Here is a 72,089-nt window from a genome sequence, read left to right on the forward strand (position 1 = left end):
AACAACTCTTCAGACTCCTAAATCTTGCAAGGTGTTAGAAAGGCCATTTCCACTATATATAACCTGAGAAGTAGGAAGTCATTAAGATCATGGCAGATGGAGATTTACTAGATATACTATTTCCTCTTCATGTTTAACCTGATACTTGTCCAGTATTTCCAAGAATTTATTATAGTCATCATAACCCCTGTCTTTATACCCAAGCTGAAACCCTCCCAGTTTTTATTGTTGATTTGTAGGTAGTCGGGTGTCATCAAGATAATGGCCATTGGAAATGGATTGAGAGAAAAGGTAGCTTTCAAATTTTCTAATCTTTCTCTGTTTTCTTTATGCTTTTCTAATCCCTGTGGTGTAAGCAACCTTTCCACCAACCCATTTCCAATGACCATTATCTCTATGTGACCCTACTCAATAAACAAAGCAGCCCCAGTAACTGGCAATGAGCTCTAGGGGTGCACAGGCTACAGTCACACTCAAACCCTGTGCTGGATGGTGCCCAGAAGCCCCTTCGCTACATGAGGAGCTATCAGTACAATAAACAGTACATGGTAAGTTTGGGGTCTGTTATATATTTTGTATTTGTCGTGGTGTCTGCGGCACCAAGAGCTTTTCAGTCCAAGCATGGTTCCAGGGTAACATCATGACATCAGCCCCGAATCACGTGATGTGCCTGAAAGAGCATGTGTAGCGTCATTCAGTGTTTAACACAGAGGGAGTAATATTCCCCTTCTGTCTCTTAACTGATGAACTGGCTGGGATAATTGGCATCTCAGTCAGCAACTTGAAGGTATTTATTCCAGCTCCTTTGTATAGTAAAAGCTGGTTATACTTTTGGATACCCTTGTGTTCTCCTTGAATCACCCATATACTGGTCCAATATGTTCTAGTGTTACTTTGTCCTTGGGCTTTGTTGTATTTCTCATGCCTTCTGTTTTTTACTTTGGCTCTGATTTACTATAGTCTGTCTTAGTTACTTTCTTAGTTTCTCTAATCCCTTCCTCGGGTTTTACTCATTTTTATACTCTGCCTTTCCCAGTCCTGGTTTTTTCTATAGCATCCATATTACAAGTAGAGATGGTTAGGAAATCTAGTCAGGTTCCAGCTGCGGGGTTGCTCTTTTCAGGATGGGTGCTACACTTTGTCACCAATATCAGTCAAGACAATTCCAGGTAAAGAGTTTAGGCTTAATTTCAATTCTTTCACTGTCCTAGATAAAATCTAATGCATCTAGTTACTTCATTATCTTTCTCGCTTTACATGTCCTCCAGCCTTGCCCATCACTGTGTTCCTATTTTTGTCATTTGTTTTCCGACAGATCTGAATGGATATAACAGTATTAAGACCAAGGAGCTTCAAGTTACACATCTGCTTGTACAGGTGGGTACAGATCTAGTTGGCCTCATCCTTTTTCAATCTTTCCACCTGTTCACAGAACCTAAACTTAAATAAAGCTCCTTAAATTTGTAACGGAATCTACTCCAGAAATTGCACCCCCTTCTCCTTTTAGTGGCATCCTAGATGTTCATGTACTCTTCCTATCCCAGCTCTGAAGGGATAAGTCAAATAAACAGATTGTAGGCCCTTCTGTCCTGGTATTGGAGAGTATATGTTACGTGTGCTGCTGAGACATGTTGTACTATTGTGATTCCAGCAGCACAGCACTCTCAGGGTTAGTGATTGAGCTGGCTGGGTGTGGTACTTTCTGCTAGCCAATCCCCTGGATCTGTGCTCACATATAAACCCAGCTCCTGGTCAGTCTGTATGGCCACTAAGGTGAGCAGTCATGAATGCTTGTCTGGTGAAGTTTGCAGTGTGACTTGGTTCATGTCCGTTTGTACGTTTAAATTCTGTCAGTTTTGTGTTAGCTTGCTGTGTGATCTGCAATCTGTGTAATGTCCTGTTGCAGCGTGCGGTGTGAACGGTGTCCGGTTCTCCTGGACTCCTGGTTAGTGTAGGGACTAGCAGTATAACCAGGAGCCGTGAAGTGGCCTGCTAGCTTTCAACATCTTGTACAAAATGTCAATCAACACCTGGTATTTATATTCAGCTTCCAATCTGTTACTAGTGGTTGCATGTTGTATGCTCTGTATTCTGGGTCTGTCATGTGGCATGTGAATGCATCCTGTTCTGGTGCGTGGCTCCTACGATCAGCTAGGGCCCAGATCCGAAGACCGCTGGGCTGCCCTTATTGGGGCAATGTCCCCGCTTAGGTAGGGCACTGTCATACCTCCTTATAGCCAGGGCCAGTTGCATGAAACCCGTGTGTGTCCCCTTTGGTCACGATCGTGTGGGTCCTGTGCTTTGCCTGCCCACACGATCGTAACAGTATGTTAGTATATTACTGTATATCCAAATTATGGAATGTCTGCATAGATTGTAACTATCCTTCACTAAGAAACCAGAACGACCTTGCTGGCTCATACATATTACTTCTAATTCCTCTAAATGATCTTAACTCCTATCTATAATTTGGAATGCATTAAGCTTTTTATTTAATTGCACCTCTTTTCATATTATGTGTCCTTTCAAGCCAACATACATACGCTCTTCCTTTGTTTAACTTTTTTGTCCTTCTTATTCTTCTTATAACATTATGACAAGTTTTCAAATCCCAAACAACCATCAATCTTTCCCCGGAAGCATGTTGACCTCAAGGAAATCAATTAAAATATCCTAAATTGTGTATAAACAGCAAATCCAAACTACTAAAACAATCTGAATTTTGCCCCTGTTGTGCTAGAATTCCCAAGAATGTCAAATGCATCCAGCTGTTTGCAGACGGGAGAAAAATCACCATAGGATCTCATTTCCACCAGAGTACCCTAGAAGTGTTTTCTGATGTAATCTCTGGTTATGCTAGGCATTTGAAGAAATATTCATAGAACATTCTTGTGAATTTTTTATGTCGTTTGCTTTATGTGCAGCTGAAGCCCTGGCTGATTATCTTAGGAGACGGTTTTAGTCCCAAACAAAGACATATTTTATTGAGCAAGAGAGATCCAGGAAAAAGACGCTCTGAGAAAAATCTTAGGGCAATTTCCTGGCCCCATATTTTACATGTTATTAAGGCAATCAAAGCTTAGCAGGGGATACAGAGAAAAAAATGGAGCCATGAGGGATGGCAACAATTGAAGAGAGAAAATGACAATATTTTATAGTGTTTATTTTGGAGAATACAATATTTGGAAACTAGGTTACCACTCCCCCGTTAGTGCTTGATACAGAGTGTGCACAAATTTAAAGGGATTTTGCAGGATTTTGATATCAATGGCCTGCCCTTAGGATAGGTCATCTATGTCATATTGGCGGGGGACCAACTCCTGGCAGCATCACCAATCATCCAGTGAGTGGCGTGACCCCATTATTGTTTACCAGGCACAGCTCTGTACATTTTATAGCAGCTGTTCATGGTACTGCAGCTCAGCCCCATTCATTTGGAAAAAGCAAAGCTTAGCAATCCAAGGCTAAACTGCTGCAAAATAAATGCCTCATAAAATGTGCCCACCTGAGCGGTGGGATTACTGGGAGTCAGACCCCCACTGAGCTGATGTTGATGGTATATCAACATTAATATCAAAGGCCATCAATACCAAATTCCTAAAAAACCTTTTAAAGGGAAGTTGCCATGTCGTCACAGCAGCATAAACTAAGTTTGGTGCTGTTGGGGAAAGGTAACAGGGAACCGGGTGATGTATTTTTTATACGCTCCTGCGATTCCAGCAGTGTCCCTTCTAAACATGGCATGCAGCACGAAAATCTAATTCTTTTCAAAGTTCGGAACGTATGACCTCCCATGCGCTTTTTTTAAAAAAAACCCCACTTCTTCTGCACTTGTGCTCCGGGCTTCTGTACACACCCGCAGTAAAGAAAAAAGAACACCCAGACAAGTACGCATGGTCCTTGATCATGGGTGGGGTCGGATTCTGCTGCGGGCTCCCGCATGCGGAACACAACCTGCCCATGGACATGAGGTCTAACAGTTGTTCAACCATCAACCTATTTCTACAGTACCTAATGTGAATGGGCACCTTAAAGTTTACCACATCCATTAGATAGCTGTTGAATATTTAGCTGCCAGCTATCTCTTTCAAACTCCCTCCCATACAAATGCACGCAATGCTTGGTCGAGCATGCATGTGTTCTTCATGGGAAGTAAATCACTGCCAGATACACCTGGCAGTGGCTTATCTCACTGTGAGGAGAAGGATTGGCCAAGCTGAAATCCAATAACCTGACATCTGCCATTTGGGAAAAGTCGGGTGACCTTCATAAATGTTAGATAGTCAGCTGATCCTGCCAAAATCCACAAGTTTGGCTGATATGCATCTAATGTGCATGACTAGATTCTGGGCCTACCATCTATCTATACAGAACATGTACTGTACATTTTGAATTGAATAATAGTCTTTGTATAATTATATACTCAGGATCAGGATATCTAATCAATTAGATCTAATAGGTTATTTCTGAATCATCCTATAAGAAATAGACCCTATTGGCAAGTTCCTGGCTCCAAGCTCACCTCCACATGGGACTCTCTTCAGCTGAACCTTCGCTCATCATTGAATCAGTACTGTAGGACCCCATGGTACATTGGTAGAACATTCTAGCCCTGCAGGACCATTACTTAGTCTACAAATGTATGCTCTACATAAAATTAAAGGGGTTTTCTGGGACTTAAAAAATTCTCAGTATCGAGTAAAGTAAAGAAAACAGACATACTCATCTATAGTAGTGGCTCCCCATCCAGTGCTGGTGCCCCGCGGCTAATTGCTCAAAGCAGTTTGGCATTCACGTTCCATTCATTGTGCAAGTGTACACTCAGACATGGTTATCTTTTCCTTCTGGAGAAGACTCTGGCTTTTGCATATATTCCCAGTCATTGTTACAAGGCTGGTAAAAGATCAGACATTAATTGCAGGAAAGCTGCTGTCAGGACTCAAAGCAAGAACCATCTTGAACTCCAAGCAGTAGCCCTTCTTATTGAGCCATCAGCCTTTGGACAGTTACCCTGCATATCTGTTGCCTTCTTCCCAGATCGTGCTAACATAGCCCATGTCCTAGATCTCCCTGGTTTTTGCTTAGACTTCCTATAAAAGCCTGGCTCTTCCACTGCATCAGTGCATGATTAATCTGCTTCACAGCAAGGTTTACTCCAGCTCCACATTGTCTGCTTCTCCGCTATTTCTGCAAGATCTCCTAAGGGCTAAGTCACACAGGCGCATCAGAACCCGTACACCGGCGCCGATGTGTCCGTATGACTGACAGTTAGAAGACGGCCGTACCTGAAGACGGCCGTCTCTCTCCAGCGCTGATGAAAGAACACATGACCGGCAATGGAGCCGGTCACATGTTCTTCCTCCCTGCGCTGCAGAAAGACGTCTGTCTTCAGGTACGGCCGTCTGCTGGCTGCCGATGCGCCCGTGTGACTGAGCCCTGATACTGACTTCTTGCTTCTTCCCTGACTATGTTACCTGCCTCCTCCCTTTGTACTTTGTACTGCACACCAAGACCTCCTGTTGCTGATCTCTGGCTTTCCGTCTGACTATTTTACCTGTGTCATTCCTTTGTATCGCACACTGAAACTTCCCAATAAGAACTCCTGGCTATCCTGACTTGCACAGCTACTACACCCGTGGCTCCTATCCAGCACTGGTAAGATGTTACAGCTGCCTTCTAATAGGTGGCACTGTAGAGGTATTGTTCCATTTTCCCATTTGCATTAATTTCCTAGAGGAGCATGCATGGTCTCCTCACACCTTCTATGGTTTCCCTTTAAGGAGAGACTTTACCCCATCTGACCCATGTCATAGACCACAACAGCCAGCCAAGCCAGAAACCTACTACTCACTGATGAGGGGCAAAATACCCATAAACAGTCTATCTGTACATAGTAATCTTTTGCTTCTGGAGAAGGCTCTGATTTGGACTTCTATTTCCAGTCCTTGTTACAAATCTGGTTAAAAGGTCTGAAACTAATTTTCAGGAATACTGCGTTCCAATAGGTGGCACTGTAAAGGCATTGTTCCATCTTCCATTTGCATGAACTGCAAATCGAATTACAGACTTCTGCAATGATTCTTTCATGGCCACTGGAATATATGAATGGCTGAGCTATTATGTGCACAATAAATGCCACATTACTGCCATCCTGCTTCTTCCGGGTTCTGAGCGGCAGGCCTTGGGGCTCCAGCAGTGGCTGGGGAGCTGCTGGTGCAGATGAATATATCTGTTTTCTTTATTTCACACAATTCTGCAAGTCCTAAAAAAAGAAAGCAGGTTTTTGTCAAACAAGACCTACATTTTTCCAAAATACATAAAATAAAGTATTTTCAGAGTGACTTAACATTATATGTAAATAGGCATATATTGCACATTCAGCCATTAAAGTAATGCCTGACGATCCATGTCCGGAAAGATTCCACAGCCCCTGGGGTCGTTCAAACTTAAGCGCAAAGTTTTTAAAAAAATAAATAAATGCATGATATTTATGGCGATGGTTGGGGACCATGATTGCTGGAGAATATAATTTCCTCTCTGCCTGAGTCTCAGGTAAAAAAGCCAATCATGTACTGTAATAAATAAGCACTCCTAATTATCATGTGACTAGCCAAATGCAGTACATGACCAGAGCAAGATTCCTCCTCCTCCAATCATTAATTGAGGAAATGGACAGATTTTGGAACCATCCACTCTGCAAAGCAATTAATACAACAAAAAATGGTGACCCCCCATCTCCTAGTACTGCCAGAGGTCTGTACCCTCCTCTATGTTCATTGAAAAGTACAAAAAAATTGCTGACAACTATATCATTATTTTTAAAACTAAATCTATGCTTCTATAAAGAAAGCCAGATGTCTGATGTGGCCATTATATGTGTTCGCCAAAATCTCTGGAGTCCATACAATGTCAGACTCAACCTTTATGGTTTGGCTGTTACTCCATTAGATCTTTATTGAAGTGTATCTTGACAGATGTAACTTTTTTACACTAAACAGTGCTTGCTGTAGCCACTATATCTTTCACAATACATTGCAGCAGGTCATGTTCTTACCAGCCAATGAACCAGCAAGGGAATATGAGTCCCTGCAGTAACGCAGAATTTTAATGCTTCTCTAAAATACAAGGGAAGACTTTAATTTTCAGGTCAGGAGTGGATTTACGCCTAATTCATACAAGCCTGGATGCATGTAGCATAGGAGAAGCCCATGCAGCTTCTATTGGATCCTTGGACAGAAGGGACTCACCCCTGGTTGCTCCCATTTCCTACGCTATTAGGTGGTTAGAACATTGTGTAGCACTGTATTCAAAACTGCACTGTATTCAAAACACTTTTTCCAGATCGGGCATATTTAGTTGTCCAAATGGTTGGACATACACCCAATATATTAACGCAGGGAATACAAAATATAAATGACAAAACTAAAAGTGGTGGAATGGAAAAGCTGACCCTAACTACTAATGCGCTGAGACCCTACCTAAAGGTGAAGCACCTGCCCTGATGAAGGCTACCCCATGTCAAGAATCTGGAGTGACCCTGACTCTCCCTAGTTGGAAAACAGGGATAATATTAGCTACAGAGAATTAGCAGGAATACCGTTTAGATGGAAACTAGCACATAATGAACCAGATGAAAATATATGCAATAGCAATATAGTCAGGGATTAGATGTCACAGCACCCCAGAATACCCTGTACACTTAACAGACTTATCTGACAATGGAGCAGGACAGAAGGAACCAACATGACTAGAAGCACCATCAGACTACAAGTATAACAGGCATTCTCCATGATGAAGAGCTGGAATAAATGTGTACAGAGAGATGACAATTGGCCAATCGTGATACATGCCTCCCAGCCAGCCAATCCACACATCTGCAGAGAAGTGTTCATGAGTATGCACCGGCGTGTGGATCATGTGGCCACGGCTGACTCTGTGATGTTACCCTGGTCCTGATCTGACACGGATGGTGAGCAGTGAAACATTTATAGCAAGCAGAAGGGTAGAGAATTGGCACAAGGGTCATAGAAATATTGTAAAGTTGGAAACAACAGGTCCTTCTATTCTGGTTGGCATAAAGCAGCCACTTAATGGTGTTTGGTTTCCTTATTCTGTAGGATTGGACTTTAGTACCTTGGATGCACCATTGTAATTGATTATAGGGGAATCCAATGATACAGGACACAGACATTTCCACTGTAATCTTTGCTGTCATCATTGTACACGCAGGATATGTCATTAATATGGTCTAACAGTTTATTTGTTAATCATCATGTAAGAGAGGGAGTGATGTTCCATTCTCCCCTCTTACCAAAGTTGCTTACAGTCATACTGACAGCTGCCGCTGCAGCTGCATTAGGCCCACCCCTATGGCTAGCAATGCAGGCAGGAGGGGAGAGAGAAAACCGGACAGGTGATCCAGGTGCCGGAATTAAGTCCTACCTCCCCATTCAGAGACATTGCCAGGGATAGAGGGGTCTGGGTGCTATCTGCTCCACATTGAAACTCCACCTCTCTAGTGACATCACATTTGCTAGGACCAAAGAAAGAACCAAAACGTTTTCTGTGCCTCAGGCACCCTATAAAAATACATTTTTTGCTGCATGTGACTGTGACTGTGTAGTAAGCTGTAGGTCTTGATGGGAGCTGCTAGAGAAGTGCAATCGGCAGAAAGAAGCTGATGCTGGAGGAGCTGCAATGTTCTGAAGAGAAGCTGCTAGAGAGAGACTGAAAAGGACAGCTGGAGCCTGGGCACTAGGACGTGAGAGGGGCTGTTGTGAGAGCACAGATCTGGACCCAGAGCCTGCCTGCCACCAGTGAGAGATGCAGACCATGCTATGTCTCAACCTGGTGGGGTATTAGGAGTGCGACAAGGACTCAAGGGGGTTGTGGTTAAATCATCCTCCCAACCCTGGACCAGCCTGTCCCAGTGGTAGTGACGATTCCCACAAAACAAACTGTAAGTGAGGCCAGCCTTAGTAAAGCTGCTTGTGTGCACACTGTTAGGGATGCAGACAGTTAGATTGTCCTGTTGCATAGGGCTTGAACTGTTTTATTGCTTGCGGTTACGAACTGAGATTGATACATATTGGGCAAGGTTGAATGTTGTTTCTCACATGGACTAGTGTCATTAGTAATAGAGCATTAACCCTTTAAAATACAGACTGTGAGATTTATATTTCTGTCTAACCAGGTTAATCTGTAAAATAGCATTATTGATAATTTTTTTTACTAGCGTTGCTATTATTCTGCACCGGGTGCACAGCATTATTGTTTCCTAATATGTCTAAGGTAATGATGCAAGGATTTACTAAGCCTTAGTTAGCGGTAGGAAAATTTATTGGTAAAAATTAAATTGTTTAATTGCTTATTTGACAATAAAATACTTTGCATTTTCATTCCTTTGTTTATAAATAAATATTGTGTTTGTTGCAACTTTTTCATCTGCATTGTATCCCAAATCCTGCGTTGCACCACCATCTGCAACAATCCTATAAGAAAAAGATCCTGGTTAGAGATGAGCAAGCACACTCATCCGAGCTTGATGCTCGTTACTCGAGACGAACACCACGCGGTACTCGAGTCAATTGCATTTCCTTCCCCACATGTTTAGCACCATTTTCTAGGCAATAGACATGTGGGAAAGGCATTACCACTTCCTGCGGTGACGTGCCAGCCCTATCTCCCCCCACAGTAGTGAGTGGCTGGACCGATCAGGTGACCACCGAGTACTTAAACTGGTCCCGCCTGCGGCTCACCTCAGACGCATGCTGGCAGAGGTTAGGGAAAGTGCTGCTGCTGATATAGGGAAAGTGTTAGAGTAGGATCCTGTCGTCAAGAACCCCAACGGTCCTTCTTAGGGGTACTCTTCATAGTGTGCATTATTGTTGTAGCTGGCTGGGAGCAGTAGTGCACCAATTTTTTTTTTAAGCATCTCGGCTGTGCAGGCCATGTCAACTATAGCGTTCTCAGTCTGCAGTGCATAACGCAGAGTTTAGGGACAGAGCTGCTTCTATAGGGAAAGTTATACAGTCCTGATCCTCCGTACAAGAACCCCAACGGTCCTTCCTAGTGCTACATCTGACCGTGTGCTTTACAGTTGTAGCTGGCTGGGAGCAGTAGTGCATCAGTTTTTGTATTACGCATCTAGGCTGTTCCCAGCCTTTCAGTAATAGCGTTCTCAGCCTGCAGTGCCGTACAACCAGCTCTCACCGTGAAACTGCACTCTAACATTTCCTAGCCTACTGCAAACTACTTTAGTTATAACGTTCTGTGTGTGCAGTGCATAACGCTGAGTTTAGGGACACAGCGACTTCTATAGGGAAGGGTATACAGTTCTGATCCTCTGTGTAAGAACCCCAACCGTCCTTCTTAGGGCTACATCTGATCGTGTGCTTTACAGTTGTGGCTGGCTGGGAGCAGTAGTGCATCAATTTTTGTATTACGCATCTAGGCCTGTTCCCAGCCTTTCAGTAATACACGCGGTAAACAGATTTTTACAGGTGTTCGCCTATACTCTTGGTACACCAATGTTACTGGCGTCCGCCTATACTCTTGCTACAGAAATGTTACAGGGGTCCACCCATACTTTGGCTACAGAAATGTTACTGGGGACTGCCTATACTTTTGCTACAGAAATGTTACTGGGGTCTGCCTATACTTTTGCTACAGAAATGTTACAGGGGTCTGCCTATACTTCTGCTACAGAAATGTTACTGGGGTCCGCCTATACTCTTGCTACAGAAATGTTACTGGGGTCAGCCTATACCCTTGCTACAGAAATGTTACTGGTGTCTGCCTATGCTGTGGGTGCACAAAGACTTCCTATAGCGGTGTTTTACCTATCTGGCACAAATACACTAACTGACTAGGGCAGAAATGTGGGCCGAGGCTGAGGTCCTTGGCGGGGTGAAACTCTGCCATGTTTGGGCACTCTGATTTCTTTCTGTGTAATACCATCTTTGTGCACCGACAGAATAGGCGAGCCCAAGGAACTCAAAGACTTCCCATTGTGGTGTTGAGCTATCTGACACCTACACAGAATAAATTGTGTGGGAAGACATGGATTACCCATTGCTATGTAACTTGCGGCACCTTGGGTCACACAAGGTGAAGGCTGGGACCGAGCCTGACCCAGGGCCCACTCACATACTTCCCACACAGAGTATTGCGGGTCCTACCTCGGTCATGGTTTCTCGGCCTTATTAAGCCACCTCCTCCTCCTGCTTGGGGTCTGGGAATCAGTGCTGGGCAACATGTATTTTCTCTTATGTTACCACAGTTATCTGAGACACTGGTTTGGGCCAAACAAAAGGAACATTACTGCATTAATGAGACATTTATAGCTGCACTAGCATCTGAGTCCGCTTTATGCCCACGATTAATGAGGGTGTGTGCCGAGGTTGAAGTCCTTGGCAGGGTTAAACTGCCTTGTTTGCCGCTCTGATTTCTTTATGTGTAAAACTTTCCTTGCATTCCAGGGGCTCGCCTATGCTGTGGGTGCACAAAGACTTCCCAATGCGTTGTTTTACCTGTCTGGCACAAATACACTGACTAGGGCAGAAATGTGGACCGAGGCTGAGGCCCTTAGCAGGGTGAAACACTGTCATGTTTGGGCACTCTGATTTCCTTGTGTATAATATCATGTTTGAGTTCCTTGGGCTCACCTATGCTGTGGGTGCACAAAGACTTCCCATTGCGTTGTTTTACCTGTCTGGCACAAATACACTGACTTACTAGGGCAGAAATGTGGTCCAAGGCTGAGGCCCTTAGCAGGGTGAAACTCGCCATGTTTGGACACTCTGATTTCTTCATGTATAATATCATGTTTGAGTTCCTTGGGCTCGCCTATGCTGTGGGTGCACAAAGACTTCCCTTTTGTGTTTTTTACCTGTCTGGCACAAATACACTGACTAACTAGGGCAGAAATGTGGGCCGAGGCCGAAGTCCTTGGCGGGGTGAAACTCTGCCATGTTTGGGCACTCTGATTTCTTCCTGTGTAATACCATCTTTGTGCACCGACAGCATAGGCGAGCCCAAGGAACTCAAAGACTTCCCATGGTGGTGTTGAGCTATCTGACACCTACACAGAATGAATTGTGTGGGGACACATGGATTTCCCATTGCTATGTAACTCGCGACACCTTGGGTCACACAAGGTGGAGGCTGGGACCGAGCCTGACCCTGGGCCCGCTCACGTGCTTCCCACACAGAGTATTGCTGCATTGTGGAGATGTGTAGAAGTGCTGGCACCTGAGTCCCCTTTATGCCCATGTTTGTGGCTCCTGACAATTTTGTGACGGAGGTGGCCCGGGATTGGAATGATGATCGTACGTCAATTTATCATCAATTCTCAACAGCATTGTGGCTATCTCCCACACTTTCAAAGAAGGTCACTGTCTAGCCCTGCCAACCCTCTGCAGTGTGTGCCTCCGCTTCTTCCTCATCCATTACGCACCTATAAATAGACATAAGGGTGGTGTGGCTATGAAGTAAGCGTGTGGCATGAGGCCAGCTGAACGCTGCGCAGGGAAACTTTTGTGTGCGCTGCGGGCGCAAGGGTCATGCAGGAGGGTTGGACAGCAATGCCAGCATGTAACCCAGGAGAAGAGGCAGCGGTGTAACCCGCAGGCAGTGATTCTCCTTGGTTGTAGGTAGCGTGGTGCATAGCTAAGATGTGCCAGCGCGTGTGCCTTGCTAATGAGGGTTTGTCCAAAGTAAATAGTTAGGGGGGTGACGCCAGACTCTTGCCCCCATTTTGGCTTAATAGTGGGACCAGGCAGCCTCAGATGCAGCCATGCATGCTGCCCCTGCCCTTCCCTATCTATTACTGTGGTGTTTCCATGACTTTCTGATGTTTTCTGGTGTTTGACAAGTCATCAGCTATGCGGAGCATCGGTCCCATACAAAAATGCTCGAGTCGTCCATTGACTTCAATGGGGCTCGTTACTCAAAACGAGCTCTCGGGCATTACGAAAAGTTCGACTTGAGCAACGAGCACCCAAGCATTTTGGTGCTCACTTATCTCTATTAAAAACCCATCGCACAAAAAATCGCAAAGTACGAACTTGTGATGCGTTTTTAACATTAGAAAGTTCAAAAAAAATGCTGCGATATTTCATGAAAAAAAATGTACAGGAAAAACGCTAGTCTGCAGGGGCCCTTACTCCCATATGCTGGTGTTTTGCACCATCTGCCAATCAGTGACCATCCCTCACTCAGCACAGTGTGGACTCTGCGGCCGGTCTTCCTCCTCCTTTAGAGACTTTTGAGCTTGAACCATTCTGGCCTTTATATCTCACTTGGACCCACCTGACTCTGAGCACTGATCTTCCTAGCCCTCACCAGTCACTACTAGCCCCGGACCGCTTCCCAGCATGGGAATGCAGTCACACATGCAACTAACACTGGTCTCTATTACACAGAAAATGACATTTTACTTTCACACACAATAAGAATGACTCGGACAAGTATAGTAAGTTAAATAATATCAAATTTATTATAAATATATTCTGGTTGTTACCTCCCATCACTCACGGAGAGGGTACAGCAACACGCAGGACAGGAAAAACCCCCAGTGGAGGAAACCTGTAGGGAAACCATGGCTGCTGTACTGCCCTTCCTCCAGGCATACTAAGAGAGGTAACACTATAAGATGTGTGCAAGACGCAAGGACAGTGTGTGTGTGTATATGTACCTATATGAGTATGTGCCATGAATGTGTGATGGTCTTCATATGTCACACCTTCTTGATCTTCTTGCTGCTCCATAGTGATCATTCATCTTCCTTTATGGTTGATCTTCAAACTTACCCCTTGCATGAAGTGAAAGATGCATGGTCCTACAAAGCATGCATGGTGGAAGGCTGCTCCATGGGCCGTAGGTGTTGACCTGCTGCACATTCCTCCTCAACATGGGAAAAGCACGGCTGTGATGGATGGGCCTCTCTCTTCTCCATGCCCAGTGAAGAGGATCTACTGCCATGACCTAGAATCAAACAATACATGGATAACATTAGTATCACCGCAGAACCTTCATCACAGACTGAAGTCCTTTTATCATTTGTACTAACCTGCTCACAAGTGTCCTGGTCCACCAAAGCTCTGAATCCAATCCGGAGGAGCAACAGGTTGCGATCGTGGAGTATTTGTTGTCTCTTCTGCATCCAGGTGTATCCAAAGGCCCATTGGTAGATTTCATGACGAAAGCCGACTTCCTCTTCCATCTGGTTGGCTAAAAATCTAGTAAAAAAAAGTTAAACAAAATGATGAACTGCTACTTATTTCATTATTCATTTTAGATCTTTTCATCAGCATGTATATACATAACTGTTATAAAAGAAACTCACAGAGCTGCGAAGAAGTTCTTATGATATTCTTGGGTCTGCAGTCCGGCTCTGATGAAATAAACGAAGACCATCGCTAGGAGATACTAGTGGGAAGAGAAGGACAGTTAGAACTTTTTAGTGCCACCTGTTTTTCGTATTGAAGAGCCTTTCTGTATCCTGTCTACCCCCATAAATGTGTTACTGATTAAGATTGTGGACCCATTGGACCAACCAACCAGCCTGGCCTAGACCTGTCCTGGTGTGGTTGGCAGCTAGCTCCTGCAGTAAGAGTGACTGCTTCCAGGAAATGAGAGTCTGACCCTTGGTTGCAAAGGGAATGGGAAGACCCCTACCTACAAGCAAGGTGATTTCCCCAATAAGGGCAGCCCTGTGCTGGAACCTCAAGTCTATCCCTGATGGGGTATTGAATGCAGGGACTGGCAGCAGACAGACATGCATGCAGATGCAGGAAAGGACAAGGGCAAACCATAAAACAGGAATGGGAACTGACAGAAAACAAACGTACACACACGTATATTACCTTGTCGGAAATCCTCATACAGCTGTCTAAGGTAAGAAATGTCCGGATGTTTGGATCCTCTAGGAAAACAGGACAAATATCAATATTATGGGAAAATGGAGTCCACTGGCTGAACGGATCTGTTTTATGAAAGAACCAACAAATGGACCTCATTGAATATAATGGGGTCTGTTCAGTTTCTGTCTGTCTCTAGAATATATCAATGCAGTGGTACCTCGGGATGCGAGTGCCTCAGCTTGCGAGTTTTTTGACTTGCGAGCAGGCTCTCTCACGAATTTTTGCTCTGATTTAAGAGCGAAAACTTGGGTTACGAGGTCTAATACTCATAAGGTAAATTCAAAAATAGCAAAAAGCTGCTTGTGTGAGACAATCATGACTTTTATTAATTTAGTGCCTGTGTGTCAGAGCCAAACTGCAGGACGCGTTTTGGCCCGAAGTGGACCTTGGTCAGCTAACCTTTGCAATAGACATCACTTCCTTAAAAACCATGTACAATTAAAAGCATAGAAAGACAGCTGACATATAACTCTCACTGCGCCAATGTATTATGACTAAGATGTTATACAATATGATGCAGTATAAATCACCTGGGGGGTAGGAACAAAGGGGACATCAAATACAGAAATACATATAAATAGCTGTAATAATGGGTACTCAGATTGTAATAAATAAATTCATGACTATATAACACCATCAGAAACGAGTGCATAATGACAACAATTAATAATCAAATCAGGATAAAAAGCTTAGATATAAGATTGAATATATGATCTCATGTAATAGAAAAATCACCATAATGAAATATCTATATGATATAGCTGAAAAATAAAATTATCACAATACAGAAAAGAATATATAAAAACTAATAGTAAAAAGAATATGTATATATAAGTTTCCCTTCCTTTCTCTCTATATTCCCCCTATATTCAATACATATACAGGACATCTGATTCATAATTTAAGTCCTTTGGAAATCTGGTATTTACTGTTAATATCCCAAATGCCTCTCGTTTGAATACCTATTCTTGATTTACAAGATAATGATATCATTGAATGGCTGTGATTGGTTAACCCAGCGCTGGATTTAATTGGCTGATGCAGCGCTGAGTTAACCAATCAGAGCATTAGCTTGCTGGAGGCGGGGCATTCAAGCCACACATCCAGAAAGCAATGCTCTGTCGGCGTGGAAGAGGATGCGACAGCCTGCAGCAGCGCCGCAGACCATCGCAGATTGCCAGCGGTAGGTGTGTATTGATTTTGTTTTTACTTGTAGTTAGTTTCTCCATTGAAATGAATTGGAATGCCATCATTGCGGAACACATTAATGGCGCTTCAAATCATTTCAATAGGAAAAGTGCTTTGACATACGTGTTTTTTAGCTTAAGAGCTCCGTCCCGGAACGTATTAAACTGGTATGTCAAGGCACTACTGTATATGATGGTGTTCTGTAGACCTTGTCCAACACTAGAAGCATTGGAAGGAGTAATGTGTTTTACCAAGCACTCTGAAGAATGCGGCCATCTCGTCCTGCTGTAGGGACGAGATGGCCGCATTCCTCCTCTTCTGCGGGCGCTCTTGGACCTCTTCGTCGCACGGACTGCGCTCTCTCTTCCTCGTCCGGCCGCTGTCTTCTCCTCTTCCTGGGAAGCTGAAAGAGGAGGAAATATTATCATGATGATGTAGGGCTGCGGCTCCTCCTGAAGATTTATATACATTTATCATACTAGAGGCCGACACTATATGATACTGAATCCCCATCCCTCTGCCCGGTAAGGGGGCCTTTCCACGTTTTTTTAATGCTGCGATAAGGCTGTGTTTTTTTAATACGAATGTCAATGGGATTTTTTAATGTTAAAAACGCATCGCAAAAAAATAGCAAGTTTGTACTTTGTGATTTTTATGCGATGCATTTTTAACATTATAAAGTCCCATTGACATTCATATTAAAAAATGCAGCGTTAACGCAGCGCTAAAAGAACGGAAGTGGAAAGGTGCCCTAACTTACACTAAATGTATTATACATTTCACTACATGGGGATCATTACGGGGCTAAAACTGAAATAACGATGAATTAGTGTCTATTCTATCATGCTGACTCTTGTATGGCGTCCCTAATCCTTACCGGGGGAAGAGGAAAGGGAATATTCTGTAAGGATAAACACTTCAGAGGGAGGGAGTGGGAAAAAATTCCCTGACACTATAATAAACTTCATAGCTTACCTGGATCCCACGTCGTCTCTCCCAAACAGGTATCGCAGGAACTTGATGATGGCGTCCATAATCCTTAACAGCGGAAATGAAAATAAATTATTCTGTTAGCACCAACTATTCACAGATAAAAGGGCAGATTTATGAAACTGTCTGAAAGAAAAACTGTCTTAGTTGCCCCTAGCAACCAACCAAAGATCAGCTTCCATCTTACCATAGCAGAATACACAATGAAAGCTGCTCTGTGATTGGTTGCTATCGGCAACTAAGTCAGTCTTTCTTTTAGACAGTTTCCTAAATCTGCCCCTACATATCCACCATAACTAAAATGTGCGTCCCTATAGGCCCTGTCATTGCATTAGTATATGCCCTGTCCCTCCCTGTATAATAACTGACCACCATAATAAACTTCACAGCTATATTCATACAGTCACCCAAATATCTTCAGATTGATTCAGAACTATATAAAAACCTACATATTTATTTATTATTACCTAAATATCTTCATATTTATCATTCAGCCCCAAATCCCTATTATTATTTACAATCCCCTAAACTGCCCATATTTATACATTTTAGTTCCCCCATCTTCTGGTTAATCATATGGATCATTTCCAGTTTCCCACTAACACAGGTGGACAAACTCTCACTACTACAAATACATAAAGCAGTAATAACATTGGTCACATTTTGGCCTCTTACCTTTCTCGGCTGTCGGTTGGCGGTAAATCCTCCTTCTTGCTGATGATAAATCCTCCTTCTTGTTGGTGGTAAATCCGCCTTCTTGCTGATGATAAATCCTCCTTCTTCTTGGTGATAAATCCTCCTTCTTGCTGATGATAATCCGCGTCTCAATCGAAAGCACAAGTTTTGCAAATCGCTGTGAGAACAAAGGGAGCCGGTCTATTCTCTATAAAGAGCAATCGCTGACTGGCACCAACTGACGTTTTCCTTTGCGGTTTGAATCCAAATCCTGCGATTCTATTGGCTGCTGCTGGTGGCATGTACCATGATGGTTCAGACCACAGGTGATGTAAGGGGAAGCTGCACTCTTACCATCTCACCTTACATGGTCACAAATGTATTTTTTGGATGGTCCATATTTGTCACTAAGTGTCCATGGATGGTGCCAGGCTAGCAGTATTAAAGGGATGGCTCTGACATGGCAGGTTCACTTTCTCATATAACATCTGTCCCTCCATGCAGTTACTTCTAAGGACCTTGGGGCTTTGTGATACTTACAGTCAGGGTGCTTTAACCCCTTCAGCGGCGGGTTTCTTACCACCCTGTCAGACCCGCCAGGGCAGGTTTTTTAAATGGGCCAGGGATTTAATTTCAACTAATTTTCCAGTCGCATTCCAAGAGCCATAATGTTTTCATTTTTTCATTGACACGGCCATATGAGGGCTTGTTTTTTTAGAGAAGTTGTATTTTTTAATGGCATCATTTTGGGGTATATATCATGTATTGCATAACTTTTGTGAAAAAACATTTGTAGGGAGATTGGGGGAAAAAAAAGAAATTCTGCCATTTGTTTTTTGGATTTCAGTTTAGGCGTTCAGCGTGCAGAATAAATAGTGTGATAACATTATTCTCTGAGTCAGCACGATTCCAGCGATACCAAGTTTATACAGTTTTTTTATGTTTTGCTATTTTTGTACATTTAAAACCTTTTTTTTTCTTCAAGGTTTGCTTTTGTGTCGCCACATTCAGCCGTATTAAGTTTATTTCTGCATTACCAGAGCCCCAGAAGGCCTTGTATTTTACGGGATGAACTCTAGTCTTCATTTATCTAATTTTTGGGAACATGTAAAATTTTGATCGCTTTTTTTAGGGGCAAGATTAACAAAATCAGTAATTCTGGCATTTTTTTTTTTATTTTTCACTGCATTCTCTGAGCAGCATAAATAATATATTTACATAATTCTACAGGCCAGTACGATTATGCCAATACCAAATTGTAATAGTTTTTTTCATTTTTGCTACTTTTTCACACATTAAAAAAAGATTTTTTTTTTAACGCTGCATTCAAAGACCCCTAGCATTTTGGGTTTTTTTTATCAACAGAGCTGTGAAACGGTTTTTATTTTGCAGGATGAGTTGTACTTTTTATTAGTACCAGTTGTTGATCCGAGCAGCATTTTGATCACTTTCTATTCCGGTTTTTGTATGGTGAGATAGGCTAAATTAACTATTTTTGCCACGTGTTAATATTATTTTTTCCATGTCGTGCACCCTGCAGATTAAATAATGTGCTAACTTCCTTCTCTGGGTCATGACGAACGGAGGGATACCACATGTGTAATGTGTTTTTAAGTTTTAATCTTTTACAAAGTAAAAAGAGGAAGGTGGGGTTTTGGCATTTTTATTTTTTTACTTTTTTTTTAACTTTTTTAATTTTTTTTTTTTACATTTTTGTCCTTTTTATGGGACTTGCGTAATACTTAGAGATGAGCGAGCACCAAACTGCTCGGGTGCTCGTTGTTCGAGTCAAACTTTTCCTAATGTTCGAGAGTTCGTTTCGAGTAACGAACCCCATTGAAGTCAATGGGGGACTCGAGCATTTTTGTATGGAACCGATGCTCCGCATAGGTGATGACTTGTCAAACACCAGAAAACATCAGCAAGTCATGGAAACACCACAGTAATGGATAGGGAATGGCTGGGGCAGTATGCATGGCTGCATCTGAGGCTCCCAGGTCCCACTATTAAGCCAAAATGAGGGCAAGAGTCTGGCGTCACCCCCCTAATAATTTACTTTGGACAAACCCTCATTAGCAAGGCACACGCGCTGGCACATCTTAGCTAAGCACCACACTACCTGCAACCAAGGACAATCACTGCCAGCGGGTGACACCGCTGCCTCTTCTCCTGGGCTACATGCTGGCATTGCTGTCCAACCCTCCCGCACGACCCTGCATCCACAGCGCACACAAAAGTTTCCCTGCGCAGCGTTCAGCTGCCCTCATGCCACGCGCTCGCTTCATAGCCACACCACCCTCATGTCTATTTATAAGTGCGTACTGGATGAGGAGGAACTGGAGGCACACACTGCAGAGGGTTGGCAGGGCCAGGCAGCAATCCTCTTTGAAAGTGTGGGCGATAGCCCACAATGCTGTTGAGAATTGATGATAAATTGACGTACACACAATTCATTCTGTGTAGGTGTCAGATAGCTCAACACCGCAATGGGAAGTCTTTGAGTTCCTTGGGCTCACCTATGGCAGAATTTCACCCCGCCAAGGACCTTGGCCCACATTTGTACCCTAGTCAGTCAGTGTATTTGTGCCAGACCGGTAAAACACCGCAATGGGAAGTCTATGTGCACCCACAGCATAGGCGAGCCAAGGAACTTAAAGATGGTATTACTCATAAAGAAATTAGAGCGCCCAAACATGGCAGAGTTTCACCCCGCTAAGGATCTCGACCCAAATTTCTACCCTAGTCAGTCATTGTATTTGTGCCAGACCGGTAAAACACCCCAATGGGAAGTCTTTGTGCACCCACAGCATAGGCGAGCCCTAGGAACGTAAAGATGGTTTTACACATAAAGAAATCAGAGCGCCCAAACACGGCAGAGTTTCACCCCGCCAAGGACCTTGGCCAACATTTCTACACTAGTCAGTCACTGTATTTGTGCTACACAGGTAAAACACCGCTATGGGAAGTCTTTGTGCACCCACAGTAGGGCTGCAGCTACAAAGCTATACATTTGGCCCCACTGACATAAGGACATGACATATAATCTTTAAAAAGGTCTTGTTAGGTTGTGCTGCTGGGATCTGTTGTTCTACATGGGTTTCCAGGAGTGCAGCCCCACAGATTGATTAAGCTAGCTAGATGTGAATTTCTCCAGCCAACCAATCAGCACTAGTCTGCTGCTCCTATATACCAGCTCCTCTGCTAGAGGCTGCTAGGCTCATCGTACTCAAAGAGTGGTCATAAATGGCTGCACGTTCAAGTGGAAGAATGTATCAAGTGGAGTACCACAAGGCTCTGTCCTCGGCCCAGTGTTGTTCAACATTTTAAAAAATGATCTGGAGAAGGGAAATGATGGGAAACATCAAATTTGCCAATGACACAAACGTAAGAGGGATAGCTAAAACTAGGAAAGAGAGAGAGAGAGGATTCAAAAAGATCTAAAAAATCCTGAACAGTGGGCGGTGACTAACAGAATGGTATTTAACAAGGAGAAATGCAAAAGTCCTACAAGAAAAATGAAAAAAATGACATATATGGGATGAATTGGTCTAAGCAGCTGTACCTGTAAAACAGACTTGAGTATACTAATAGGCCATAGACTAAACATGAGTCAACAATGTGATGCAGTAGCCAAAAAAGCAAACACAATTCTGGGATGTATTAAGAGAAGCATAGAGTCTAGATCACGGAAGCTAATTATCCCCCACTACTCTTCCTTAGTCAGACCTCATCTGGAATACTGTGTCCAGTTCTGAGCACCCCACTTTAAAAAAGACAAAGACAAATTGGAACAAGTTCAGAGAAGAGTTACCTAGATGGTGAGCAGCCTGCAAATCATGTCCTATGAGGAATGGTTAAAGGATGTGGGAATATTTAGCTTGCAAAAAAGAATGCTGAGAGGAGACTTAATAGCTGTCTACAAAGATCAGAAGGGCTGTCACAGTGCAGAGGGATCAGCCCTATTTTAATGTACACAAGGAAGGAATAGAAGCAATAGGATGAAAATGAAAGAAATGAGACACAGATGAGATATTAGAAAAAACTTTCTGACAGTGAAGGTGATCAACGAGTGGAACAGGTTACCACAGGAGGTGATGAGTTCTCTTTCAATGGAGGGCTTCAAACAGAGGCTGGACAGACATCTATCTCGGATGATTTAGTGAATCCTGCACTGAACAGGGGGTTGGAGGAGATGACCCTGGATGTCCCATTCAACTTTACCATCCTATGATTCTGTTTGTTAAGTATTCTCAGTGTAAATAGCGTCATGCTCCTGCATGTCTATGCAGGGTGCCAGACATGAGGTGCGAACAGTCCTGTTCAGGGTGCATGGTGTGCTGTGTTGTATGCAAATCCCTGGCATGTTGGTGTGAACTGTGTTCAGTCCTGCTGTGCTTCATTTCTCATCTAGGTCTAGTTAGGTCCCTAGATTTCAGTGCGGGGGCCGTCATTGTCGGAACGATCACCCCACATGCAGCCAGGTTTCATGTGGAAGTTGTCTTGCTAGAGTAGGGACCCATGAGATAATGAGGACCCTTGAAGTGGGCTCGCAGGTTTAAGTATCTTGGCCAAAATACAAATCTATTTACATCTGTTTATTAGAGATGAGCGAGCATACTCGCCCGAGCTTGATGCTCGTTCGAGTATTAGGGTGCTCGAGATGCTCGTTACTCGAGACGAGCACCACACGGTGCTCGTCTCGATTAAACGAGCACTGACCATTGAATTCAATGGAGCCGGCAATACAGCCGGCTTCATTGAAAGCAATGGGCTGCCGGCTAGCGCGGGATGAATTTTCGGGAAGGGCTTAAAAATATAAGCCCTTACCTGAAAATCATCCTAAAATGTGTAAAAAGTTAAAAAAATATATACTCACCTTGTCCCGGCAGAACGATGTTAGCCCATTGAATTCAATGGAGCCGGCAATACAGCCGGCTCCATTGAAAGCAATGGGCTGCCGGCGATCGCACAATGAATTTTCGGGAAGGGCTTAAATATATAAGCCCTTCCCTGCAATTCATCCAGAAATGTGTAAAAATAAAAAATATATATATATACTCACCTGGTCCCGGCAGACGGAGTTCAGCTGTGGCCAGCTGGCAGTTCTCCTGAACTGCTCTGAACAGCTGTAAGTAGTATTCAGCAGCCGGGGATTTAAAATCCCCGCCTGCTGAATGAGCTGCCTCTAATTGGTCACAGCCTGAATGACAGCAGTTCAGCACCACAGTGCAGGGGACAGCAGGAGAAGACGCAGCTGTGCCGCGGCAGCTGAAGGGAGGTGAGTATCTATTTTTTTTGTTTTTTAAATCACTTTTAATTCATTTCCAGGGAATGGCTTATATGTAAAGCCCTTCCCTGAAAAAGAATTCAGGTGTGCCAGCGGACCATTGCCTGCAATGGAGTCGCCGGCAGCAGCAGCTCCATTGAAGAGAATGCCTGCATTTTTATTCTTTTTTACACTAAAATCTTTCTTTTTCAGGTAAGGGCTTATATTTTTAGGTCCTTCCCGAAAATTCATCCCACGCTCACTGGCAGCCCATTGCTTTCAATGGAGCTGGCTGTATTGCCGGCTCCATTGAATTCAATGGGCTAACATCGTTCTTCTCTGCCACAGCTGTTACAGCTGTGGCAGAGGAGAACGATCTTAGTGCTGACATAATTTTTTTTTTTTTATTCTTACACATTTTAGGATGATTTTCAGGTAAGGGCTTATATTTTTAAGCCCTTCCCGAAAATGTATCCCGCGCTCGCTGGCAGCCCATTGCTTTCAATGGAGCCGGCTGTATTGCCGACTCCATTGAATTTAATGGGCTAACATCTTTATTCTCTGCCACAGCTGTTGCAGCTGTGGCAGAGGAGAACAATCATTATGCTGACAGTGGGGGGGGTCTCACTCTTGCCACTATTGTGGCTTAATAGTGGGACCTCGGAGCCCGAAATGCAGCCCTGCATGTTGCTCCTCACCTGTCCTATCCATTTCTGTGTTTTTTACATGACTTTGGTGATTTGCTAAGATTTTCACAAATAAAAACCTCAGCGGAGCACCAGTCATATACAAAAATGCTCGAGTCGCCCATTGACTTCAATGGGGTTCATTACTCGAAACGAACTCTCGAGCATCACTGAAAGTTCGACTCGAGTAACGAGTACTCGAGCATTTTGGTGCTCGCTCATCTCTACTGTTTATGCATGCGGGTATGCTTGGTCATGTTTTGGGAGTTTGTCAGTCAGTGTGTGATGTGTGTCTGTGAGTTATGTGCGCTGTTTCCGAGTTCCACCAGAGTTTCACCAGTTCATGAGTGTGAATGACGTAAGAGGTCTTTTTCAATAAAAATCACATTTGGCTGGCCCTCATCAAAAATGTATCAGATAATAATCATTTTATCAAAAAGTGTCATAAAATAGGGGCTTATCTGTAGGGGGTGCAAAGATAGAAATGACATCTCGGCCCTGCCATCTGTGGTGATCAAAATTACGTCTCCCAACTGTCCTGGTGTCAGTGAGACAGTTCTGAATTTTTGGGACCGTCACAGAGGGTAGAAGACATGTCACAATTGCCCTTCCCTTGCCCACTGGTCACTGCTCCATGGCTGATGTATTCAATTCTATCCAGCAGTGAAAACTCTATGTAGATACAGAATGGTCACTCTGTAATAGAGGATAACATGATTCTTCCCCCTGCCTCTAGCTCTCAGAGTATAGTGTATCCGGTGCTGGATAGAGAAGTCATGTTATCCTCCACTACAGATTGGAGCGAACAACTATTCTGTATGAGTTGAGATTTTACTGTTGTTGGATGGAATATATGAACAGGGAACATTGGCCCGGCTGAGGGGGCAGAGCTATAAGACTGTGGGGCCACAAAGGAAATACTATAAGTAGTGAGGCCATATATGAAACACTATAAAAGGTAGGACACTATAAGAAGTAAGGCCATAGAGGAGTCTTATAAGCAAGCGGGACATAGAGAGTAAATTATAATTTTTAGGGGCCATAGAAGGAGCACTAGTATTATGAGTGCTTGCTGAGAGGTTCACTTGTGGTAACAGCAGGATTGGGATAGAGTGCAGCAGAAACAAGTCATCAAGGTGATCTGGGCCAAGAGATAAGAAAAACAAAACAACACAACCTCAATCATAGGAGATTCCACCTGTGATCATCGAGGTAACTGCATTGTTATCACTATCATTGTGCATATCTGCCTGTTATGTGATGATTGAATTATTGCATTATTTAGAGGTATATTAGAACTGCCACTATATCTAAGCCTGCCATGTTATAAAAGTTGTGGCTCAGTGCTGTGAAGGATTGCTATTACTGTGAAGGGGATCACTAAGGGGCACGATTACTATAAGGAGGTCACTAGGAGTATGGCTTAATGTAAAAGGGGTGTGGTCAACCATAAACAAATTTCTGTGGAGCATGTAGCATATCACATAAATTGTCAAACGTTTCTTTGTTTGAGATTGAGAGATATGCCAAAACGTCCCTCCCCAAAAAAGAAGAGACCTGCACATGGTAGATGGAGGCCCCGTTACATATTTTTTATTGGGGTCCAGGAGCTTCAGATTATTCTCCTGCACACTATGTATCACCATTGTGCATGTGACATGATAAATTGGGAAAAACACGTCTTGGCTGGTGTACTTTATGCCATGCTTATTTTAGCACATGGTTTTAATAAATTTGGCACATTACGTGATTCTTCTTAGCCATGCAGCTTTTTCTAAACACTTTTCAAAACTGTCAAGAAAGGTGTAAGTGCTATGTGAAGGACATAATTAATTTAACTCACAACACCTGACAAAATGAATGTGGTCTTTATAGCTATAAACGATTTGCTGCTGGTTACTTTATGTCTAACATATATATGATGTGTGATTAGTGTTAAGTGTTCTTTGTAAAATGAATGGAAAAAAACTAGTTAATTATAATAAATCATAATCTTATTAAAAGGGAGTGTCTGTTATAGACAATTTCGTTTTCTGTATTCCAGTGGTGCATTGTTCATTATAGGAAAATTCCCCATATGCACAATTCTCTTTCATCTTTATATACAAAAGTGAAAATGTGTTTGCATGCTTTTATATAGCTTCATAGAATCATAGAATGGCATAATGGTAGAGTTGGAAGGGACCCCCAGGGTCATCTGGTCCAACCCCCTGCTCAGTGCAGGATTCACTAAATCATCCCAGACAGATATTTGTCCAGCCTTTGATTGAACACTTCCATTGAAGGAGAACTCACCACCTCCCGTGGTAACCTGTTCCACTCATTGATCCCCCTCACTGTCTAATATCTAATTTGTGTCTCCTCCCTTTCAGTTTCATCCCATTGCTTCTAGTCTTTCCTTGTACAAATGAGAATAGGACTGATCCCTCTGCACTGTGACAGCCCTTCAGATATTTGTAGACAGCTGTTAAGTCTCCTCTCAGCCTTCTTTTTTGCAAGCTAAACATTCCCAGATCCTTTAACCCTTTCTCATAGGACATGATTTGCAGACCGCTCACCATCTTGGTAAGGCCCCCTGCACACGAGCGGAAATTCCGCGGCGGGATTTCCCGCAGAATTTCGGCCCGTAGAAGCTGCCATAGGATTGTGTTAGAAAACGTAATCCTATGCAGACGGCCGCGATTTGTCCGCGCAAAATCTCGCACAGGAAAACAAATGGCGGCATGCTCTATTTCTATTTCTATTTACGATCACTCAGCCAGTTGTGAATCCACCTAACAGTTGCCTCGTCAATCCCATATTGGTCATTTTTTCAATAACTATGGTATGAGCCTTGATGGATCTAAACCAAACTTGGTACACATACTTTCAGGATCCAACTTAAAATACTGGGGGGGGGAGGGGGGGGAGTTTTCAAATGTTTGTGGCTCATAGGAACCAATCACAGGGCTGTTTTCATTTTACTAGTGAGATGTAGGAAGAAAGTGGGTGGAGTGATCCCAAATAGATGCGTAATAGTGTTATTAGGGTTCAAATAGAAGGAAGAGATAGACCTTGCAAAGGTAGTTAAAAGAGGTGCTGCCAACCAGGTGGATGCCTCACCTAGGCGGGTGGGCATGGAGGCTTATGTGGGTCAGCAGAACGGAAAGAACCTGGTACTTAGCACAGCCTTGCAAAAAAAAAAAAAATCTTTATGACTATTCTCTATTGGTCAATGCTCTTCATTGATTTAATAAAACACCAGCAATAGATACATTTTGAGGCAGATAGCCTCTTCATCAGTACAGCTGGGATACAGGCTGAATGTCACAGTTAGATTTCGTTTGAATACAAAAAAACTGAAAAGTGGAAAGATATGGGGAGTAGTAATGATGAAAACAATAAATTAATGTCTTTTTTATACAGCAATCCATAGACGTAAAAATAATTCATGCTGAGAATAATTCATGTAAACCTAATAAAACACTTTTAGTTATGTTTTATCATATTCACAGGAATTATTTTCACGTCTATGGATTTCTGTACACAAGATATTATTTTTCACTTTAAAAGACGCATTTTCTTCCTCCCAAAGCGGGGAAAAAAGTCGCTGTGTCTTGTAAAGCAAATATGCAAAAATTTGTTGCATCGGCATTTGTTTGTACGATCGCCAGTTTAAATGCACGACTGCGCTAACTAAATTGCAGTCACGCAAACAAATGTGCGATCATTTACCAGTTTTCTCTCCTCCCCAATACCGCCCATACGTGCCCCTGATTGGCGGTGAGCGCCAGCGGGAACTGCTGCTGATTCCCCGCCTCCACCAATCGGCTTTTTCCCTTCCTCCTGCCGCTATGACACGGAGCTCTGCTGTTTCAGACCTCTGCTGCTTCTTCTGCTCCGTCACCCAGCACCATCCTCTTCACTGTCCCTGGGTGAGTTCAAAATATTTTTTCCCTATTTTTTTATCATCCGGTGTGTCCTATAAAGTGAAAAATACAGTAATTTATTCATATTAGTTTAATGTTTTCATCAAAGGCCTCTAAATAGTGAAGACATCAGAACAATGTCTTTTTGCTCATTCTACAAGACTTGTCTTGGTTTGGGCCAGTCTCCCACCACCCATTTGGCACAATCCAGTAAAAGTCCTGAGTATAAATACTTTTGTTTCTGGATAGGGTAATCCTGTCAGGTGGATTAAGACTAATCTAAGAACCGACCCCTTGATTGCTTTGTTGTGGAATAAACAATCTAATACCATTCTTGGATAGGAAGATTACTCCAAATTCTTTATACTCTCCAGACTGTCTGGTCCAAGAAATATAGAGTCACTAGGGATGCAAAGTTACACGCGAAAAATTCCAATTTCAGATCCAGCATGTCAAAGAAAAATGTGTGACAGCATCCATATGAAAAAAGGCTTGAAATGTATTCACATATCCTAAACAGAAATGCAACGTTTTGACCCCTGCCTGGGTCGTTGTCAAACTTTATCTATTCCATTGTATCGATCCTTTTCCATCAAACTAAGTAAATGTTCATTAGATTCATACTGAATGGTAAACACCCAAGACTTGCTCATAGACTCCTCATCCTAAAACAATACGTAGGTAGCTTTTAACTACCAACTTATCCAGTAGATCCAACTTATCCTGCAGATCCTTGTCAACAACTAAAATGTTAACCTCCCAAATGTCTCCACAGAGATACAGTAACTTTGATCCATAACAAGTCCCAGCTCTAGAGATAATACACTCCACCTTCTCGAATAGTCCTGAAATAATCAAGCCCGATATCCCAAGGACCTTTACTTGCCTCTCATAGATTCCTCAAAATCATCCTTGTACTAGGACCTTATCTCCAGTCATGCCATTACTAAAATGCTATTACATCTCAACACACCTCCTCCAGAAACAAAAGTCTGCAGTCTCCTTCTGCCTATAGCTCTCTCAGAAGCTATCCTTATAGTGAAAGCACTCCTTCCCCACCATTTAATTACTAAATTGTTACCACATTTTTCATGGGTTCAGTAAACCTTCTTGGCTTAAAACTTTCCTCCTGCTTCCATCATTGCTGATGAAATAGCTCTCTAAAATTTACCAAGGTCTTCTACTATGAGAAGGACCTCACGAGCATTGGAAAAGAATCAGTGGACCTCCTTCTCCAAAGAGGACACTAGACGCATCCTTAAACGTTTACGGTGCATGGTTTTTCAAGATGTAAGAGAATCCAAAATTCATTTAGGTTACTATCCAGATGGTACAGGACACCTGCATTCCTACATAAAATAAACCTGTTGATATAGCACTCATATCACTAATTGCTCCATAACTGGTGGGACTATCTGAAGTTACTGGTGGGAAATCAGTGATGCAAAACATTTGCCAGGCAAAGCTTACACTTGCCCCTGCCCATGCCCTGCTATGAGCAGCCTTGCAAGCCTTCAGACCATCAAGAGATAACCTGGCCACCCAATTTCTGATATGCACTAAGTCATAACATGCCATAGCCATCCACAATCCCAAAATGGACATGCAAGATGGATTCTATGTACAGGATGGAAGAATTTACGAGGTGGAAATTGAGAACCAATGGAAAAGTCCATGAAAATTTGGAAGCCATAGTTAGACTTTAGAGAGAACAACCATTACTCTCATGTTACATTCCCACTGCTCCAGAACTGATGTTCCAGTGGTCCTGCCAGTCCTTGTTTATTTTCCCCATCAGTGACGTGCCATACATCCATGTGACTGCTGCAGCCAATCCCTGGACTTTGGGCCCTTCTACACTGAACGATTATTGTTCAGATTCTCACTGGATTGTGCATATCTGAACAATAGTTGGTCAGTGTAAACGCTGCCAGTGACTGAACAGCGAATGATAATTTGTTCACTTATCGTTCAGTTTTTGTAGGCCCTAAACTCATACGATTGTCAGCCTGTGTGAACAGTAAGTTGTTCATCTATGCACAGCTGTCTATGTAGGTACCCTGAACGGTCACTACAAAATGGTAATCTTGTTCTGCGAAAATAGGATAGAAATAATTTGTGTTTTAAGCGGTTTTACATATTATGATGGTGTAATATCCTGCTGTATGGGCTAAAGTAATGTATATCTTGAAGCTGGTGGCTGGAAGATCCTAGAGCTCAGTTCACAGGGTTAGAGTAGTCGCTATGATTCAGCATTACTCAGTGTTTGTCCAGTCTCTCAACGAATCAAATTTATGTTGCTGGGAAGTCCCAAAAGTTTATTAAAGTTACTGTTGAGTTCCAGAAGCTTCAGAAGAGAGCACACTAGGTGTAGTAACAAGTGCAGACAGCTGGTTTGGGATTCAACCTCACTCATCTACAGCCTTATTCTTGGGTCTGAGGAAGGTGCCAAGTACAATGTTACATGATTCTTCCCAAGGGCCCAGTAAAAAACCTGGATAAGCAGGATGGGATTTCTAAGCAAAGGTACTTCCAGCCACCATCTCTGGATTTGGATGATGGGAATGTTGACTATACTGAACATCACCCTGTACTTAACTGGATGCTCAATAAAAGTGAGTTGCTTTTCTATTAACCCCTTCCTGACTGCTGGAGAGCTTTTCCACTGGGGACCTATATTACACTATACCAGAACATCATCCCCAGGAGCAGAGACCACCCTGTAACATCTAGTCTCAAACTATTTCACTGTGGTGTATCCGGGTTGGAGAAGGACATTGCCACCGTGATACTAGCTCCCCTCTCTGGCATACTACACCTATTTACTGTGAATAGTGGCGGGTGGAAGCAATCTCCAGCCCAGTCCGCGTCTATTCACTGAATGATTATCTCTCCTATGGGAAAGCACAGTCGTGGTAATCGCTGGAAGGACTGTAGGGTGCTTAAGCATTGGATGATCATCCCATCTATAAGGTTCCCTAGAGGTGATGCAAGCATGTATGGCATGAGAATGCTGAGGCTGGTGTTTGCCTGCAGTGGTAACATGGATTTATTGCACATCATCACTGCAAAAAAATAAACAAAGACTGGCGGGGATCCCCAGAGCGTCACTCCCCCCCCCCCCCCCCCCCCCCCCCGATGTTGACTTCATTTCTTAAACTCCTGGAAAATGCCTTTAATAGAAATGGAATTTGGAAATAAGATCTCCATATCAAAGGGCCCCGTAAATAAGACATTAGATAAGAAAGCAGCACACAAGGGTAAAAACTGACTTTTTGTTTAACCCTGTCTTTGCCAGTGGAAAAAGACCTAGAAAATACGATGAGTCTGTTGTGCAAGGAGGGGCTGCCTCACCAACTTATTTCCCTATGCTCCTGGGCCTGCTGTGCCTGATCATAAATCCAGCACTGGAAAATGTTATCCAATGAAAAATGGATACAGCATTATCTTTATGATATACATCAGCTTAGTATATCTGCCATCCAACGAGGATGTTTTTATACAAATTGCCATGCATTGTGTTTCAGATAACATTGTATTGTAGGTTGTACGAGTCCCTGATTCCACTTAGTTCAGCTAACTTTTGGAAATGTGGAGCAGGATGTGGGAAGGTTTCAGCACAGTAAGATTCTTGAATCAGAGAGTTCAGGAGGTGCCGGTTAGTGCGACCCCTAAAAGTATACAAGGCCTCGAATGAACTTCCGAATGTGGTGGACCTCACAAGAGCTGAAGAATGCAAATGGTTGTTTCCAATCCTATTCCATTTCCGATGTGAAAAGCTGAATGCAGACACAGTTGATAAATTTGAACAGATTCACTTGCAAAAAGTGAAATTTTAATATAACATAGAGATGATAACAATAGCAAGACATTCAGTAATTATACAATCTCAAAGGAGTTTTATTGGATAAGAAAAAGTTACCTGCTTTCTTGCAGAAATAGTGCCCCACCTGTCCTTTGGCTGTGTTTGGTATTGCAGTTCAGTTTTATTACAGTGAATAAGGCTTAGCTGCATTACCATGTACAACCTGTGGACGGACGTAGCACAGTGTTGGGAAGAGAGTAGATTCAGGATGCAGCAGATGGGGTAACCAAAACATACAATATTTATTCAAAAATAAAGGAATGAAAGTGAACAAAGTTATGATGGCAATTGGGCGGGTTACCATTAATCTTAAAATGGCTCATTGCTAACTATTAGAGATGAGCGAGCATACTCGTCCGAGCTTGATACTCGTTCGAGTATTAGCGTGTTCGAGATGCTCGTTACTCGTGACGAGTACCACGCGGTGTTCGAGTTACTTTCACTTTCATCTCTGAGACATTTGCGCGCTTTTCTGGCCAATAGAAAGACATGGAAGGCATTACAACTTCCTCCTGTGACGTTCCAGCCCTATACCACCCCTCTGCAGTGAGTGGCTGGGGAGATCAGGTGTCACCCGAGTATATAAATCGGCCCCTCCCGCGGCTCGCCACAGATGCATTCTGACAGAGATCAGGGAAAGTGCTGCTGATGCTGTAGCTGCTATAGGGAGAGTGTTAGGTGTTATTTTAGTCTTCAAGAACCCCAACGGTCCTTCTTAGGGCCTTCTTGGGGCTGTAGTGCAGACGTCCTTTTGGGCGTCCGTGCTGCCTCCTGCTATTGCTCTCCTCAGCACTGCTCATCTCAGTCCAGGAGTTCTGACTCCTGATGCTCTTTCCAATCTCTCTTCAGGCAACAGCTCCTCTTAGACCATTGCACCCCTACCGACAGAGGTCTCAGCAGTATCTCTGCCTACTCTAACAGTCCCTGCACTTCTCCTGTGGCACGGCAAAGAATTGCCCTTTTATTTGGGAAACCTCAGGCAATTGATCAGTGTCTTTAGCCATGCTCAGTTACAGTATTTTGGCGCATCTCATGGTTTATTTCCATATTAACAGTTTAACCTTTAGGGCAGACCCTTATAGTATGCTAATTAATCATCCTCAAACAATCCAATGGATGGTTCCACTGCCCGACTCATCTCCCATTTATATGCTCAATCATTCCCATCATGCTGTTGATTAACATCTCCAGCTTCCCTGTGCTAAAGAGACGCCATGTGTTCTTGAAAGACAGCTTCAGTACTATACTTCCAGCTTCAGCACATCCACAGTTACATTGGTTTGTCTCTCCAAAGCCTCAATAACGTCACACAGCTGTGCCAAAGCCAGAAGTTCAATGCCAGCACAGTCTTTCAGGAATCCATGGTGCCTCCAAGTCAGAGGAGCTGGAGTTGTCAATTATCAACATGAGGAGTGTGATTGAGCGTATGGATCTGGAGAATCTGAACGAGTTTGGAAGTGTAACTGACCATTGAATGATTTGATGGTGAGTTGTACAGAAGTGTCATGCAAGCTGAAATGAACTGTGGATCCACGTCAGATTTCAAGTCAAAACCTGCATCAATGGTGTGGATTTTGACAGGGTTTTTGATGTGGTGATGTTGTGGATTTTGTTGCAGAATTTTCCACTGCGGAAAATCTGCAGCATTTCTGTTATGTGTGAACATATCCTAAAAGAGAGTCTTAGATAATTCCTTGAAATAATAATAGACAGATCCCAAATTGTACCCCTGCTAGGGTTCCCAGCGTTCATTTGTTATCTTTAGGGCAATTTGGTAGTAAGTGTTCAATTTCCCTACAGTGCCACCACAGGAGAAATAAAGAATTACACAGTGCCTGTTTAAATGAATGAGATATCTACACAAAGAAGGTCAAGACAGGACCTGCACATCGAGGGACACTCTTTGTAACCTCTCTCCGCTCTCGCCAAGAGATGATGATCATGCTCACAGAAACCCTTCTATCAACTTAGAATTACCTAATAGGACAGAGGTCCCCAATTTTTTAGACTTTGTAAGCTACCTTCAACTTTGATGGTTGGTCAAAACCACTTTCAGGTCAAATATGTTAAAGGGGTATTCCCGTCTATGAATTTTATGGCATATGCACAGGATATGCCACCACTGGGACTGCACTTATCTTAAGTTGTGAGCCCGACCACATCTGTACTGGCTGTATGTGTAACCCAAGAGTTACAAAAAGAGACAAGTGGGCTGTCTTAGTTAGCTATTCTGTTTCTGCATCTCCTGGGTTATGGAAACAGTGTTGCTCACTGTGCTATACTGTTTCCGTAACTTCCAATCACTTCTTGGAGTTATGGAAATAGCATAGTGCAGATTGCTCAGCTGTTTACATAATCCTGCCCACCCTGGCTGCAGAATACAGAAAGCTATTCTCATCTAAGCCATGATGGGCTGAAATGGAAATGCTCCTTTAAATACAGAGAAACAGAAAATCATGAAATTGCAATTTTCACCTAAAAATACTTGAGTTTGAAATTTGATACACCGCACAAATTGTGGTTGTTCTAGGCATGAGATGCATCAGTAATATTATTAGTGGATGTCACATTACGTGCCAACATATGGTAACAACTCAGGGACACAAGGCAGGGGGCCACTGGTTTGGGGACCACTGTAATAGGGTATTTAAAAATGGGTTTTCTAAACTAGACAACCCCTTTAAGTGTCACAGGGTATAGGCCAATAAATTTCATAAAGATGGATCATTCTGTACCAAAAATGTTTGTAAACAGGATCCTTTTGTAAATTAAAGTATTTGTGATATAATCACTTGTGAGTCATTTATTTCTTTCAAAACCTCCCATTGACAAGATAAAAGACAGAACATTAGTTTCATCACCTCATAGAAATACGAGGATACATTATTTTAATAAAAGCAAGCAGTTTGGATTGCTCCCCCACTCTCCCTTCTCCAGCTGCTCTAGGCCTACCCCATCGTGCTGGATACTTGCGGTTTGCCCAACTTCCTGCTTTTCACTCACATTTTGTTTAGTGTTTACACACTGATGTCTTCTTGGCTATAACATCTGTGCATTGACTTCAAAGAATTGCATTCAGTTTATTTTCTAGTAAAATGAAGGACACTTAAGATTCTTTCCTTCAGAAATAATGTCCCAGAAGCTTGCTCATGCAAAGACTGCACTTCTGTCTTACCAAAAAGTTTCCTCTAGAGTTTGCTCATCTTCAAAGTCTTTGTGTTCGGGAAGTTTTTGTTTTCAATTACCAGATTGGAAATAAATATGATTTTCTTTGAACAGAATCACGTTCTTGGTTTATACATTGAGGGAAGCACATGGGTTACTTAAGACAGTAAAGTGTTGCACGGGACACGGGAGAGGTGTTGGCTGGTAGACAAGCCTGGAGGCTGAGATTTGTCCTTTCCTTTAGAAAGAAAAACAGTAGATCCCTGAATTAATTATGTTTCCTCTTGTGAGCCCTCCACATCTTGATTGCTCTAAATACTTACTGAGTTCTGTGTTTAAGAAAATCGGTTTGTAATTTAATTTTCTTTTCTTTTTTTTAACTATGAGGCCTCATAGCAAAATCAGATTGGGACCTCCACCATGACCACCACCAACAGAAAATAAGGTCAAGACCTCGTCCCCGCTGTGTCCCCTATGTCTTACTCTTCTTTCTATGATCTCCCTGAACTCTTTATTACATTTTCCATTATGTTCTATTCTTCTTACCTTCAATCATCGTGGTCTGAAGGAAGACAGGCCTATTTAGTTTCTGAGCCCTATAGTATCCACCATGGCTGCTACCTTGATGACTGTACTCATGTAGAGGATATATATTAGATTGAGTTGGCGTAACTATAAGGTGTGCAGGGGATTAGGTTGCACCCGGGCCCAGGAGCCTTAGGGGACCCATAAAGCCTCTCCTCTCCATATAGGGAGCCAAGTGCTATGCATAAAGCATTATAGTTGGGGGCTCTATTCCATTATGTTCTATTCTTCTTACCTTCAATCATCGTGGTCCTAAAGAAAAACAGGCCTATTTAGTTTCTGAGCCCTATAGTATTTACCATGGCTGCTACCTTGATGACTGTGCTCATGTAGAGGATATATATTAGATTGCACTGGCGTAACTATAAGGGATGCAGGGGATGTGGTTGCACCCGGGCCCAGGAGCCTTAGGGGGCCCATAAAGCCTCTCCTCTCCATATATGGAGCCAAGTGCTATGCATAAAGCATTATAGTTGGGGGCTCTATTACAGGTTTTGCATTGGGGCCCAGGATCTTCAAGTTACACCTCTGCTAGATTAGTTAAGTTAAATCATTGACTTCTGACTGCAGTTTGAAGTAATTTTTGTTCCTTAATATAAGACAGCTGGCAAATACTTCATTTGTCTTCCTTTAGATATACACTTTATTTGTCCTGATGCTTCCTTCCCATAGACATTAATGGGTAGGAAAATTAGATGCTGTCAAACACCTCTGGCAATGGCTCACTTTGCATGAGAACAAAAAAAACAGGCATGTTGAAACCCAACATGCTTGACCCTTCTTTCCCCAACATATGCTGTTGGGAGGGATAGCCAAGACACCCATGCACACATCAGATGACTGTTGGAAACATCTGAGTAATGGTTGAAGCCAGAGTCACCCCACGAACAATAGTAAACTGACTGCTTGAAGCTGGGTTGCATTTTTTAACCCTTCCCTCCATGCAATGTGTTCAGTTAACCCAATTTCACTGACAGCAACAACTAACCTGGTGTACTTCTACACGCAACTGGACACATGACTGGAGTTGTGTTTAGTGATGCATTCTGATTCTGTGTGGGGCTAAGTGATAATCGTTAATATATTCTTTGGTGTTTCAAAAAAAGGGCCCACACTACTGTGATTTCAGAGTGCCACACAGGTCCAACCCCTGGAGGCATCGTTTGGGGGACAATTAGTTATGACTGTAGGACTGAGCTGGTGGTTGTTAAAGGCACAATGACTACTTGCCAGTATGTGGACAGAGTGGTACACCCTGTTGTCATATCTTTCATCACCACCATCCAAAATGGTATTCTCCAAAAAGGTAATGGTCATCCAGATACTGCAGCCATTAGAAGACATGCATGGCAAGATGTCATGACCATGGATTGTCTGTCCCAGATTTGTCCCCAATAGAGCACATCTGGTATGTCATAGGTAGAAGCATTACTTCACATGGCCACCCAACACAAACTATACAACAACTGACTGCACAAGTCATGCAGGCATAGAGAGACCCCAATAAGATACGTGAATACTTATTGATTCAATGCCTGCCAGGTTCCAGGTTTGCAGAGGTGCTCGTGGTGGGTATACTTCTCACTGAAACTTGCATCAAACAGTAACAAACTTTGTCTGATTCCTTCTAATTTCCTATCATTTATTCTGGAAATGACTCTGTACATACCTACTATGTTCAGGAACTTCTGCCAATTCCTTCAGGGTGCAACACTTTCAATTTCCACCAGTGTATTAGGGTGGATTCGTATAGATAATTTATGCAACCAAAACCCTGCAAGCAAACACAAGAAAAGCTTCCGCCAACTCACCTGTATATAGTCAACACCCAGATGTGTTCTAACACTCCGCGCACAGATGTTCCCAGGGCAAGGCTCTACAAAATGGCAAAGATAGAAAAAATCCAGCAGCAGGAAAATTCATTAAAACCAGAAGTTTATTTCATCAGGTTAAAAACCAGTAAAAAAGACATGTGACAACAGCATGGCTGTATGGACACGTGACATACAGCCGGTGGAAAGATCAACCGGCCAAAAACGGCCTTGTAAAGAAATGTCTTGAAACGCCGTTGTTTGATTACCCAGGAGAAACGGAGGAAGCATAAAATAGACAAAGAGTTAATAATAGTTCATCACTTAAAGAAGGGAAGTTCTAACGCAAGAGCTGATATCACACTTTCTGGGAAGAAGAATAGGAAATTGATTAAGCAATTGAAACATGTCTAGAAGACGAAAGAGGCCATGGATGTGGAACCTACGTCAAAACCTCAAAAACCTATGAGAACCATGGAAGTTGACATCACCAAAAAAAGAAAATCAAACAAGCCTCAGTGAGATGTGGAAATGGCGGAAGTTACTCCATGAACCAGTAATGATGGTGGATCTCGTGTATAGGGATTCATTTGAACACTCTTGCCCAGTTTAGATGCATTGTGTGCCAATACAGTAGAAAACAAAGGATCGCTTGTATAATTCTGGCAGGCACAAGTCACTTCTCATTAGCAGAAGACCAGAAGTGGACTTATTTTTTTTTAATCCAGGACCTTCCTATTTGACCAAAAGCCATTTCTTCATATGATTCAGCCTAACACATCTCATTGTACAAAATCATGGAACACCCAGAACCCATACAGCAGCTGAACTGTAGGATATAGCAAGGACAGGACACTAATACACTGCCCTGCTTCTATATACTAGCACTAAAATACAATGCAGTATTTTAATGCTAGCAACTGGCATACCTTATTGTGTGCTTTTGAAGAAGACCTGTCCCTGGATACAGTTGGCAGAACTGACTGCATGACACTGCAGCCATGGTCCTGCTGACTGCATGCCTGCCTTTTTTCCCATTCCTACCTGACTTTGCCCGCACAGGTCTTCTTAGGTCCAGGTCCGGGCATTCTCAAGAGTGTCAAGTGGACGATCCCTTCTATTTAATGGGTGACATTGGACTGTCTATCACTTTTCTACTTGCCTCTCTTCACCTAGACCTAAGAAGAGCCCATCTGGGCAAAGAGAAATGAATGTGAAAAGAACAGTTGGGCTGCAGAGCCATATAGCAAACCGCGCTGACTTTATCCAGTTACAAGCAAACATCCCAGAACTGCTTGCCACTTCTAGCATCAAAGATGTTAGCAGCTAATTATAATATTGCATGATGTTGCTTTCTGACATCATCCTGGAATTGAGCTAGTAGCTGTTATTCTGCACAGGTGGAAGCCATATGTGATCTATGTAGTGAAGCTGTTCTGTAAGTGCTCACATTACAGTACTATGCAGTATCGTAGGACTATGTGTGAACAGGGACTGATGTTCCTGGAATATAATTGATTTCATATGAATATTCTTCTGTATTGGATGTATTTCTGTGTCTTGTATAAAGGAGTGCCGGATATACTTAGATCACAATGTTAGACAATACTGCACACACATTGCTTATTTGAGAATACATATTTTATTTGATTTTGTTGGTATTATGATTTTGATAACATTTTTGGGATATGCCAACACAGTATATAATATAAAGTACAAATGATCCATAAAAACCCCCCAAAAAACAGCAAAAAGTTCACATGGAGACAAATTCAGTTGACACATTTCGGATGGAACATCCTTAGTAGAGATAAGCGAGCATACTTGCTAAGGACAATTGCTCGATCGAGCATTGTCCTTAGCGAGTATCTCCCCGCTCGGAAGAAAAGGTTCGGCTGCCGGCGCAGGTGAGAGGTCAGTTGCAGCAGTGAGCAGGGGGGAGAGAGGGAGAGAGAGATCTCCCCTTTGTTCCTCCCCGCTTTCCCCCCGCCGCTCCCCGCCCGCCGCCAGCAGCCGAATCATTTCTTCCGAGCAGGCAGGTACTCGCTAAGGACAATGCTCGATCGAGTAATTGCCCTTAGTGAGTATGCTCGCTCATCTCTAATCCTTAGTCATAATATAACACATAAATGCATTCTTACACTATTTGCCACATGAAAATGATCACATGATCTGAAGGAGACCAATGCAGTATTACACTAATTAAATCTCAATATTTAAATAAAAATTATCAATAGTGATAGATGGTGTCCTGTCGAATGTTCATGCCCTATGGAATACGGGTTTGTAATTTTAAAAAATCCCAAATACCTCTCATCTGTAACCTCCTCCCCTTAGCGGTTTGGTTACCTTTTCAATAGCTTTAACCCATCGATGACGTGGCCCTTTTCTTTATTTTTATTTTTGCCTTTCCACTTTAAAAAATCATAATGCTTTAATTTATCCATCAATGCAGATGTCTGGATGTTTGGGGCCTTGTCTTTTGTCGGACAAGTTGTATAGAATGGGATCAACACCCAACCCCAATCCATACAAACCCTGAACCTCCATTATGTAACTGTACATCATGGAGCATTAAGGGGTTAACCCTTTCCAATCCACTGTCTGACATCTTCAAACATTCTGATTGAAGGCTGCACAGCCTTGATGTCGGAAGACTGGTATTCTTACTGTATATTACTGGTCACTCTGTTGTTGGGGGTAGAATTGTTTGCAATGGAACAAACGGAGGAAAATGGGGGATTTATTAATTTGTCCAGCGGATAAAGGAGGAGGAGTTATTGTGACGAATGTAGGTCTATATAATAAATTTAAATTATAGACGTTGATTAACATCCAAATTTATTATTTTTTGGAGGAGAGCTCCACAAAATGTTTTCAGTTAAAATTGAGAGCTTTGTTGCATGATGATGTCCTTTTGGGAGCCGACACAGAAAAAACTAATGGATTATCTTTATGTAGATACCCCTATTATTCCCATATTCCATTTTTCCCACCAAAATGCATAAGGATCTTTTTCTACCGCCTTTAAGACACATAGTTGCTGACATAGGCTCACTGGGGAAGAAATTAAGTGCTTACCTACAGCCTCTAGTTAGAGAGGCTACAGACTGTTTACGTGACACCAAACACCTTATCTGTTCTGGAACCCGTTGAATAGCAACATAATTATTGTTGGTTGTCTTGCGATGTTAGTGCCCTGTATCATCAATACCTCACAATTTATCCTGCGAACAAACATTTTTGGGGGGGCTCAATGACCCATTAGGGTTAAATTGTAACCAATTCCACCACAGACTTTGCCATAAGTTGAAACCCACAGTTTGGTTCCTTTAAGAAATAACCTTCATTGATATGAAATCCTTTCGTGTGCAGGTGGCTTTAGATACTTACAGTAACTACATGGCATGTGAAAGAGTTTTCGATGGAGAGCTAAGCATACACTGAATTAGAAGAAGCGTATAGGAAACCGTGCCAAGACAAAAAAAAATATGCATATATATATATATATATATATATATATATATATATATATATACATATATAAACCTGAAGCAGCGACAGAATTAATGGCTTCTAGGCAGCCACTGCCGTGTTACTAAATATTCAAAACTGAATGTATAGTCCAGATCACTAAATCTGTGTGCAAACAGGTTGAAAGCAACTCATAAACAGTAGAGCTACTAGTCTACTACCCAAAAGATAATAAAACCGAAATCTTCGCTATCAACGTCCTGAAATATATTAATTTAGTATCACAAGGTGCCTAAATTAAATTATGCAAAGACGCAAAGTTGTACTAAATGAAAAAAAGCAGATTAGCTACAAATGTAACGAGATTTAATATGTGCTGTGCTTAATATATATTTAAATGCATTGTAGCAACAATATGGTTCAACTCATCAATACTGCCCAATAGCTGATTAAATGGCAAAAACAGTTGTCACAAAGCTCTCAAGGAACCATATGCATTGCACTTTAATCAGTGTTAAATGTCTCACCAGCAATGTTATATATGGGCGCAAGCACCATGCGCAACGCGCTGCTCCTGCAAACACTACTGCTAGCTGTCATGTACATGTCTCCAGATAAGACCACATAGAAAGGCAACCATTGAAAAGACTACCTGAGTAAAAGTCATCGGGGACGATAAGAACAAGGGGGGGAGGGGGGGCTTCGGCCAGCAGTTACTGTAGCTTTAAAGAATAGAACCGAGTTGCTTGTGGATAAACAGCCCCCTAGAGGTCACAATAATGCCAAATCCAATGTTATTACCTTTTCCAAAATGTGATTGTTCTCAGTAAGAGAAACCAAGTAATCCTGTAGATATGATACCTTTTAATGGCTAACAAAAATACATGATGTTATAGCGAGCTTTTGAACCTCTCGGGTTCTTCTTGAGGCTAAAATAGAATAGATCTGAAGAGGCACATACATATAAAAAGTTACAGACATGGCGTGATTAAAACAGTACCAGAACAGGATGAGCAGAAGAGTATATGCCCAATTAGTCCACTGATAAGGGATGTGAAAGTTTTATAGTCTCTAAATTGGTGTTAGGGGGTCAACAGGCCAGCATATTATCTCTGCTCCAGATTTCTCATATTCTCCATTGATGCAAAAATCCCCCTCCAAGGTTCATTCCATTTTTGAGAGCATCAGGGATAGTTATAAATTTGTACTCCAAAATTATTCTATGACGAAGAGATTTGAAATTGCCTTTTAGGATCGTAACTTTCATATGTTCTATGTTGTGTCCATGACTAGAAAAATGCTCCATCACAGGTAATTCTGTCATTCTTTCTTTAATCGTGTGGCGATGTGATCTCATTCTAGCTCTAAGTTTTTGTCCTGTTTTTTCAACATTAAGGCCCCCAATAGGACATTTACTACACAGGATCAGGTACCCAACACTGGATGTGGAACATATGGGTTTCAGATGGTCATCCCCTTCTGTGTTATAATCAAAGTCCAAATTTGAGGAATCCCATAGTCAGGAGTGCATTGCCCTCTGACACACAAAAAGGAACTTATCCCTGTAATGTAATGAACTGCAAGACCTGCTAACATGTACTGACTGCGGACAGGATACAAATCCCCAACACACAGCAGGACTATGAGATCCCGGGGACATTAAAAGGTATCATATCTACAAGATTATTTAATATCTCTTACTGAGAGCAATCACATTTTGCTCTACTGGCTAACAGAGAACCAAACGTTTCTCGTTTTGCCTTTTCCAAAACATATAGTTCTGATCATGGAAATCATCACAAAGAAAATGACTAGAGATGAGCGAACGTACTCGTCCGAGCTTGATATTCGTGCGAATATTAGGGTGTTCGGGATGCTCGTTACTCTTAACGAGCACCACGCGGTGTTCCGGTTACTTTCAGTTTCCTCTCTGAGACATTAGCGCGCTTTTCTGGCCAATTGAAAGACAGGGAAGGCATTACAACTTCCCCCTGTGACATTCAAGCCCTATACCACCCCCCTGCTGTGAGTGGCTGGGGCGATCAGATGTCACCCGAGTATAAAAGTCGGCCCCTCCCGCGGCTCGCCTCAGATGTCTTGTGAGTTAGCTGAGGGACAGTGGTATCGTGTTGGAGCTGCTGTAGGGAGAGTGTTAGGAGTTAGTGTAGGCTTCAAGAACCCCAACGGTCCTTCTCAGGGCCACATCTATCCGTGTGCAGTACTGTGGAGGGTGCTGTTAGCAGTGTTGCACAAATTTTTTTTTTTTCAAAATCGGCAGTCTGCAGAGCATTGCGCCTTGCATTAATAGTACAGGGACAGAAGTGGTGGTTAGGCAGGGAGAGTGTTAGGAGTGAGTGTAGGCTTCAAGAACCCCAACGGTCCTTCTTAGGGCCACATCTATCCGTGTGCAGTACTGTGCAGGCTGCTGTTAGCAGTGTTGCATTTTTTTTTCTTTTCAAAATCGGCTGTCTGCAGAGCATTGCGCCTTGCAGTAATACTACAGGGAGAGAATTGTGTAGGCAGGGCCAGAAGACATATCTTATCTGATTGAATATAGTCAGTGGGCCCTCCGTTTCCCAAAAAGGGAAACATTCAATTTGTCCTGCAGGCTTGCGCCAATTTATTTGCTGCCTGGGAAAAGTAACCGCTGTGCTGCACTTCATATAACTGCATTTCTGTGCAACACATATCTTATCTGACTGAATATAGTCAGTGGGCCCTCCGTTTCCCAAAAAGGGAAACATTCAATTTGTCCTGCAGGCTTGCGCCAATTTATTTGCTGCCTGGGAAAAGTAACCGCTGTGCTGCACTTCATATAACTGCATTTCTGTGCAACACATATCTTATCTGATTGAATATAGTCAGTGGGCCCTCCGTTTCCCAAAAAGGGAAACATTCAATTTGTCCTGCAGGCTTGCGCCAATTTATTTCCTGCCTGGGAAAAGTCTCCGCTGTGCTGCACTTCATATAACTGCTTTTCTCTGCAACACATATCTTATCTGATTGAATATAGTCAGTGGGCCCTCCGTTTCCAAAAAAGGGAAACATTCAATTTGTCCTGCAGGCTTGCGCCAATTTATTTCCTGCCTGGGAAAAGTAACCGCTGTGCTGCACTTCATATAACTGCATTTCTGTGCAACACATATCTTATCTGATTGAATATAGTCAGTGGGCCCTCTGTTTCCCAAAAAGGGAAACATTCTATTTGTCCTGCAGGCTTGCGCCAATTTATTTCCTGCCTGGGAAAAGTCTCCGCTGTGCTGCACTTCATGTAACTGCATTTCTGTGCAACACATATCTTATCTGATTGAATATAGTCAGTGGGCCTTTTCTTTTTAAAAAAAGGGAAACATTCTATGTGCCCTGCCTCTGTCAGTCCTCAGCGTTCTGTGTACGTGTGTGGTGGGTGGAGATAGTAAACAAATCATACGCAGCCAGCTACGTTTAACAGCAGGCTTGCGCCAATTTATTTCCTGCCTGGGAAATCAAATCACTGGTAATACACCATGCTGAGGGGTAGGGGTAGGCCTATAGGACGTGGACGCGGGCGAGGACGCGGAGGCCCAAGTCAGGGTGTGGGCACAGGCCGAGCCAGTGCGGTGGCCAGGGGTAGAGGCAGGGCCAGACCGAATAATCCACCAACTGTTTCCCAAAGCGCCCCCTCGCGCCATGCCACCCTGCGCAGGTCAAGGTGCTCTACGGTGTGGCAGTTTTTCACAGAGACGCCTGACGACCGACGAACAGTGGTGTGCAACCTTTGTCGCGCCAAGATCAGCTGGGGAGGCACCACCAACAGCATGCGCAGGCATATGATGGCCAAGCACCCCACAAGGTGGGACGATGCCCGTTCACCACCTCCGGTTTGCACCACTGCCTCTCCCCCTGTGCCCCAACCTGCCACTGAGATCCAACCCCCCTCTGAGGACACAGGCACTACCGTCTCCTGGCCTGCACCCACACCCTCACCTCCGCTGTCCTCGGCCCCATCCAGCAATGTCTCTCAGCGTAGCGTCCAGACGTCGCTAGCGCCACAGTTTGAGCGCAAGCGCAAGCACGACGCCACGCACCCGCACGCTCAAGCGTTAAACGTGCACATTGCCAAATTGATCAGCCTAGAGATGCTGCCGTATAGACTTGTGGAAACGGAGGCTTTCAAAAGCATGATGGCGGCGGCGGCCCCGCGCTACTCGGTTCCCAGTCGCCACTACTTTTCCCGATGTGCCGTCCCAGGCCTGCACGACCACGTCTCCCGCAACATTGTACGCGCCCTCACCAACGCGGTTACTGCCAAGGTCCACTTAACAACAGACACGTGGACAAGCACAGGCGGGCAGGGCCACTATATCTCCCTGACGGCACATTGGGTGAATTTAGTGGAGGCTGGGACAGAGTCAGAGCCTGGGACCGCTCACATCCTACCCACCCCCCGAATTGCGTGCCCCAGCTCGGTGGTGGTATCTGCGGGGGTGTATGCTTCCTCCACTATACCACCCTCCTCCTCCTCCTACGCAACCTCTGTCTCGCAATCAAGATGTGTCAGCAGCAGCACGTCGCCAGCAGTCGGTGTCACGCGGCGTGGCAGCACAGCGGTGGGCAAGCGTAAGCAGGCCGTGCTGAAACTACTCAGCTTAGGAGAGAAGAGGCACACGGCCCACGAACTGCTGCAGGGTCTGACAGAGCAGACCGACCGCTGGCTTGCGCCGCTGAGCCTCCAACCGGGCATGGTCGTGTGTGACAACGGCCGTAAGCTGGTGGCAGCTCTGCAGCTCGGCAGCCTCACGCACGTGCCATGCTTGGCCCATGTGTTTAATTTGGTGGTTCAGCGCTTTCTGAAAAGCTACCCCCACTTGTCATACCTGCTCGGAAAGGTGCGCCGGATCTGCGCACATTTCCGCAAATCACACACGCACGCTGCCACCCTGCGGACCCTGCAACATCGGTTTAATCTGCCAGTGCACCGACTGCTGTGCGACGTGCCCACACAGTGGAACTCTACGCTCCACATGTTGGCCAGACTCTATGAGCAGCGTAGAGCTATAGTGAAATACCAACTCCAACTTGCGCGGCGCAGTGGGAGTCAGCCTCCTCAATTATTTACAGAAGAGTGGGCCTGGTTGGCAGCCATCTGCCAGGTCCTTGGAAAATTTGAGGAGTCTACCCAGGTGGTGAGCGGCGATGCTGCAATCATTAGCGTCACCATTCCTCTGCTATGCATCTTGAGAAGTTCCCTGCAAAGCATAAAGGCAGACGCTTTGCGCTCGGAAACAGAGCCGGGGGAAGACAGTATGTCGCTGGATAGTCAGAGCACCCTCCTGTCTATATCTCAGCGTGTTCAGGAGGAGGAGGAGGAGCATGAGGAGGATGAGGAGGAGGGGGAAGAGACAGCTTGACCCACTGCTGACGGTACCCATGCTGCTTGCCTTTCATCCTTTCAGCGTGTATGGCCTGAGGAGGAGGAAGAGGAGGAGGATCCTGAAAGTGATCTTCCTAGTGAAGACAGCCATGTGTTGCGTACAGGTACCCTGGCACACATGGCTGACTTCATGTTAGGATGCCTTTCTCGTGACCCTCGCGTTACACGCATTCTTGCCACTACGGATTACTGGGTGTACACACTGCTCGCTCCACTGTATAAGGAGAGCCTTTGCACTCTCATTCCCGAAGAGGAAAGGGGTTCGAGAATGATGCTATACCACAGGGCGCTGGTGGACAAACTGATGGTAAACTTCCCATCCGACAGCGCTAGTGGCAGAAGGCGCAGTTACGAGGGCCAGGTAGCAGGGGAGGCGCAGAGATCAGGCAGCATGTACAGCGCAGGCAGGGGAACATTCTCCAAGGCCTTTGCCAGCTTTATGGCTCCCCAGCAAGACTGTGTCACCGCTCCCCAGTCAAGGCTGAGTCGGCGGGAGCACTGTAAAAGGATGGTGAGGGAGTACGTAGCCGATCGCATGACCGTCCTCCGTGACGCCTCTGCCACCTACAACTACTGGGTGTCGAAGCTGGACACGTGGCCTGAACTCACGCTGTATACCCTGGAGGTGCTTGCTTGTCCTGCGGCTAGCGTCTTGTCAGAGAGTGTGTTTAGTGTGGCTGGGGGAATCATCACGGATAAGCGTACCCACCTGTCAACCGACAGTGCCGACAGGCTAACACTCATCAAGATGAACAAAGCCTGGATTTCCCCAGACTTCTCTTCTCCACCAGCGGACAGCAGCGATACCTAAGCAATGCGTAGGCTGCACCCGCGGATGGAAGCATCGTTCTCTCTCACCATCCAAAACGGGGACATTTCTGCTTCATCAATCTGTGTATAATATTCCTCCTCCTGCTCCTCCTCCTGAAACCTCACGTAATCACGCCGAACGGGCAATTTTTCTTAGGGCCACAAGGCTCACTCATATAATTTTTCTAAACAATTTTTATACGTTTCAATGCTCTTAAAAGCGTTGAAACTTTAACTTGAACCAATTTTTCGTTAAACTGGGCTGCCTCCAGGCCTAGTTACCACTTAAGCCACATTAACCAAAGCGATTAATGGGTTTCACCTGCCCTCTTGGTTGGCCATGGCCAATTTTTTGGATGTACATTAGTACTGTTGATACAGCAATTTTTGTGGGCCCTCGCCTACAGTGTAATCAAATGAATTTTTAGCCCACCTGCATTACAGCTGACGTTACATCCGCTGTGTTGGGCAATGCAATGGGATATTTTTATGTACCGCCGGTGGGTTCCAGGGAGCCACCCATGCTGTGGGTCCACAGGGACTTCACAATAGGGATTGTACCTGCCTGTGTCTATGAATTAAAAACCGCGGTCTGACTGGGACATGCAGACACCTTGACAGAATGAATAGTGTGTGGCACATAGGTTCCCCATTGCTATGCCCACGTGTGCAGCTCCTGATGGCGGTGGCACAGGATTATATTTCTCATTGCTTCTGTACAGCATTGTGGGCTATCGCCCCGCCCCTTTTAAAGAGGGTCGCTGCCTAGCCGTGCCAGCCCTCTGCAGTGTGTGCCTGCTTTTCCTGTGGCAGACGCACTTATAAATAGACATGAGTGTGGCGTGGCATGAGGGCAGCTGAAGGCTGCGCAGGGACAATTTGGTGTGCGCTGTGGACACAGGGTCGTGCAGGGGGGGTTGGGCAGCATGTAACCCAGGAGAAGTGGCAGCGGAGTGTCATGCAGGCAGTGATTGTGCTTTGTTGGAGGTAGTGTGGTGCTTAGCTAAGGTATCCATTGCTAATGAGGGCTTTTCAGAAGTAAAAGTTGTTGGGAGGGGGGGGGGGCACTCTTGCCGGTATTGTGGCTTAATAGTGGGACCTGTGAACTTGAGATGCAGCCCAACATGTAGCCCCTCGCCTGCCCTATCCGTTGCTGTGTCGTTCCCATCACTTTCTTGAATTGCCCAGATTTTCACACATGAAAACCTTAGCGAGCATCGGCGAAATACAAAAATGCTCGGGTCGCCCATTGACTTCAATGGGGTTCATTACTCGAAACTAACCCTCGAGCATTGCGAAAATTTCGTCCCGAGTAACGAGCACCCGAGCATTTTGGTGCTCGCTCATCTCTAAAAATGACACATCAATGTTCTCTCAAATTTATTAACATCAATTAAACCCAATCCAATGCCAAATCCACTGTTATTACTAGGGATGAGCAAGTATACTCGCTAAAGGCAATTGCTCGAGCGAGCATAACCTTTATTGAGTACCTGCCCGCTCGAGACTGAAGGTTCGGGTGTCGGTGCGGGGGAGCGGTGAGTAGCGGCAGTCAGCTGGAGGGAGCGGGGGGGAGAGAGGGAGAGAGAGATCTCCCCTCCGTTCCTCCCCGCTCTCACCCGCAGCTCCCTGCCCGCCGCCGGTACCCGAACCTTCAGTCTCGAGCGGGCAGGTATTTACAAAAGGCAATGCTCGCTCGAGCAATTGCCTTTAGCGAGTATACTCGCTCATCTCTAGTTTTAGTATATGTAAGGTGTGCAAATTTGTGTACAAATCTAGCACTTTTGTTTCTAGCATTATTGATAACCTATAATATTAGACATTTTATTAACTGCAACAGCCACTATGTAGTTTGGTAAATAACATGCACTTTATGTAACATACAATACGTGGGATGCATTACAGGCCCACTGCAACTCAGAATACCTAGGCATCTCTCTGATGTTAGCAATCATAATGCATTAAATATACTCATTGTTGAAGAAAATCCCTCACCTAGAATAAGTTGTTAGAATTGAATGAACCTTTCTCTGTGTGATTGTAATGTTGATATAAGTAAGTGATTACAATATTAGAGCAAAAGGAGAATTTATTATGAAAAACAGAACCCTTGAAGGGAGGCTTTAGTACTGTGTTGTACCGCGTTTAGCTTGGATACACGATGTGATACAGGCAGGCATGGAGGCTCTAGTACCCTGTTGTACTGCCTCTAGCTTGGATACAAGATGCGATACGGACAGGCAAGGAGGCTCTAGTACCCTGTTGTACCGCCTCTAGCTTGCATACAAGGTGTGATATAGGCAGGCATGGAGGCTCTAGTACCCTGTTGTACCACCTCTAGCTTGAATGCAAGATGTGATACAGGTGGACATGGAGGCTCTAGTACCTTGTTGTACCACATCTAGCTTGAATGTAAGATGTGATATGCGCGGCATGGAGGCTCTGGTACTATGTGTTATTGCCTCCAACTTGGATGTAAGATGTGATATGCTCAGGCATGGAAGCTCTAGTACTCTATTGTACTACCTCTATCTTGGTTGTACGATGTGATATTGGTGGGCGTGAACTCCCTAGTAACCTATTGGGCTGCCTCTAGCTTGGATGTAAGATGTGATACGGGTAGGCATGGAGGCATACAGGTTCCATATGGTATCCTGCAGAATATCAGTCCACATTTGCTGTGACTGAGCCTCTAGATCGTGCAAACTCGTAGACTATCAAAGTTGGTGTTCCAGAAGGTCCCATACATGTTCTATTGGTGATAAATCTAGCGACTGGGCAGGCCAAGGGAGTATAGCAATGTTGCGGAAACATTTCTGTGACATTCTTGTGTGTAAGGCCGAGCATTATCCTGCTGCCACTTGGAAGCCGCCATGAGAGGCAACACATGGCTGCAGGATGTCCTGAACATATCGCTGAGCTGTCATTGTCCCTCATACCACTACTAGGGGTGACTGACTGTCATAAACGATGGCCCCCAGATCATCACACCAGCAGGGGGGGGGGGGGGAGTGTGATGCTCAGCAACAAAGGTAGTATTGAGGCATTAATTCCTAGATCTCCAAACATGAAAACACCCCCTCTGCAAACAGAGGTGACAGTGCGAGGGTGTCAAAGTCAGTACACGTAATGGGTGCTGTGAGACTAAATGTCCTTCAGCCAAGTGCCTGGAAATGGTTCCAACAGACACAAGGGATGTAATGATGGTGCCACCTGTCTCTGGATGGCGAACAACAAAACAGTTGAAGCTGCTTGTGCTTGTCGGACAATCAAACAATTTTCTTTACTGATGGCATTTGGTGTACATCTTGGGCCCGATCACCTTGGGTCCGTGCTCTCACACATGCACTGATCCCAACACCTCCTAATAGGTTAATACTATTTATTAATACTACCACCCAGCTTCTTGCATTCCAATAGTGCGCCCCTCTCAGACTCTTTTAACTTAGTGAAATCCCTTTGATTGCGTCGTAGATGTGTCTAGTTATCAACAACCTCTACACAAGTGGAAAAAGATAATGACCACTGTGATTCTTTCTCTTTTAAACCTATTGAGAAGGTAGCCCAACTACTAAGGGAAGGGAGTTAAGGACATAAGCTTTTAAATCAAGAAGTATTGGGATTCTTTTTATTACAAGCCCGTATTCCAAAGGACATGAACATTCGACAGGACATCATCTATCACTATTGATCATTTTTATTTAGATATTGACATTTTAATTAGTGTAATTCTGCATTGGTCTTGTTCAGATCATGTGATCATTTTCATGTGATGATTAGTATGAGAAGGCATTATGTGTTATGTCATGACTAAGGCCATTCAATCCGAAACGCGTCAAACAAATTTGTCTCCATGTGAACTGTTTGCTGATTGTTGACTGATGAAATAAACGCCCGGTTTTAATTAATTTTCCTGCTGTTGAATTACATCTATCTTTGACCAAACCCTGCATGCTGTAATCATGTAGATTAAAGATAATATGCTTGCAGATAGCAGACCAGTGTATCAATATAGCAGCTGAATTAATGGGCAATGTTTTTCAACTCCCTTGTAATTCCTCTCAACTTTTCTCTTGATCTTTGGATCAGCTGACCTTCTGCTTCTTGAGCTTCATACATTGAGGAACTACAAGCATTACAAGTTGTACTGAGAACAGTGCCGACTGTGTTTGTCCATTTACCGGAATGAGAAAATGTGGCTCCATGGTAACAACTTAATCCTCATTACAGTGAGATGAATTGGCCGGAGAGAAAAGGGATTACCGGATAGTTGGTAAAGAGACGTAACTTGAACAAGAACAAACCTACACATTAATTGTTGGGGTTTTTATGCATTAAAATTGGAATTTAGTCATTGTTCAGTGTTACTAATTCTTCTTATTGATGATTTGCTTCACAATGCAGCTTCTTTTGCCATGCTACGCTGAAATATGTCTAATTGTCAGACAAATATTACTATTTAAAATTAAAATGATAGTAAGAGATAGTAGGTAAGGTTTTCCAAATACTTACAAAATAGCTAATTAAAGGAATCAGTTTTCCCCCTACCACACCACTCCCACCATGTTATTACTCACCTTTCAAAATGTATATTTATTACTGGCCATTAGCATACCTTTATTAAAGTAGTTTATATGATTCCCAAACCATATGTTAATTAGTGCTGAGCGAACTGAACTAGTAGAACCTTGTTTTTGGTTGGTTGAACTTTGCTAAATGTTAGGTTCGCCAAGAACCCAAACTAAACTTTTAGCAAAGTCCTTCAAGAAACAGGGTTCTACTGGTTTGGTCCATTCAACACTAGTCCAGAACATTGGTGTATAATACTGTCTAAGAGCCATAAAAGCCCTGTATAACACCCTGAGAGTATTATACAGGGATTTTATGGCTCTTAGACAGTGCTATAGACCAGTTTTAGGAATTTTCATGAGCTTCCAAGTGAGTTCAAACTAACTGAGACTGAACCAAATGTTTTGAAAAGGTTCTATGAACTTACCAAACCAAACTTTTCAGAAGTTCATTATTAGAGATGAGCGAGCATACTCGTCCGAGCTTGATGCTCGTTCGAGTATTAGGGTGCTCGAGATGCTCGTTACTCGAGACGAGCACCCCGCGGTGCTCGTCTCGATTAAACGAGCACTGACCATTGAATTCAATACAGCCGGCTCCATTGAAAGCAATGGGCTGCCGGCGAGCGCGGGATGAATTTTCGAGAAGGGCTTAAAAATATAAGCCCTTACCTGAAAATCATCCTAAAATGTGTAAAAAGTACAAAAAAATATATATACTCACCTTGTCCCAGCAGAACGATGTTAGCCCATTGAATTCAATGGAGCCGGCAATACAGCCGGCTCCATTGAAAGCAATGGGCTGCCATAGATCGCACAATGAATTTTCGGAAAGGGCTTAAATATATAAGCCCTTCCCTGCAATTCATCCAGAAATGTGTAAAAATAAAAAAAAATATATATACTCACCTGGTCCCGGCAGATGGAGTTCAGCCACGGCCAGCTGGCAGTTCTCCTGAACTGCTCTCTGTAGTATTCAGCAGCCAGGGATTTTAAATCCCCACCTGCTGAATGAGCTGCCTCTGATTGGTCACAGCCTGACCAATCAGAGGCAGCTCTGACTCACACCCATTCATGAATTCATGAATGGGTGAGTGAGTGCTGCCTCTGATTGGCTCAGCGCAGCTCTCAGCGGAATGACAGATGAGCTGAGCCAATCGGGGGGGGGGGGGTCTCACTCTTGCCACTATTGTGGCTTAATAGTGAGACCTCGGAGCCCGAAATGCAGCCCTGCATGTTGCTCCTCGCCTGCCCTATCCATTTCTGTGTTTTTTACATGACTTTGGTGATTTGCTAAGACTTTCACAAATGAAAACCTTAGCGGAGCACCAGTCATATGCAAAAATGCTCGAGTCGCCATTGACTTCAATGGGGTTCGTTACTCGAAACGAACTCTCGAGCATCACTGAAAGTTCGACTCGAGTAACGAGCACTCAAGCATTTTGGTGCTCGCTCATCTCTATTCATTATCACTATTAATTATCCCTTAAAAGTCCAGTGGGCATATCCGGACTGTGAGAGCTATGAGCGACTTAGCCGGCCCCCTTTCTTTGACTGGTGTTGTTGATTTGCAGACTAAATCTGGTGTTTGTTCTCAGAATTGGGTAGAATAAACTGTACATACATCGGTCCTCAGCAGGTTATCTCTGTGCCACTTCAGTTGATAGAAGATGATGAGCAGCTCATGGATGATGTAGGGCACGTCATTCACATTAGTCAAAGAAGTACCAGCTGAGAAAGAATTCCACTCACAGCTCTCACAGTCTTTACACTTCCACCAACTGTTGAGAGATAATTAGCATAATGTGCAGAAGTTGAATAAACTACATTGACAAAGGTATGCAGGACTACTATGTAATAAATATACATTTGGAAAGGTATTTTATAGACCAATAACTTGTTGGGAATTAAAAATATCCTTTAAAAAGACCCTTTACCTTTCATTTTCTAGTTTTTAGGTTACAATTTCTTAAAGGGTTTTCTGGAACTTTACTATTGATGACCTATTCTTAGCATAGGTCAATAATAGTTGGTCGGCAGGGGTTCGCAACTTTGAGACCTCCAGCTGATATCAGGCTATGTGTTAGTGGGTATGAATCTGGAAGCTGACAGTTTGATCCCCGTTGCAGTAGCCTGGGTTTGTAAATGGAGGCACAGCTCCCATTCGTCCCGATTCGTAGACCCTCATCGATAACTGTTGATGACCTATCCTGTGGTCATCAATAGTAAAATTCCAGAAAACCCCTTAATATATTATCTATGCAGTGATCAGAGCTCTATTTTTCAGATGCAGAGCTCCCAATTCTCTGCAAAGTCATAGAGTTAAAAGATGTATTAAGAAATTCAGCAGCACAAAAAATTTGAACCTGTAAAGAAAAATTGATGTTTGAGGGTCATGGATTCCTCTGAATGCCATTTGAGTTAAATGCTCCATATGCATAAATGTTGGAAATTATATTTTTCTATTAATTTCCATTACATCAGGTCTACATAATTATAATAGATTCTAGCTCCCAATTAAAGAAGCTTTGTTTATTTTCCACAACTGCTTATTCCATCATGGCAGATGACATGGTCTATGTGGATATGTCCATTTGTATTAGTTGGGTATTCCATGACAAGATGGCTGTGAAGTTCTATGCCCTATAAAGATAAGAGCATATGGCTTAGCATGCATTCTATTAGGCTAACAAGATGATCCAGTAGACAAGCATTGATCAACAAGATAGGAAAATGTGAACCCACAAGAGCGCATTTTTATTCACACATAAAAAATATGATTAGCTGACAACTGAGCAGATGCTCATTCATTGCCTTAATCGTTTTGTCCTCTTATTGGCTACAACGGTCAGGTGGAAGTTGCTGGGGAGGTCTGTGAGAGCCTCAGTGCTCAGTGGTCGCATGAACAGGTGAGTATGGCTGCTTTTATTTATTATTTTTTAACACAATTGCACACATATTTAAAAAATAGTCAGCACCTGGACGATCTCTCCCGCCCACTCCTCCCGCCACCCCCCCCCCCTTTCGCTGCATTTGCTCGGACGAGTAATCAGTTACTCGAGAAGACCGATGCTCGCTCGAGCATCAGCCTTAAATGAGCATGCTCGCTCATCTCTAGACCCTATTCAAAGCTAGAGGTAAGTACAGGATATTGGGAATATGTCAGATATTTGTGCAAGTGACTAAGAATGCATTATATAGTGAAAATTAGGCTATAAAGACAGTACAGTATATTAGATTTGATGACTAATTCTTGCACCCAGGAGTAACTTCAGTAGAACATTTGTAAAACTATTCTGTACTGATATAACCGATTGCCAACTCAAGTTATCAATTCCAACGATAATTTTCATATTTCAATTTTTTTAAATAATGTTTGTGGACCGACTGATTGAATTTATCATTGCCTTCCCTTTCCGTTACCTGCTAAGTGAGGAACAGATATGTCTGTTTCCATAGGGAGACACTGTGAAAGACAGATAAAATGGGCAGAATGTACTGTGAATTATGTCCTCCTATCTATCGTTCCGCAGCTCCAAAATATGACTTTCCCAATGTGAAAGTTTTTACTTTTCAAGGTCTTAAAAAAAAAAAAAGAAAAAAAATACTAATAAACATATAAGCCATACAGAATTGTGTATGTAGAATGCAGTATAAACAGCATAGAGCTGGGCATCCAGAGGCAGCAACTATTAAAGATATATTGCAAAAGAGATAAATATACATGTTTAAAGGCGAGGGAAACCTTTGTAGGGCAATTTTTTTCACTTAAATGTATGGATTTGGGGCTGACAATCATTTTTGCAATATGGTTTAATAAAAAAATTTGCACAGTTCACCTTCTGCAGCTTCTACATATCATTGTGTATAGAAACTGCAGTCTAAGATTCAATAGATCAGTCGGTGAGGCTGGACTAACAGCTTAGTTTCCCTCTGCTCTCTCCTCACCTGCACTTTCTTATGAGCAAATTTATGACCACAGTAAAGTTTATTTTCTATGGATCTCCTATTGAGACATAGGGTACTTTTACGCAGGATGAATGTCGGGCGCATTTGTACCTGACAGTCATTCAAAGATTACACAGGAGTGATAATCATTCACTGAATTGAAGTGGTGCATGCTGCAGATCTCTTCCGGCCACCCAACTCCATTCAGAGTAAACAGGCAATCCTTCCAAATCTAAGTGAAAGCGATGAGTGATTCTTGCTCATTGTATTGTTAGGTCACATGTTTACATGGGACAACAGTCGCCCGTAATCTCTGTTTGAGCAATCACTTGGGTGACTGTGGGCCTGTTTAAAAGTACCCTTAGGCCTCTTTCACAAGGGCAACAGCGATATTGCTGCGAGAAAATCACAGCGACATCACAGCAGAATTTTGTGCGATATAGTTGCGTTTCTTCGCAGCGATATTGCGATTTTGTGTCTGTGAGGGCTGTGACCAATCAGAGGCAGCCCATTCAGCAGGCGGGGATTTTAAATCCCTGCCTGCTGTATACTACACAGAGCAGTTCAGAACTGCTGGCCGCGGCTGAACTCTGGCTGCAGGGACAAGGTGAGTATATATATTTTTTTATTTTTACACATTTTTGGATGGTTTTCAGGCAAGGGCTTATATTTTTAAGCCCTTCCCGAAAATTCATCCCGCGCTCACCGGCAGCCCATTGCTTTCAATGAAGCCGGCTGTATTGCCGGCTCCATTGAATTCAATGGGCGAACATCATTCTTCTCTGCCACAGCTGTTACAGCTGTGGCAGAGGAGAATGATCTTTATAGTATATGTTCTCAATGGGGTCGGCGCTGCTGCCGCCGGCCCCATTGAGCGCATATGTAGAACACAAGGAATCGCAGAACGCAGATAGGCGCGATCTGCGATTCGTCGTGTCCTATAATTTATCGGACATCCGCATAAAAAGCGGACATGTGACCGATCCTATTGCAAAGCAATGGTTCTATATATGCGCAGATCGCATGCGCATCCGCAAATCGCGACAAAAAACGGTCGTCTGACCAAGGCCTAAAGGTGTCCAAAGCCTTTAAGGGCAGAGGCACCAAGTGCACATATATGATATTGGTATCGCAAATAGAAATTAGATAGAATTATATATAGGGGTGTAATTTGAGGATGCTGGGCTCCAATGCAAGGGGCGTGTAACTTGTACAGTCTATTCCATTACTGGATAGAACAGCTCCGAGACTTGCATGGCCCTTAGATGAGTTACCCCTTCCTTTATATGTGGTGTCGCTGGACAGATGGATGTCTTCAAAATAGAATAAGGCCAATTGGAACTAGACCCACCTAGAACCTTATGCAAAATATTGGCCAATATGTAAATCCCTTTCTAGGCATTCTCAATTCAAATTGTCACAAATTTTGTTGTGCATTCTGATTTGCTGCAAAATTTGCTAGATCTCACAGCCAAGCCATTTCTATGGCAAAAGATTAACTCTTTAGGGGTGCCCCTTACAGCTGTCTTTCTTTTGGAGAAGTTTCTAGTTTGGCTGACATGAGCTAATTTGCATATTTTTTTTTACCATGGAGCACTGCCTTAAAATAAGTCTCTATATGTCCACTAAGTTTCCTCAATGGGAACCAGTGGCTCCCGCAGTACTAAGACATCTCATCCTACCAAGCAGTACCCTGCTCTGTAGCGATGAGTGACAAGAACCCCCAAAACAACATCTTTCTGCAGATTTTATTGCTATTCCTTTTGGAGGAGTCTGTAACTTGGCTGACATGAACTAATTTGCATACTTTTTCCCCATGGTACAGTTTCTGAAAATAAGTCTCCTAAGAACTGCTATGTATCTTCTATGAGAACCAGGAACCCCCCTGAGATTATAAAGGAAAGGATATGTGCAAGTTGCTTACAAAACATATGAATTTAGCAATAGCATTCAGATTTAATACCAATATGCTGCATAGAAAGCCTGAAGATTAATGTCATCATGCAAGTTATTTGCTGTACATTTGGAATAATTAATCACTGGAACAAGTTAGGACAAGAAGTAGCTAAGGACAGCAAAATGCAAACTCGGTGGTAGTGATTCTAATAAAAAGATAAGTATTTTAAGAGACGTTGTATTTATCTATAACTGTATATCTCTGGCTTAGTTCTGTACTTGGAAAACAGATTTAAGGCAGCCTTAAATTTGAATAACTCGGATTTAATTAGATTAATAACATATTTTATGTGCATAGTTGTTGGCAGCGAAAAAAGTCAATGATACAAGTCCATGCAAAGGTACAGTAAATGAAACGCCCTTTCTACTTTAGCTTCATACTGTATTTTATCCAAGACAAGGCATTGGAAAATGCTGATCGAGAACATTTTGCCACCATTTATTAACCTGTTACAAGGTATAAAGGGAAACAATTTTATTTACTTTGTCTATGGAAAAAAAAAGAATAAATTACTCACTTTATACGCCAGATTTCCTTCGCTCATGCCTGTACACACTCATTAGTTAACCCAGATCCCCAGGCTCATAATAAAACCAACATGTTTCCACAATTTTCAGTTTGTTTGCTTGTGTATTTCATTGGATCATTGTACTGTAGTTATGAAAGGAGTGTTGTCATGGAAACAATATGTCGTTTAGTAGACCATATAAATATTTAATGTATCAAAAAATACTTGTAACATATCTTATTCCCCTATACACAGTGGAGGCTTCCATATTCTATGCTGAATTTCCATACGCATAATTAGAGATGAGCAAACTTTTGAAAAGTTTGATTTGACCAGTTCATTGAATTCCAGAAAAAAATTAGTTTGGTCCGGATTAGTTTGAACCGAATTGGAACTTCGGGAATTGATTGTTAAGGTTGTGCGGCTGGGACCTGTGGTTCTACAGGTTTCCATGTGCACACCTTCACAGCTGGGGGTTAATTGAGCTGGCTGGGTGTGGTATTCTCCACCAGCCATTTCCCCTCTTCTGCAGCAGATAAATACCAGCAACTCTTGTGAGAGATTGCTGGTCATTTTATGTATCTCTGTGTTAATCCCACTCAGAGCTGGTGTTTGCATGCTTCCTGTAGTGTCTCTCTCTCCTTTCCTGAAGATGGTCTGGACACCTGCTGTCCTTCCCCTTCTTGTGTTCTGGGGTACGTGCATTGAGTTGTGTGTGGTGCGGTGACCATGCAGGTGCAGGCACCCGCAGGTTACTCCTTATCCATTGGCAGGTGCGGCCTCCAGACATCTGATGTCTTGTGTGTGTTAGGTGGGTGATGCCTGACACTGATCCTCGTATCTCAGCATGGTGGCTGACTCTCTTTCCCTGTGGAATGAGGACACTTGGACTAGCTCTGGTTTTCCATCTTTAGCATTTGAGCTCTGGGTGGGGTTCCTGTTCTATGTTGTATGCACAACCTGGTTTGTTGGTGTGAACAGTGACATGCTTTGTATGTCTATGCAAGTGGCCAGACATGTGCTTTATGTGCAGTCCTCTTCTGTGTGGTTTGCATTACTCTGTATGTTGGTGTGAACAGCAACTTGTTTTGTATGTTTATGCAGGCGGCCAGACGTGTTATATGTGAAGTCCTGTTCTGTGTTCAGCATGTGAACAGTGTCATGTCCTGTGTGTCAAGTGCATCTCTCCAGGCTCCTAATCAGGAATAGCCAGGTCCCAGATGAAGACAGTGAGGCTGACCTTATCGGAACGATCACCCTGCTTTTAGACAGGGGTTCCCCAGTTTCCCTGATTAGTAAGGGAGAGGGGTCCTTCCATTTTGCCTGGAGAGGTGTAGTTTGTCAGTGCAAATGCTGTATAAGTTCCAAAACACAAGAGTTCTTCGAGCATCTAAATTTGAAAACAAAACTTTATTATAGCATCCCTAGAAACATCCTCATAGAAGCAGTCGGAAAAGAAGGGGAACAGTTTTTACATGTTTCAAGTCTCACAAATCGGGCTCTTCCTCATAATGTTCTGAACCTCAAACCTCTGGTTAAAAACAAACCACTTCCACACATATGGTGAATAGCATCACAGTAAGGATGCACATAACCTCAAATCAACAATGCGGTATACTAGAACATGCTAACACAACAAATGTAAAGCAAATCCGAATAGTAATTCAAACCTCCAGGTTGGCGACTATGCAGAACCGTTATCCAAAAGGCTTCTATATTTCTCAATTTTGCCTCTCAGTCACCACCTCTATGATGATTATTAACCCTTTCTAAAACTAGAACCTGTAATGATATGAGATTGCCTGAATGTACAGATTGAAAGTGTTGTGATATTGTAGAAATTCTGTGGTTACCAACATGGAACATTGAAGGAATCATATATATGCCCCGCAATACGTTTTTTATTGGTCTTCTAGTTGATCCCACATATTTTATTTTACATGAGGCCTAATTATTTTACTTCCAGGGCTAATTAATATAGTACTGTTGTCCTCTTCAGTGGAAGAGGGGACTTTAGTCCCTTTCAGGTGTGAGGGTGTGTCTGTACCTGCAACCCACTATCATTATCTTTTAATGACACAATAACTAAAAAAAATAATGAAAGAGTTGGAGCTAATAAAATGTTTACCTGTATAGTCGACACCAAGGTGGCTAATTAAACTCTTTGATGTTTTGATATTGTGACATTTTTATATGTTTCTCATATTTCCTGTTAATTTTTCACAGAAATCTGTCAGGGTCATTCGGGTTAAAAAGCCATTTTCGCAGTATTCAAATTAAGTGCCAACTGTTCAAAGGACAGTTCATACAATTGGACTGGTCCAGGCTCTCTCCACGTCATTCAGCCTTAACCTCACTCATTGCTTAGTGATTGAAATCTAGACCCCCTTAAGAGCTCATAGCATCTGGAGCTGGACATGTCAATTACTAGGCAGGGTTTGAGTTGAACGAGGGAGAGAGAGCTTGGACTATTCCCAGCATGTAAACTGTCTATCCAACGGATCACATATCATTTGTGTTCCATGAAAACTAAAATGTCAAGTCTTAAGAGCACTGTATGTGAAAAAAAGTTTGATCACACTATTTTTACAAATGAGTCTGAGAGACTTCCCTTTAATATCGGGGGGGTAGAGAGTGACTGCCTTAACCGAGCGTGCTCGCTCATCTCTAGCAGTGATACCAAAAATGTATTTTTGTTTTATTATTTAGATTCATTTATTATAAATATGGCAAAAGGTTTCTTTTTTATTTTATTACTTTTCATTTTTTTAAATAATTAGTAAACCTTTTTGAAACTTATTTCTACTTTTTTTTAGTCCCCAGAGGGGACGTGAACATGTGATGCTTTGATTACTCCTGCAGTATGATGTACAGGCATTCTATCAAGCCACCCTAAGGGCATGGCATGATAGGCACTCTCCTATGACAGCCCTGGGGCCTTTTTGAAGGCCCTCGGCTGCCATGACACCCGCATGGCAACCTATGATCTCATCATGTGGGTCATACGTGACCTCGGAACATCGGCCCCGACATATAAATGCCGCTGTCAGAATTGACTCTGGCATTTAAAAGGTTGAAGGGGTTGTCCCGTGGCAGCAAGTGGGGTTATACACTTCTGTATGGCCATATTAATGCACTTTGTAATATACATTGTGCATTAAATATGAGCCATACAGAAGTTATACACTTACCTTCCCTGCGCTGGCGTCCCCGTCTCCATGGTGTCGTCTAATTTCAGCGTCTAATCGCCCAATTAGACGCACTTGCGCAGAAGGGTCTTCTCCCTTCTGGTCGGTCCGGGCACGAGCGGCGTTCTGGCTCTGCCCCCTTCTACGCGTCATTGCGTAGCTCCGCCCCATCACGTGTGCGGTCCATTGCCGATTCCAGCCTCCTGATTGGCTGGATCTTTTTGAGATGTTGGCAGCAGCTTACTCCCTTCCACCGATTAAGAGTGCATGCACACTCAGCAAAACCGAGCATTCATGTGTATCTCTCTTGGGAGAGATCAAGAGAGATCGCTGTCGGCTGAACAAGGTTTTGGCTGACAGCAATCTGAAATGTATGGCCAACTGTAGCTGTCAGATAGCTGCTTCCTATTCCAATATGAATCAGTAATGCTTAGAAGAAAATGATATATTTTCTATGCAGCATAGTCAAGTGTTTATTTTCGACTGGAAATACACTGTAATTTACCTTTCAGCCTAGATAGAAGTTCTACAAAATGCTAATACGTCAATCCCTTTGTATTCAGAAGATTAAAATGTAGGGTCTTAAACAAAATGTTTCCCTCACCGACCATAATAAATAGATAAGTATAATATAGACGAAAATATGTTTATGATGTTTGAAAGCAGATACTAAAATGAGAAGATAAGAGATTTACCCACTGGTGAATTCGTCAGGGAATTTTCATCAAAGCTTGAATTTCTCAGTTCACTGAGAATGTCCGGAAAATTGCATGCAGGTTTATTTTTTGCTAATTTGCAATCTTCAACAGACACAATCTGTTGCAAAAAAAATCCAGCAAATGTAAGTCTTTCTGTCAGGTAATTTCCAGGTGACAAGAGATCCAGACCGCTGACACAGAAAGCAAATCTGGAATTCTGCTGTTAATTAGGAAGCAGGGGAAAAGAAATGTGCAGATCTGTTCATCTCGGTGAACTCAGACAAGCATGAATTTTGTTCAACTCTGCATACTTATGGCAAATCAAGAGATTATGGCCATAGAAGCATTGTAAGTAGTAGATTTTAGACTGGCACATACAGATGCCCTATGCTGAAATTCTAATGTATATTATAATGTGTGCTTTATCCTTGTAAACCAGCTGGAAGATAAGGAAATATTTGTTGACCCTAGCAACCAGAACAAAAGCATTCCAAAGAGGTAGCCCATGCAAAGAGGTAGACCACGGGTTAGGTTGATCTTATTAGAGTCGTAAAAGCTATAGAAAAAACAAATGGAGCTCCTTAGTGTACAAATTCATACCGCCAAGTAGAAGAGTAAAATGGGTACGGGATGTGGTGTGCCAACACTAGGCATTGTACAGCGTTTCAAACTTCTATAATCCAAGCTGCAGTACCAACCAATGGGGTGAAATCCCATCCAGATCACGAAGACTATAGACAAAAAACCACACAGGATGTTGGATGGGCAAACTGAACAGGATGGTGGATGGGTGCTGCCAGGTATCAGAAAAAAGAGTTTCCTTGGCTTTGACATTTGGACGTTTTGGTCAATTCTATTTAAGTGACATACACTTTTACCACTGGAGCACATTTTTAGCATTTTTAATCTGTATTTCTATTTATTTGCAGTTGCTGCTATTTGTTGTATACAAAGTGTGATAAAGGGGCCAGTCTGTCCTTGAAACACATAACTGAATAAGTATTATCTTGTGCCATGTCAACCTTGAATCATGGTTAGCCATAGTTATGTGTGATGCATGTGGTTTCTCAGGGCATTGCCCATAAAGTCATTTATCAACAGCACGTATTATGCCCTAATAGGGCCGGACAAGGATCCTGCAAACGCCCTCCTGGTCTGGATCCAAAGCAGACCGTCCAGTGATAATTCAATGAAGAAGCAGTGAAGGCAGCAGTTGTAGTGCAATAAAATGGTGGTTTATTCCTCCCAATACAGAAAAACAATGTTTCGACTCCTTCTTGTTTGAGTCTTTGTCAAGTATAAGAAGACTCAGACAAGACAGAGTCGAAACGTCGTTTTTCTGCATTGAGAGGAATAAACCACCATTTTATTGCACTACAACTGCTTCCTTCACTGCTTCTTCATTGCTTCTTCATCATTTCTCAGGGCATTGGCCACTAGTTTCTGTTGTAAACTGGGGACAATTACCTCACTTAGGTCCGCCTGCCCAGATAATCTTCTTCTTGTGTGCATCACAGAAGGGGAAATATAAAAAAAATTAAAAACAATCACAGAAAATGGCCGTTACTTACTGAGTAAGGAGTGCATATGGATGCGTCCTCGTCTCACTATGCAGGTAGCTGACTACCAAATGGGGGAGCGAATTACACCTGTGCAGGACACCGATGAGACAACCACTCACACTGCCTCCTGATAATGAGGGGGGTGGATGCTTGGTGTAAACTCCCACACATAGTGGATACAGGGTGCCAGACCATTTTGATATATGTAGTTTACCATGCAGACCAGCAACCTATTAATGACGCCATGATAATTCGGCGGGTTGCCCTGCACTTCCATCAGTGAACCACATTGGTACTGCCACCCTGGGCTCCCCGTGGAGTCTTAAAGCCACGCTGCATGTGAATGATAGATAATAAATGCAAGGCCTTGGTTGGATTTTGGCCCAGATACATGAGCCCACTAACCACTTCACGGTTCCTTGCGTTGTAGTGGGTCCCTACACTAATATAAATGCATCACAGAAGGGGAAATAAAAAATTAAAAACAATCACAGAAAATGGCCGTTACTTACTGAGTGAGGATATAGATGCATCCTCCTCTAACTATGCAGGCAGCTGACAACCAAATGAGGCAGTAAGTAATGGCCGTTTTCTGTGATTGTCTTCTTTCGTGCAGCAGCATCTTGTGGAGCTACATGAATTATCTGTCTCCTGACTCTGTCTCCTCCTCTTTGATTTTTTGCTTCGCCAGTATTAGCCCATTACCGCCCACACAATAGTGCCACATAGTTTTGTTCCTGTATTTATGTTATGAGCTTGGCTCTGGGGCTGTATTTATGTTATGAGCTTGGTTCTGGTACAGTATTTATTCACTGAGCTGTTCTGGTGTGGGTATGCTGCTATCTTGCTTTTTTCTGCACAAGAATACAGGCAGACTGCTCATTAGTACAATATATATTGTTTTTGGTCTTTGATGGGAGACCGACAAAAAAATTCTGCACAGAGCGCCATCTAACCTTAGGTCAACCTTGGGAAGGGGCAATGATGAGCAAAGGGCTCCTATCATGGGATAGGATGATGTTAAAGTGATGAGTGGGTCCATTATTATTTTCGTCCATTCCTAGATACCTCTTTATTAGCTGCTCTCACTCTGGCTCCAAAACTGTAGTATCTGAGCAGGCGATCCCTCTCTATGATGTCCATATGCCTTCTTCACGTGCAAACCCCATAATTGTATAATAAATTTAGTGTTAAAGGCTATGGAAACCTTTGTGCATGAAAAAAATCTGAAAAATACCTTGCTTAGTCCCTGCAGAAAAATAATGCACTTATCTGTTTTTGCATTGAGTTTTCCCTTTCATGTATTTAGAAAGCCTCATATTTGGTTTCCGACTTTTCTACATTAAAGTTTCTGGCTTGATGGCATTCCTAGCATTGATCAGCTAGTCTCTCACATGAACATGCACAAGCTCAGCTCCCCCTCCTCTCTCTGCTTTCAGATGCTGTGCAGCATAACCACACCCACCCAATACTACACAGCTATCTCTCTTCTATCACATGCTTTCTCTGAGTGGCTACTGGTTGCTCCCCCTCACTGCTGAGAAGAGTAGAAAATTCACCAGGTGTCAATTACAGCCCTCAGTAATAGTAGCATTCTCTCCTCTCTCTGTCTTCCTGATCTACTCCACCATCTCCTGCTATTGTCAGGCAGCAATAGCTCAGTGGAAAGGCAGTGAATGCATGTTCATGACAAGGGAGCACGCTAGGGCAAAGGCTGTCACTTTACTCAGACTGGCAGAATTTGCTAAGACTTCAGTCCTCCAGTCTACAGTGTCTTGTAAAACAATACAAACATAAAATTAAAACCAATCAGAAATTTTTCATGAGAACCAATTACAAAAAGACTTAATTTCCAAAAACACATTGATTAAAAGAAAAAAAAGAGTTTGAAGATGTATATAGCCTTCATGTGCACTATCCAGAATATTAATTAAGAAAAAAAAGTGGAAATAAAAATATTTACCCCCATAGCTTAACTTCCCATCCAGGACTGCAATTACTTTTGAATTCTGTGCTACGTTTTCTTCCGGCAGGTAATTATATTAGTTTTAGGTTTCTTTGTGGTTTTTATTTGCTGAGGTCACATGCCAAAACCTCCTTTTCATGCTATTGCTGGACAAGCAAGTCTGTAAAGTCTTGATGACTTGTTTGCAGCTGTGATTATCTCTCCCTATGCCAAATGATCTATTAAAGTATTATCTTAGAATGTAAAAATCTCTGCAACTAAAAAGAGCCCTGTCTAAGCACCGGCAAAAAGCTGCAGGTGTGCTCGGAATATCTTATGAAAGCTCACACTTTGGGACAAACTGTAGATTGATTGGAGAAACATGAAAAGGGCTTTATCTTTGACGTGACAATGCTTTCTTTCAGCTGTAACTGTACCATACATCTATCCCATCTCTGACATTCTACGAAGACTAATTTAGACTTCTCTTGACAAGCGAATGTGACTGTGGATTGTGATGGAAGACATTTTGATGTCAGCGTTGTTCTACAACCTACCCTTTTTGTACTTTAACTCCTTCTCTAAAAACAGATACATTAGTATTACAGGTGAAATGTAGTATTAGATACTAGGCATTTAATTCAAGGTAATGCTTGAATTGCTGGGTCTGCAGCTCTTACTTAAAGGGATTGTCCAGGATTAGAAAAATATAGTTGATAGTATAACTCAACTTCATTTACGTCAATGCTGCTGAGCTGCAATACCAGACACAATCCATCAAGTCACCAAATTTTTACTTTTGATGCCCAGATCTCAGAGCTTCTCTTAGATCTCTTGTTCTAGATCACGACAACTGATGGACCTTTATGAAGTGAATTCATAATTAAACTTCTAAAAGTTTGAATATCCCTATACTAGATATTACAGGATTCAGTAGGAAATATTTATTTTATAGAAGACTGGGAAACTTTTGATAGCACTCTATGCAGTCTCCATTTTTATGTATAATCATTCGCAAGAAGCTAAACAAGAAACCCCAAGATCTTCATACCTTAGGATTTCATGTAAGTAGGGGTACTTTTACATGAGCCAACAGTCAACCAAGTAATTGCTCAAAAGAGCGATTATGGGTGACTATTAGCCCATGTAAACAGAGGAATTGACAAGGCAAGTGAGTGAAATCGCTCACTTATCGGAGATGCATGGTTTTCAATTTACCTAAGAATCAATCATCTGTTGGCCCATGCAAACAGGAAGACATTCATCTATTCATGACTGCCTGTTAATGTAAATGGAGATCTTCAGCATACTTTACCTCCATTCACTGAGCAATTATTATACCTGCGCAATGATCGCTGGGATGACTGTCAGGTGCTTACGCACCCAGTAGTTGTCCCATGTAAAAATACCCTAAGATTTTGGAGCATCACAAGATTAAAGTGCTTTAAGGGAATTGGGTAAAAAAACAAACTATCCAATACCCACCTGTTAAATATCATACCGGCTAGCATAGACACTCCTGTCTATGCTGCTTCGGTCCCGGAAGTTCTTGTAGCGGTCACATGATGTTCATCATTTCCTGGCCTCAGCAGTTACATGCCATACACATAAAACAAAAGAATGGACAATTGCTTCATGTGCAAACCTTCATGCTGCAGGAACTTCAAGGACTGGAGGTGCATAAATCTCCTCTTTTGGTACACAGTTACATTTGAATGCATACGCATTGTTCCCTAGAAGTTTTTAGCTTCCTCATTTTTGCCAAAAGGGCTCCATCACTATTTTTGGAAGATGCCGCAAAGCTAACCCACTGCAGCCCCTTCAAGCAGCTAATCATGGGGGTGCCATGAGTCAGACCCCCAATGATCTAAAATTGATGGTCTGGATTGTGACCTTTACATTGATATAGTAAGAATTGAACAAATTCTCACATTAAATTTTCGAAATGTAGGTTTTTCTTTTAACAATGCCACCACTTATTATTGCCCCAGACGCCATAATAGAATATGGTGACCACCACTGAAACTTCTACATTTTCTCATCACTTACATTAGTCCCTGTCGCCAGTGAGATTCACAATCTTCCTATCTCAGACAAACACAGTGCTAACGCTAACGGTGGTTTACACATGACAACTATTGTCTGATGAGTCACTCAGATACAGCAGCTCTGCTCTAGTAGAGCTCTAAATAATGCAGTCACCATATAATAGTCAGATACCAGTTCTACGCAGTAATAGTGATTACAGTGCAATTACCTCCAGTGATCACAGATGACGTCTACTCCGATTGTTAACTTTCTCTTGTAAAAACGATTTGTCTCTGTGCACTCTCCTCCTCCTGTCTCTACCCTCTATGTCCCTCACAGTGCCTTCCCATAGTAATAATGCTTTCATTTGTATCCCAAACTGTACTAATGTCCCCTGTTGTGCCCTGCAAAGTAAAAGTGCCTTAATACAGTTAGGGTTCAACAGAATTGCGAAAAATCACGACCATTATCTGTGTAAATTTCAACGCCAAAATATGCTACATGTGAACGTACCCCTAAATTTATCCCCTAGTACCTACCACAAGAACTAATTCCCCTACTGAGTCCCCCCTCTTTGTCAGCATGGCCCCCCTTTTGTGTCCTCTTCATTTTCATAGTGTCCACTCTTCTGTGCCTCCTCATGTTGAGTGTGAACCTCCCATGCACAGTGTAGCCTCTCTTCTGTGCCCCACCATGCTACATGCGGGCCCCCTTCTCTTCTGGTAATCCCACAGCTCCCCTCGGACCAGAAGATTACAAGTTGCTGCATTACTCTCGCTGCCATGCCATAGCCTGTTATGTCTGGGCGCACAGCACTGATTTGTACCTCACCCTGTCCACAGAACATACACTGTATTGAGAGCAGGAGAGTGTACGTGCTCCAGAGTCTTCTGTGCTGTACTCTGCGACGCTATGACAAACTATGGCTCTGCAGCGTGAGTAATGCAGGAACTTGTAATTTCCTGATTGGAGTTTCAGGGGAACCTGTGACTGTGGTGAGAGGCCCCCAGGCTTAGGGCCTGGGTCACAGTTGTGACCCTTGCAACCCCTATAGCTACACCACTGCAACAATGCTAACCAGGTATAAGCAACCTCTTAAGCAACAGTGTCAAAGTGGAACCCTGCCAACCTTGTCCTTGTCCGAACAAGCAAGAAGTATGGTTACCCGTTTTGCTATGGTTTCCCCATGTCAATTGGGGGATTATTTTTTTGCATTATTTGGCTGTAACTTTTTAGAGTATTCAGTATAAATTCTGATAAAATTGTATACAAGTTGATATTTTCTCTCAGAAAAATATATAACTCCATCCACATCTGTGTGATTTTAGGAACAGCGACCAAAAGCAATCTCCGAGTAAGATAATGATCTTCCTGCAGTGCCGTGATGTATAGATCTGTGTAGGGTCCTGCATTTCATATAGAGCATCTGCGGTAAAAAGAGTCAGGTTATGTGAATAGAAATGTCAATCAGAGACGGTAATGATGTGGCATGATGCATTCTCCTGGAAGACTTTTAATCCCAGACTCAAGTAGGTGACTGAGTCATATGAAACACTTTGGTGGGCAGCTTGATGGACTGTGAGACTGTAATAAACTTGTGTGGTCCTGCAGAGCAATTGACGGGAAGACAGCATCACACAGCTGTCAGTCCGGTTACAATTAAAATGAATTTGACTCTTACCTACACAGAAAAAGTTTTGTATGTCTTTATAACTTTTGGAATACTATTCTTAGGTATTTAGAAGGCAAATGTGTGTTTAAAGTATATTTATTCTTTACAAGTGCCTACAGTATATATAGCCAGTACACAAATTACTCCCACTGCAATCCAGGTGCAGAAAAAAAGAAGCCATATGGAAGTCAACAGGCTATAGACTTTTTCCCATAGGCAACCTAGAGGTGGCAGTCTGTGATTTGCTGATGGACAGCTGTAGGGAATTAACCCTTTCCAATCCAATTTCTATTATGGTTTTCCTAGGGGGCTTACTCTTTTTCTGCCGTTATACAACAGCCTATCTGCTGGCTAAAGCTGGGACTGCATGAGGTGACACATTGGATAGGCTCTGACAGCAGAGGGGCTGGCAATATACAGTAAGAGAACCCCAACGAACGTCCTCCAACATCGGAGCTCTACAGCCTTAAAGGGGTTGTCTCGCGGCAAACATCAAAATTTTACTTAACCCCATTCCCCCTGTCACCCCCCTGGCATAAAATAGCAATTTAAAGTGGTTTTTAAGCCGCTTGCTACTCACCGATGTGCCGAAATGTGAAGTTTTAAAAATCTTCTGCCTAAAATGGCCGCCGGTTCTTTCCCAGGGATGCACTGCGGTTTTCTCCCATGGTGTACCACGGGTCTTCTCCCATGGTGCACCATGGGCTCTGTGCGTTCCATTGCCGATTCCAGCCTCCTGATTGGCTGGAATCGGCACTCATGACGGGGCGGAGCTACGATGACGACGCGGTGACCAGCTCTCCGGCACGAGCGGCCCCATTCACCAGGCAGAAAACCGCACAGCGCAAGCGCGTCCAAAAAAGCAAGAGGCCAGCGAAATTAGAAGGATCGATGGTGACGGGGACGCTAGCAACGGAGCAGGTACGTGAATAACTTCTGTATGGCTCATATTTAATGCCGCGAGACACCCCCTTTAAGGCATAATGTCTTCAGACGTCAGACAGTGGATTAGAAAGGGTTAAAATGACCTGCAGCTGCCTACTACAGGGTTTTTCAAATGTATATATACCTTAAATGATTTTAAAGTCAATGTTTATTAACATACAGTTCATTCATTCATACAGAAATGAATAATTATTTTTTTCTAATTCTTTTTGCCAACTTTGGTTTTCAACCTGGTTCAGGCACTGCAGATAACACAAAGCAATAGAATTGCTAACTTCAAGAATAATTTATTTTGGTATTTGTGCGCATTCTTAAGGCCCATTTAGACGGGACGAATGTTGGGCAAATGATGTATTGCTGGCTCACAGCGGGGAGGCTGCTGGAGATTTCTCTCCTCTCGCTCCTCCGCCCCTCTCCATTGCCTTAACATAGCGGCGTTCAGTACTGAGCGGCTGCTATTTACACTGAGCGATTAGCGATCTGCTCATCGTCCATCATTTATGCTGCATAAACGATGGATGATGAGTTGACCATTCAGTGCAAATAGCAGCCATTCAGTACTGAACGTCCGCTATGTTAAGGCAATGGAGAGGGGCGGGGGAGTGAGAGAAGAGAAATCTCTGGCAGCATACCCGCTGTGAGCTAACGATACTAACTCCTGTGCAGGTGCATGGGAGCTAGTATGTGCATCGTTTGCCCAACACTCGTCCCATACTCAATGGCTGCCCTAAGTTTGTTGACTGTTGCTTTTTTTTAATGCAAACTTTATCTTTTAAGTATTCCAATAAAGAATTGAGTGGCGTGAGATCTAGTGAACATCCGGGGAGGTGGGGCATGGGGTATTCTACTGAACCTCTTTGTTCGAACCATCCGTTTGGCAGAGTGTCATCAAGGTAGGCCCTTACATCATGATGGTAGTGTGCAGGTGCTCCATCTTGTTGGAAATCAAACTCCTCATCCTCGAAGTCCTCCTGAATTATAGTAAGTCATGTAGATAGATTTGTTTGAAACTATCTTTTCACTTCAACTACGTTTTAAAACTTCCAGTAGCACTTCTGTGAGTCTAGCTTCACCCATTATTCTCAATTGATTAAGCCTGAAAAGAAGTGAAAATTAAGAGGGGGATATAAATCAAAATTGGAGCAACGAAAACCTGGCTTAGTTGCCCATAGCAATTAAGGTCTCTGCTTTCAGTTTCTAGAAGTGGAATCTGATTAGCTGCTAAGGGCAACTAAACCAGTTTTCCTTTGCACCAATTTTGATTTATCTTCCCCGGTGAGTTGGTAATGGGTTGTTAAAGTGTATATACATCTTTTGGGACACCATGTTTATGCAGACAGAGATTTCAGATGCTAATTAAATAAATGGTATCTACAAAATAAATAGTACATAGGGAATTACAAATATCCATATAGCATCAAACTGCTAAGAGTGATTTCTGAGTCTGGGCATTTATTTTGGGGATCAGTAGGAGATGGTTCTGAGATTTGAGGAGTTGTGACTTGGAGACAAATCCGTTCCAAACAGGGTCATATCTATAAAGGGTGGAGAGAATGCAGTTGCACCTAGGCCCTGCAGCTTGAAGAGGTTGTCCGGTTACCCAACAACTCTACTTCAATAGGACTGCTTGTATTAAAATAAACTGAGCTATACTTAGCTCTATGCGGCTGCCGGGATCCAGTGTTGCTGCTACACTGTGATCCCAGTGTTAGTTGTGATAGCTACCGTCACAGGAAGTCAGTTGACTGCTGCAGCCAATCATGAGCTACGTCAGGTTCCCAAACTCCTAGCATCATGGCACTCGGGATGTGAGTGCTGATGCTAGGAGAACAAGTGGGGATGCTGTAGCCTCTAATTGGCTGCAGTGGTCACCTGACCGTCTGTGATAGCAGCTATCACAACAAACGTCGGGACCAGAGCGTGACTGCAGCAGTGGATCCCGGTGGCCGTGGAGTGCTAAGTATAGCTCAGTTTATTATTTTAATACAGGCAGTCCTATTGAAGTGGGGTTGTCTGGTAACTGGATTACCCCTTTAAGGTTATTTCTTCTTCATATAAGGAGATCAGCATTATGAATGAAGAATTATAGTTGGGGGCCCTGCTACAGATTTTGCATTGGAAGGGAGGCAACCTGAAGTTATGTCTCTGCTTCCAAATACCTTATTAGGACACATGGACATCATAGAAGGGTGTGCTTTAATTGAAACTTCCCTGATATTAGCCAAAGTGGAGACAAAGATTGCCTTGTGACCTGGTGTTCTTGACGCGGCCACGTATTTCATTGTCGTCCATTCATTTGACCTGTGAAAT

General features: G+C 43.1%; 1 protein-coding gene and 1 pseudogene across 1 annotated transcript; one reads left to right on the top strand and one right to left on the bottom strand.

The window, feature by feature from the left end:
• Positions 1 to 13,475: 13,475 nt before the first annotated feature.
• On the bottom strand, positions 13,476 to 57,840 carry LOC136620217 (speedy protein 1-A-like). Its single transcript, XM_066594923.1, has 9 exons — positions 57,751 to 57,840; positions 17,778 to 17,955; positions 17,088 to 17,150; positions 16,427 to 16,515; positions 16,364 to 16,394; positions 14,868 to 14,926; positions 14,348 to 14,430; positions 14,072 to 14,240; positions 13,476 to 13,986 (listed from the first exon to the last, which is right to left on the bottom strand). The coding sequence occupies exons 1-9, from the start codon at positions 57,775 to 57,777 to the stop codon at positions 13,789 to 13,791; spliced, it is 897 nt and encodes a 298-aa protein (XP_066451020.1). The 5' UTR covers positions 57,778 to 57,840; the 3' UTR covers positions 13,476 to 13,788.
• Positions 36,471 to 37,645, top strand: LOC136619673 (uncharacterized protein C11orf98-like; annotated as a pseudogene).
• Positions 57,841 to 72,089: the final 14,249 nt, after the last annotated feature.

Source organism: Eleutherodactylus coqui, chromosome 3 (genome assembly GCF_035609145.1).
Source record: "Eleutherodactylus coqui strain aEleCoq1 chromosome 3, aEleCoq1.hap1, whole genome shotgun sequence".
Lineage (NCBI taxonomy): Eukaryota > Metazoa > Chordata > Amphibia > Anura > Eleutherodactylidae > Eleutherodactylus > Eleutherodactylus coqui.

Excerpts from the sequence above, each read along its gene's own strand:
- LOC136620217 (XM_066594923.1), bottom strand. The coding sequence starts at position 57,777 with ATGAGCGAAGGAAATCTGGCGTATAAA. Across the intron at positions 17,956-57,750 it reads AAGGAAATCTGGCGTATAAA|CGATTTGCAAAACTTGTGCT; the intron begins GTGAGTAATTTA and ends TTGTTCTCACAG. Across the intron at positions 16,395-16,426 it reads CCAAGAGCGCCCGCAGAAGA|GACGAGATGGCCGCATTCTT; the intron begins GGAGGAATGCGG and ends TCCCTACAGCAG.